Below are 72089 nucleotides of genomic sequence, written 5' to 3' on the forward strand. Positions count from 1 at the left end.
ATATTTGCAAGCAATGTTTTGTGTGTGTGTGTGTGTGTTGGTTTTTTTTTTCCCTAAAGGATTTAACCTTATTTCTTCTACCTCTTGTTCAGCATTTTTGACCATTCAGCTGTCAACTGGAATAGTGTTTTCTGCAAGGGAAAAATATTTTTATGCTTTATCCTAATAGATTTATTAAATAGCAGTGAAGTAAGTAATACATCTCATACTCTCAGCTGAAGAAATGCAGTTTTCTGGGGCATTAGGGAATGCCCCAGTCAAGTGGAACCAGATTTTATTCTACTCTTTAGTCTGTGCTTAAGATATAGTTGTTTTTCAGTTGACATAGAAAAGTATATTATATTCCAGATAGGGCTAAGAAAGAACATCTGGCCAGTGGTAACAATAAATATGCCAAAAACATAGGCAGGTACAAGCTATTTTTAATTAAAGTTCTATTTGGCTATTGCTTTTGTGTTCTGCTCTGTGTTTGATTATGTTTAAGCCTGCTGTCTCCATAACATTCTCCTCTGTAATGTTTACTATGCTATTCACTGAAGAAGCATATGATGCCATCTTATTTTCTGCACATTCTTACTGTATTCTAACTCCTATTTCCATTGCTAATTAAAAGTATTCAAGAACATCTATAAAACATGTCCTTTGATTCAACATTTGAATTTAGTATGTGCAAAAAAAGGTAAGGAAGATGAGGATTCAGAAAGTAATTGATTAAGGAAATTACCCCTTGAAGAAATTCTTAAACTACCTGTTGCTGATACAATCCAAAAGGAAATTCTTATTCTGTCATCTGACTTAGGTATTTTGGGCACCACATAGCAAGATGCAGAGAAAAAAGCAAGATATTTTCATTTATTTTTTGTACTGCATTTTTCATAGCAATAATTTTACAGTGTTAGTGCAATTCTTACATGCACAATAATACTTGCTTTGGTGTACCTTTCTATACCCATCTGGTTAAATACTTACTGAGACCCTCGTGAAAAGTCTAATGTGGAACAAACTTTCCAGGCAAGCCCTAGGTCAGGTGGAGGAACAGTTTTAGTCTCTACCCCACTGCACTGAAGATTAGGCTTGTGGATTGAAAATCACTCTCCAACAAAATGTGATTTTCCTCTGTTCTCAGCTATGTTTCTTAACCTCCATCTTTGTAACCAATGACATTTCTTTCTTGTACAAATATTCTTTTTCTTTTGTTTTTTTGTTTTTTTTTTTTATTTCTTATTCAATGTTTTTTTCCATTTTTTTTTTTTTTAAACTGACCAGAGTACATGCTGTTTCTCTCACTAAATAATGGCACAAAATTGAAAATTTGGTACTCAGTGGTATCCTTTAGGCTAAACTGATAAATAACCCTTTGTTTCCCAGCTCCCATAAAGAAACATCCTTTACTTTCAGGGTAGGTGATGAATTCAATGAATGGCATGACAGTTACATATGCACAGGCTTGTCTGAGTTGATTAAAGTCACTGTTATTTCTTGTTTATAGAAGTGTCCATGAAACAGAAATAAAAGTAGCCATTAGGGTAATAATGTCATAAATAAGTTCTCCTTGTTTGTATAATTACTACTGTAGTATTTTCTTAGAGAAACAGAACTGCCATTAGAGCAAGAAGTCTCATTTCCCAAACAGCACTTAATTTGCAAGATACTAAACCAAAATGTTCATACAGCAGGTCCACTGTGGCTGTGTGTCCCTTCCTAGGCCCTCAAGAATACATGGCTGGATAACATTACTGTCTTTAAACAAGAAATTTGCACTGTTAGCCCTTGCTGAAAAATGCAGCATTGTAAAGTACAATTTTAAAATCATTAAAATCCCAAAGGCTGTGCTAGGAGTTCTGTAGTTTATGTTAGAAAGTGATTTTATGAATTTCTCCTTATGTGGTATTTTTTCAAACTATGGTAATAGTAGTGAAGTATGGATGTTTTATAAACATTTTCCTGTTTGAAAGGCTGAGTAAACTGGGTCTGTTCAGCCTTGAGAAAATAAAACTCGAAGGGGATCTGATTAATGTTTATAAGTACCTTAAGTATGGAAGTCAAAGGAATATGGGCAACCTCTTTTCAGTGGTCTCTGAGAACAGGACAAAGGGAAAGAGCCATAAACTGGACTGGAAGTTCCACACCAATATGTGAAGGAACTTCTTCACAGTGAGGGTGACAGAGCACTGGAACAGGCTGCCCAGGGGATCCTCCTTCTCTGGAGATATTCAAGACTTACCATGGGACAGCTGTTAAGAGGTTAAGGTGGAGAAGCATGAAAGACTTGGAGATGCTCTCATGGTGGAGGAGGCAAATTACTTGTAACAACAGGAGAAGGGATTCAAAAGAGATCAGAAGACCCAAATCATTGGAAAGTGTGAAGAGATCTGTGATGATACCACTAATGCCATCAGTTTCTGACATGGCTAAATCAAAGCAAGCCCTGTCATATTAGCTTGTACTGCACAATTAGATTATAGCATTGATTTAACCTTTGAGAGAGACGCAAGGAAAACGGGTTAAATAATATGAAGCAAAAATGTGACATTTTGGTTTCATGATCTTTGTCTCATAAACATTGCATTTTTCTTTCCACGCGTGGAATACCATGAAATTACGAACCAAATCCTAACTGATTAAGTTGATTGAGAAACCATTTCATTTAATATTATGGGAAGATAACCTCCACAAAGGCTGAGAAAAATTAAATGACAAAATGTGTTTCTTCCTCCTGTTTATAGCTGTGTGACACACGGTTTGAGTTTCAAGGTTGGCTGCACAAGTTAATTCTATGACTTGAATTTGTCTCCATTTGGTTGGATGGTGCTCAATGCAGTAATAATTTCGTAACATAATTAGTGGCGAATTCAGTCCTATTTACAATAGTGAATTACAAATTCATCTCTAGGATGCTTACTTCAATGTTTTACAGCATTCATAGTCCATTTAAGTTGTGATGGCTGATCCTTAGCTAGAAAAAGCTGGCTTAGTTCTAGGATCTGGCTCACTGGTTTATTGTGGTATAGTGCCAGGGAAGAATGTGGCATTACACTTTTGTATCCTAAAGAATCACAAAAAATGTCCTTGAAAATATATATGGAAATAATTTAAAATATAGTAATGACTTACTAAGATAAGATGCATTCTGATCAAAGATTAATAGCTCTTCATTTGTGGAATGTGATGAATTTGTTGTGCAACATAAGTTGTTCATCTAAAGATAGCTCCATTTGTTTAGCTAGATTTTAAATATTATTTTTCTTCACAGCACACAGAGCCACACAAAATAGGGAATGCAGCATTAGAAATGTATAATTGAAATTATAACATCAAATACTATTAGATTAAAAACAAGCCAACATAGCTGACACACCACAGCATCTATTAATAGGTCTGAGTCCCTTTTGCAATGTCAACTGTAACATTAATCCTTGTTTTAGATCACAGCGTCTCAAATATCAGCTGCTACTAGTTGTACAGTTCTCTTTCAGTTTATATCAGTGAGCCCAATGGAGTCTTTCGAAGGACCTAGTCGGGTTAGCAAAGCTAACTTATTAGAAGTCCCTACTGTAAACGATTACTTTTCTGAAGATGAAGATGTTAAACCTGACATTAAACACCGTTTCTCTCCACTTCCCCGAAGGCGGAATTCTGCTTCTTCAGAGGAAGAGGAGGCAGATGCCCCTACCACCATTGCAAGAAAGGTTTCATTTGCTGATGCATTTGGGTTTGATCTTGTGTCTGTTAAAGAGTTTGATACCTGGGAAATTCCAAATATAGCACAAAACAATGACTTAGAAGACGAAGCTTTCCCTCAAGAGGAATTTTTTTTAACTCAACTATTTACATTACCTACTTCCCAAGAAGAAGTTTTGCAAAAAGTGCGAGAACATAAAGTACTGTTGGAGTCAATTGTGTTCCTGCCTGGGATTACCTGTATGAACGGCATTATACGAGTCCTCAATGTATCTTTTGAAAAATTGGTGTATGTTCGAATGACACTGGATGACTGGGTCAGTTATTACGATATCCTAGCAGAGTTCATGCCTAATTCTTGTGGCAGTGAAACTGACCAGTTCTGCTTTAAGATTTCTTTGGTGCCTCCTTATCAGAGAGATGGAGCCAAAGTGGAATTCTGTATACGATACGAAACATCAATTGGTACCTTCTGGGCAAACAACGACGACAAAAACTACACGCTGATTTGTCACAAGAAAGAAACTGTGCCCAAGTTGGATAATAAACCACACAGAGAAAGTGCTGATAGACATCTTAAAGGCTGCTTAAAGACGGCACCAAGCAGGTGAGGTTATGTCTTCTCTGTTGGTAACTTAAAATAGAGTTGACTAATTCTAACTTTCTAATTGTGGTTGCTGGATTTAAGATTCCCATGCTGCTTTTTAAAAATGATAAATGAGGATAAGAATTTTTGTCAATAAAATTATTGAATATATCAGGTAGAATTTTCTGTAGACAGTTTGGTTGGGAGCAAACATCAGAATTTTAATACCATGACAAGCATGCCACTCATTTGGAAAGCAATGTGAAGGACTACAAATTATGTGCAGTGCACTGATTTTGATCTCTGAATCATATAAATTGAGCTGACACAAGTGAGCTGGTAAGCCTAGTTTGCTCTAGAGGTAGCCGTACTGTTAAAACACTTCACATTCAGTCTCTTGGTAAGTCTACAAGAGTTTAACAGAAAAAAATGTGATTCTGGATTTTCACAAAATTTGTTTCCTATTTCATTCTCAACATCTCACCAATAAAAAAAAAAATGGCAATAGTGGTTCAGGAAGCTGGTAATTCAAGGAAGGGTCCTACTGCAATTAGCATAGAGAGTACAAACTGGAATTGTCTGGTCTGTTCTGTAAGTGGTACCTTAAAGTAGCAAATATGTCTTCCTTCCATTGCTTGATGTTTTTATTTCACAAATGGTGAAATGAATAAAGATTTATAAAGCATAGTTGATAACATATTAAAAATTATATATACATCAATTAAATGTAGTATTCTCCTAACTAAAAAGTGGCAGTATTTAACATATAACTTGGCCCCATGTAAAGAGATAAGCTCAGGAATAACATCTTTTAGATTCCTACTCTGTTTCTAACACCTTTTCTTTCTTCTCTGTAAGTAGAGAAATGTCAATCATGAAAATCTAATTCTCAGCTTTTTGCTCAGTGTATTTCCTATAAATCTGTAGAACCAGATATGTTACTTGCAGTGTCCTCTGCAATACTTAGCTCCCAGAACTGAATGTAAGTTGCGTATTTAGTTCCTGTAGTCTTGCCAAGACAGTGCTGTTTGATTTCTCAGGTTTTAACTGCCTGTGCTCTTCCACTGAACTGAACTAGTGGGGAAGGGGAAATAAAACCATAGCAGTGGTTGGAGTTTGAGGAGTGAGGAGGTCTCCAGGGTTTCCCCCAGCTGAGCCTCCCTGCCCTTTCTACTTCTGAAGGCCAAGTTTGCTGTGCTGAGAGCCTCTGGCAGCTCTGATTGTGAGTTCTGTGAGGGGATGCCTGCAATGCAACTTAGTGTCTGCATCACCCTCCCAATGTAGGATCAGTTCCCTGGGATAACCCAAGGCCCAGTTCATAGCCAGACCACAGAGCTGTCCCAGGAGATGTCCCCCAGGCCCGCTCTGGGGCCATCCCACTGATGTTTCCCTAGGGAATATCCCTGTACGTGAGACAAGAGGGAGTGACACATTTACCTACCCTGCGGCCAGATCCTGACATTTGTGCCTGGTTCTGTACGTTGCATCTGTCCTTCAAGAAGTGTCACATGATGCACTCAGGGTACATAAGATAGCCTGAGGTATTCTGTAGAAGGGCCTTGATATCAGATAACGCAGGCATATGCAGGCAGTGTGATTTCAGCCTGAGTTCAGGTAGCTCACATGGAGGAGATGGACACAGATGGCTGAGTCTTCATTTAAGGGGTCTTGGGCTTCCAGCTGTGTTTGGATATGACCTGCACATTTAGATACAATTGGGCAGTTGAGGTCAAGTGGTGACAAATTGTTTAATTCCCTTAAAACTATAAAGTGATATGTTTGGTGTTAGTGTAGGTTGTAGCAATATTTCATCTGGAAACCACTCTTCTGCATGTATGTAATGAGTGCATCATAGGTAATTTAGGCACAGAGACGTGTAAAAAATAGGAAAGGAGATAACATGCTATTTCTTAGCAAAAATTAATTACCTTTTCCCTACCAGAGATGTGAAGTTGTATCCCTCCACATGAGAATGCAGAGGAATGTATATGAATGTATGTATGTGTGTGCTGTGTGCACATATGTGTACATATATCATTTATGCACATGCATATTTGTTCATATATACTCACGCACACACATGACAATTTACAATAGAAAAATCAAAGTGGTCATATTCTTGTTTACATTAAATTCTATTACACATTTTTGGCAAATGCTTACTAACACTCACTTTCAAGACCTTTTAGTGGCAGAAGGATGCAAATATACCTCACAAATAAATTAAAAAATGAGCCGAAAGTATTTCTGAAATAAGGTTTCAGTGGTTGTGATGGCTTCTGAAAGACAGTTCTGGCAGATTGCAATCCAGGACCAATTTTATGCTACAGGGACTTCATTGACTTCACAGGAGTTACAGCTTTCACCAGTGTAAATGAGGTCAGCATCAGGGACTTTCGTTTCAAAAGAACTAAGATGCCAACCTCCATTGCTCACTTGTTTTTCAAAGTGTCTTTGTACATGTTGCCCCTTTGAGTGAGGAGGAACACCCTGCAGACATCTGCAAAAGTACCTCATTATTCTCCTTCAGACCCTCATTAAAACTTCTTTGCTTTGATGTCTATAAAAAAGCTCAAGAAAAACAAACTCCCCAAAATTGGCAAAGTGAAGCTGCTGATGTGCTGTGACTACTTCATATCATGTTGAACAGGGTGTCTGTTTCCCTGCTTTCCTCCACCTCTTGTTCTACGCTCAAATTATAAACTCTGCAGAGTGTATATATGCTCTAATGCACGTATATAGAACATTTAGTAAAGTGGGGTGCTGGACCATTACTAGGTTGTTGTAGGAGCTGCAACAATGCAAGCCGATATACAGAGAAGTAATAATTTTACCTATGGATCACACAATGAAAACACACGTAAGGAATATTGCTGTCCATGTCCACAAAGTAGGCACCTAATTTGACGATTTCTTTATAACAACCTAGATACAAGGATATTTAAAAACAAGATTTATTTAGGACCCTTGCTCAATTTTAGAAACCTGTTATCTTTTTTTTTTTTTTTTTAATTTAGCTCTGTGATATTTATCCTTTCTCTTATAATGAGTGATTTACCTCTTCAGTTATAAAACTAGGACTGTTCAAGAATTATAGTTGTTTGGGTTTTTTTAGATGGATAGTCTGATCCACTCTAGGGCGTAACTGTGTGGCTCATTACATGTCATTAGTAGGGATTATTTGTGTTTGTTAAGTGAAAGGAATAATATGCACTTTTAGAGGAAGTTACTGAGGAAACACAATGAAACTGTGCCAGGTTGCCCTTAAGAACACGAGCCAAGACAAAGTGGTGTGAATAAGGGCAATGAGATGGCTTCTAACATAGTTATTTAAAAATGAAATAAAAACTGCACTCAACTCTCAAAAGTCGCACCTGAAAAAATTGATAGCGAAAGGCAAAACTAATTCTGCATGCACTAATTAATGTTGAAAGATACTTAGATTCAGATGATCAAAACCACATGCCTATTCATTCCATGTTTCATTTGCTTTGGCTTCTATGTCTAGACATGAAAAAATAATCTTCTCTCAAACTTTCATTAAATATTTGCCTCTCATTTTATTTTTCCAAGCTAAAATTCTCTTCAACATAAATTTTAACAGCTTTTGTCATTTTCCAAAAATCCAGAAAAGATTCACAGGCACAAAATGTAGTTTGGAAAAATAATATTTGAAAGAGTTACATTATCTTTTAGTCTATCTAAAAGTATGCATTTAAATTATAAATACTCACAGATATATTCTTGGGGGAAAAAAAATTGACTCCCAAAGATTTGAAAGCTGCTACTGGAAAAAAAAGAGAGCTTCTGTCAGAATACAATTTTAATTTCTATCATATAAACCACATCTGAACATCTGGAAAAATGTAACTGAATTTTATCAACTCTACTGTTTTCTCTTTTTGTTTGATTCTCTTGTTTTTGGGACATGGGGAATGATTTTGAAAACAAATTTCTCCTGGTCCTCAGGTTCAGACCACAAGATGATGTTATGGAACACAGCCTCCTCCATTGGTCTGATCAGACCAGGACTGGCTATGTGTTGCATGAAGCAAACCCCTGTAAATCATGGTGCACGTGCATGGCACAGTGATAACGACCTGCAAACTGTTTCCCTGTCACTGGTGACGCTGAGTCCTATTTCGGTGCCTGGTTCTCATTTGCCATCTGTCTAGAGAGTAGCAGAAACGATAGCACCAGAAAAATGTCTGATAAGTATGAGGAACGTTTTGCAAAAGGCTAAAATGGATAGTTGGACTCCTGTTCTCTGAGAAGCAAGGGAAAGCTAGTATGTTTTTCATAACTGTTAGAGTTACCCCCTTTTAGTTATTTGTTGGTGTATCACTTTGATGTCCTGTGCTTTTTAATAATTGCTGGAGTGTACCTTTACACTTTTTTTTTACAAAGATGGTGAAGGGCCTGGAGCATCTCCCCTATGAAGAAAGGCTAAGTGAACTGGGTCTGTTTAGCCTTGAGAAAAGATGACTGAGAGGGGACCTGATCCAGGTCTATAAATATCTGAGGTGTGGCGGCCACAGTGGTGAGGCCAGTCTCTTTTCAGTGGTACGTGGAGACAGGACGAGGGGAAACGGACATAAGCTGCAGCATAGGAAGTTTCACACGAATGTGCGTAAGAACTTCTTCACGGTGAGGGTGACGGAGCACTGGAACTGGCTGCCCAGGGAGGTTGTGGAGTCTCCTTCTCTGGAGATATTCAAGTCTCGCCTGGACGCCTACCTGTGCGACCTGGTGTAGGGAACCTGCTTTGGCAGGGGGGTTGGTCTCGATGATCTCTAGAGGTCCCTTCCAACCCCTACAATTCTGTGATTCTGTGATTCTGTGATTTACCCGAATGGTATTACATCAATTTACTTTCCTCCGCGATGACTCTTTAAAACAGAACATAAAACTGGGTGATACAAGAGCTGCTCTGCGTACAAGGCATGATAGGAAGGAAGAGATTAAAAACCCCTGGCTTGTAGTCCATCAAAGCTGATTTCAGGAGTATAAATACTGAATGCAATTGTCAGTGAGAGAATTTTTTCTGTGTACGTCATCTCCTGCCTTCAGCTCCAGTCTCATCTGCTTTCTGATGGAATCACAGAATCACAGAATTGTAGGGGTTGGAAGGGACCTCCAGAGATCATCGAGTCCAACCCTCCTGCCAAAGCAGGTTCCCTACACCAGGTTGCACAGGTAGGTATCCAGGCAGGTCTCGAATATCTCCAGAGAAGGAGACTCCACAACCCCCCTGGGCAGTCTGTTCCAGTGCTCTGTCACCCTCACCATAAAGTTCTTGCGCACATTCGTGCGGAACTTCCTATGCTGCAGTTTCTGGCCATTTCCCCTTGTCCTGTCTCCATACACTGCAGAAAAGAGTCTGGCCTCACCACTCTGCCCCCCATACCTTAGATATTTATAGACTTGGATCAGGTCCCCTCTCAGTCATCCTTTCTCAAGGCTAAACAGACCCAGTTCACTTAGCCTTTCTTCACAGGGGAGATGCTCCAGGCCCTTCACCATCTTTGTGGCCCTATGGTGGACTCTTTCCAAGAGATCCCTGTCTTTTTTGTACTGGGGAGCCCAGAACTGGACACAGTGCTCCAGATAAGGCCTTACCAGGGCATAGTAAAGGGGGAGGATCACCTCCCTTGACCTGCTGGACACGCTCTTTTGCGTTAATGCACCCCGGAATGCCATTGGCCTTTTTGGCCACAAGGGCACACTGCTGGCTCATGGCCAACCTGTCGTCCACCAGGACACACAGGTCCCTCTCTGCAGAGCTTCTCTCCAGCAGGTCATCCCCCAACCTGTACCTGAAAGTTAAAGGAATTATATTGCTGAAGGAAGATATAGATCCATGAGTCACCAATGACACACACACACACACACACACACACACACACACACACACGGACAATGATATCCTGAGCTGTTTTAAGCAAAGTATTGCCAACAGGTCAAAGGAGGCAATCCTTCCCTTTCCTTAGTGTTGGTAAGGCCACACCTGGAGTGCTATGTTCAGTTCTGGGCTGTTCAGTACAAAAAAGACATGGACACACTCTAGAAAGAGTCCAGAGTAGATCCATGAACATGGTAAAGAGACTGGAACATCTTTTCTGTGAGGAAAGTCTGGGAGTGCTGGGAGAAGCTGGGAAAGGATGGTTTATCCTGAAGAAGAAGAGGGGGGAGTCTTCTCAATGCATATAAATACCTAGGAGTGTGCAAAGAGAATGGAGGCTGGCTCATTTTGGTGATGCCCAGTGAAAGGATAAGAGGCAATGGGCACAAATAAAGTACAGGATGTTCCCTCTGAACACCAAGAAGCACTCCTGTGCTGTGCAGGTGACACTGCATTGGCACACATTGCTCAGAGTTTGTGAGTCTCCTCCTTGGAGATCTTTAAAAGCCATTTGGATGTGGGCCTGGGCACACTGTGCCCCTGCTGCAGCAGAGCTTGGGTCAGATGGACCCAGATGTCCCTGACAACCTCAGCCACTCAGTGATTCTGTGATACAGCCTGGCAAGCCTGCACTGTGCTCAATCAGTTTTCCACAGGTAGATGGCAAGCCTGTGTCTAGGTTGTCCGGATGATGCAGTTCTGCATCACCACCTCTTGGCCTTTTCCACAAACCGTTAAAAATCTAGGACTTCTGAGGAAGACATTTGAAACTAACTTTGCATAAATTTTGCTATGAGGAACAACGGTATTATTCCCAGCTGGTCCATTTAAAATACAGCATTTAAATTATGTTCCCTTTTAATCCTTGTTCTTTTGATTATTTCACATCATAATCAGAAAGGGAAAAGGAGAAAGGTGTTAAAACATGCGTCTTCTTTATGTACTACTGTTTAATTTCAAGGTTGTTTCTGGCATCTCAAGTCACAAGTTACACCTTGATCAGCATACAGATTTGGGATTTGACTAAAGTTTATTTCTATTATTAGGAAGTGACTGCAATCTCTGTTTTTACCAGGAGAGCAGCTGCTAGAAAAGCTATCCATTCACAGGGAGCCAGCTAAAAGCAGAACTCCTCCGCTGCTGAATCTAATCTAGTATTCCTAGCCCTTCTCTTGCCTCCTGGTCAGTGCTAGTATTTGGCAGTTGCAGAAGCAAACAGCACAGGCACAAAAAGTGAGAATTCTCAAGGTACTTCAGGAGCATGATTATTCGGGAGATAGGATAATTATTTAAGATGATCTAAAATATATTATTCAGACAAGAGGGATAAAAGCAAGCTGTGGAGCTGAGGCTGAATGTTAGGAAATACTTCTGTAGACTTATATTTTGAGGAAACTGCTACAGACTTACACTCCAAAGTCATTTAAAATAAGCTAAGATAAACCACTGGAAAAATATTCTACAGGGAACAATCCTATGTGGTCAGGAAGTAACTACACTCAGTAATTTAAGATGGCTTTTCTTCTGTCTGTCTAATCACAATATTTCAAAATCCAGACACAGTTGAATTATGAAATATCTTAAAGACTCTAAGGATACATATCTAAGACAATAGCATAAGGTTTTGAACACGATCAGAGAAATGCAGAAGAAACAGGTGGAAGTTATGGATGAGAATGGTATGCACATGGCAAATAGACACCTGCTAATCATACTTGTGGCATACCTTTGGACAAATAGAAATACATTGCTAAAGGAAATCCTGTATTCCATTGTTCAGTGATTCTTTTGTTTAGTTAGATATTTATTTTGCGAATTGCCCCTGGCTGGTAAAGAACATTTCAGTGCTCTGTCTTCTGTCCACTGTCCAGGTATTGCAGGTCAAAAATGTTCAACTGGAGAATAAAAATAAATTGTTCAATCACATTCACCTTGCCTTAGCTAAATGTTAGTCCTGGAAATATGTTTAAAGTCAGTGAGACATTAACTGAGAGCACTAGAGTCAGAATCATATTTAATCAATGCATTCACGAAGTGTCATCTGAGCTGTTTGTTCTGATTATGAACTTTAAGCCACGATCCAGCTCTAAAATTGAAGCAATTGATTCAGCTACAATGTAACTCCAGAGAACTAATCACCTATCATATTTTTTATATGGATTATGAATGGATTATTTTCTCAGTCACAAAAGATAGAAAAAAAATGGCCCAAACAAGTATTTTGCAAGTTAAATGCAGTCCCTGCCTCAGGGCAAAGGAAGAGCCGAGACCTTTTAACACTGAGGGAGCATGTTAGAAATAGCTATTTGATCCCTAGGCCTTCAGTGACACACACGAAAATATTAGTTGATATGCCAAGGCATAATGGGGGGCTTGGTTTTCTGACTGTGTCTCCACTCTCCTCCTGATCTGTGGAGCCAGCTGATACTCTTGACAGTAAACCCAGAAGATTTATTACTACTGGTTACTAATAACAGTCCTAAAGAGTACTGAAGAGCACGGAACTATGCAACTGAATGTAGTGCTGCTCCAAGGAGTGCACATAGGCTAAGTAAAACTGGCAGTTCTTTCATACTTTGCACTTACGAGTGAATTTGCCTGTAAATTTTGCACTGATGCATAACAGTTGTTCCCACAATAAAGTTTATGGCTGCTAGTACTGTAAGATGTTCAAGCCTTGATCATTTCATATTATGGAGGGTTGTGGAATTTGTCAGTTTTTCTCTCTTCCCAGTGACTCCAATAAGCCTGTACTAACATCCACTAGATTACATTCCAGATCTTGTTGTTGTTGTGCATCACACTGTGACCTTCTTCCTCTGTGACAGTAAGAAAACATATGAAAAAAAATGTTATACAAGTCTCTCTTCTTACTGTAATAACACCTGGATATTTAAACCTGTTGGGGTATTTACTGAGCTTAGAAATGCTTTCCAAATTTTAGAGCATAAGAGAAATCTCTCAAGAGTGACTGACTAAGAACTTCTGTGGTCATCCATTCTGTTCACTCCAAGGGTGGCAGTCTGTGCTTTAGCCTCACCTGACTGCCATCTATCTCTGAGGCATCTGTCATCTTCCTGTGTACGTGCCTCAGCATACTGCAGTCAGCCTTTAGGAAATGACTGTCCCCTGACGTGCTGGTAGAGGACTGCTCTTTTTTTTTTTTCCTTTTTTTTTTCTTTTTTTTTCCCTAGCTAAGATCCAGGGAAAGACTATGTACCACAGAACGCAAGGTCTTTTTCCTCTGTGAGCTGTCTTAAATAGATGCGGCTTGGGAGAAATGCAAGACTTGCTGATGGTACTTGCTTTTTTCTCCTTGCATCTTTTAAAGCAGTGGGAGAAAAAGAAGCAAGAGAAGAACAGAGGTTCTCCATCTCCAAAACCTTTCTACAACATCATTTTAATCTTTGGTCGTGGCCCTTTCAGACAAGCCTCAGCCTAAGCTTAGACCTTAGAACTCGACTCCTGAGTCATCTTTTTTCTCTTTTTGGCCTTGGAGATAGTCACCCCAGTAGCAAAGTGCTGCACTGCTAATTCAGAACGGAGTTGTTGATAGATCTTCTAGTCTTACCCAAGGAAATCTCTCCTTAAAAAACTTTCTTGCTGAAGTATCAAGCCCAATCTGTGGAGGGACCAAATTAGTTTTTTGACCTATTTGTGTACAAAACAGCTCTGCAGCAAGTCATCCCCACTGGTTTCAACATACAATCATGACAGAGTTGTAAGAAATTCTGACAGAAGTTGCAGTCTTCCTGTTCATAGATACTGTGGCTTAATTTGAGAATTATGCGTGGGTTTTTCTGTATTTTTCATACATATAGTAATGAGATTTGAGGGTAGACTTGGCTATGTTAAAGGTTAGAATCTGGCACCAAATTGGAGTTTTGCTCCCATTTCAAAATACAGGCAATAAATTTTTCAAATGGACAGATATTCAACTGTACTTTAAAAAAAAGTACAAATGTTTTGCTATTAAAACTCAAGGTCTTTTTTAATGAGCTAGAAAATAAAGACTAATTTCTTGGGACTCTGTTTGCTTTGAGGCTATGATTATTCTCATCCCAAACCAGGCCAATGCATTTTGTTCTGTGCCACCTATGTCCCTGCTTCAATCATAAACTAAGACTGAAAAATGAAAATATTAGTAATTGGAAAATATAATCCCCTAGATAGCACCAATCCAATAATCTTAATAAAAATAGGTTTATTACAAACATTGTCTGAATCCTATTGGGAATTTTCTTTAAAAAAAAAAAAAAAAAAAATTCAAATTCCCTCACAGCTGCTCTCCTGATCAATTGTCCCTCTAGTTACTATTAATCATCATACTGTATACCACTTATTCACAACATCTTTTTTCACTTTCCAAACTTTTTTCCAGTTTCTCCTTGTTTAGTAGCTGCTGGCAGTCTTTTATTGTCCTTTCCCAGGCTCACAGTTTGTTCTTTTCTGGTTTCAGCCCATTTCTTAGATGAAATGACCAAAATGAAGAGGTATTTCCTTTAGATAGGAAAATACCAGTAATTAATGTTCTCTTTCTTAAATTTCATATATTTAAATAGAGATTTTTTTTTGCTCTATTTTTGTGCAAACTGCTTATGATGGTTGCTAAGCTGATAACACAGTCTTCTGTTCACAGTATAGTTTCAAAGTGGTAGCTGCTTTGCAAACCACAGTCATACCAGTGTGCAAATATCCTCACCTACCACTTAATGATGAATGGGTCACTCTGTCTCCATGCCTCTACCCTCTGTGTCCTGACTATCAACAGGGGAGCTAATTAGTGTCAGTCCTGTTTGTTTGGTGACACCTATTTACTAAGAACTAGATTGAGCCTTCTCTAACTCTGTTGGTAGTTGAAGGTCACATAAGAAAATCAATCTGGCCTAGATTTGTAATAAGGGTTCTGATTTTACATATAGCTTTATTCTAATAGGACCTTTTGTAATGGCATAATATTAAAAAAGAAATCTGTATTTTCTAGTTAACGTTCAGACAGTCATTCAATTATGGCTGTTCTTTTGCAGTTTTCCCTTTAATTTCTGAATCTTTTCCCTTGTAATCCAATTGGTTTAGAATCTAATCAAAACAATTTAAACTATTGTTTTCAAGTTTGTTTAAATTATTTTTTTCTGTTGTTTTTCTGTTTTTAAAATACCTCCTTAAAAAACTAAACAGAAATAGAAGACAATGGTACTACCACACACAACATGCACGCTGAATTGACATGCAGTAGCAGTGCTGTTATTCAGGCACACATAACAGTCAAAGAGGGATCATTTGAAGCCAAAACTACCAAGGTAGGAATTGGCCATATTTTCAAATAGAATTGTCCTGCAAATGAAACTTGGATGTGTATCAGGAGTGCAAACTGAAAGACCAGAACTAAGAAACAGTGCTACCTGAGCTTCAGCCTTCCTCAAATGGATTCCAGCAGGGCTGCAATGTCCCTACTTCAAGTGCAAGCATTAAGATCAGCACCTCTTAACAATATGTAAAAGCCTGAAAATGACTTAGAACATTTCCCTGAAAGGTGGTACAGCTGAGCACTTAGTTCCCTTGCAACTTTCTTTCAGAGCCACTTTAACTGTTTTTTTTTTCTTTTTTTTTTTTCTACCTACTAATGGATTTGGTACTTCAGAGATCGCATTTGCTGCAGTGTTGACATTGATGGCCTTTCTTTCTGGCTGGTGTCTTTGTTCTGCTTCTCCCTTTGTCCTGTCCTTGCAAATCATGGACAGGCTCTTCCTAGCTTTGATTTTGCATGCCCAGGACCTCTGTCATTGTGGTCAATCATAATTCTGCATCATGTTGACAAGTGCCAATACCACAGGATTCAATATTTGAATTTTATTCCTATGTCCTCTCTTAGAAGAGTTGAGGACTCTTTAATTTTCTCACGTAGTAGTATTTCTTTTCTTATATTTTATTTTAATTTTTTTTTTTTTTTTTTTTGCATCTACCAAAGTCTATGGCAATGCGCCTTCTTGTACAGTGCATATACTTTTTCTTCATATGAAACAAATCTTGTTCAAATTCTTTAGTAAGCACAAAAACTTATCGTGTATTTAGATGATTCCTCTGAAAAATATATTCCCTTAATTTCTAGCAAATTATTATCAATACTTTTATATACAAATTGTTATAAGATAAACTATTCTTATCTAATGGTTTTTAGGAGTTTAAGAATGTCTCAGCAGGAGTTGCTGAGGGATGAAACTTATAATGATGATTTAAAGCAGTGAAGTGTGTAGGCTGAAACTGAAATAATTATTGCTGTAACCCTCTAAGCACTCTAAGTTCCTCAAGAGATAATACTTTGTTCAGAACAGACCCTGAACAACAAAATGCTACAAAAGTAAAATAAAAAAAAAGAAAACCCTTGGAGCAGGATGATAATTTAGAACTAGGATCAGTATAATGTGAGGATGTTCTCAACAACTGCTCACAAATGCATCAGACATCACAATTAAAAAGGAATAATAATTACGGTCCCATTCTTAAGTATGTAATATTCTATTCCATTCAATAAGACATGAACACTTTAAAACCATCAGTGTAATCCACAAACCTATATTTACAACATTAAACTGGATGTTCTGCCTTTTCAATAACTGTCATCTCATCTCTATTATTTTCACCTCAGACTCTAATTGTTTCTTTTATAGAAGCTAACCTACCAGTGTCCTTGGCAGTACAGTTTATGGCTTATGCATTTACAGTAATTGTTTGGGCAATTTGCCACACAGTATAACAATCTTCACATCACAATCAGTTTTTATAATAAACAGCATTAGTTGTGAAAAATCCAAGTGAGGCATGATTCTTATGGTAGATAAAGGGCACTGAAGATGCCCTTTAGAAAAAGAAAGGAAAATGCTCAAGCCTTGAACTGCTTGAGAAAAATACTGATGTCACAATAGAGCTAATTAATTTGATGGTACAAACAAGAGGGGGAAAGGCCTTGCATTCATTAGTGTCAATTCCAAATGAGAGCATACTCTCATAAAAATAATATTCTGCCTTCGTTTAGACAAAATATGCAGGTAAACAAGTCAGAAATAAGCACCAGTTCCTGCAACTGCAACGAATTCTCTCCTTAGCTTTCTGAAGGCTCTTTCTCTTTAGCTGCAGGGAGCTCAAGGCCTGGGCAGGTGCAAGCTGCAGGCAGCCCTGGAGTTGCAGGCTAGACCCTGACACCCAGCATCCTGGCTGCCTCCTGCAGGGACTGAGCACCTCATGATCCCTCTCTACAGCTTATGGGTGATTGCCCATGAAGGAATCCATCTGCATGCACCTCTGCTGGAGGTATTTTGTGGCCTCTTGACTTTCAAGCACCCTGAAATTGCAGGGAAAGCGTTGCTCTATGGGGAGACTATTTGGAGGCCCTCCAATGGATACAGTTGGGTTAGAAATTCTCTGCTTCTTACAACAGTGTAGGAATGGGCATGGGCTGATAATCCTCAACCTCCCTGTCATCTTCATGCTAACTGAAAGTCCCAGCTTGTTCTGGGGCACACTGAAGCAAGGCCATAGGAAGCACAAAGGCAGCTTCAAGCCAAGGTTGTACATCTTCTTCAGCTACACTGTGGATTCTCTGACAGTGCTGGGGCTTGGGACTAATATACATATAAATATCATAAGAAATCTGGAAGTTTTCATTACATAGCTGTTATTTCGACAATTATAACACAGGCTTCAATTTAAACCAGAGGAGATTTGTCCCTGTAGTGAGTTTTAGACTTAGTCTTATGAAGACAAGGAATGAGATTATCTTTACTCATTAAATGTTCAGTTCATATATTCAGTGACGAAGATAGAACTAATTATGGAGAGCTCATCACTAGAAAAGTGCTACAGAGATCCATATGCTGTGATTCTTGGTGGATCCTTAATCCCTTTCAAGAGCTGTACAAAGACAGGCCAGGACATGATTTTTGCTGAGATCCCAGAGGATGGCTGGGATGTATACCTCTACTAGTAGTTTTACCACAGTAATGAGACAAAGATCAAGCTTAAGGTTTTTGTTGTTCTTATTGTTGTGTACAGTATTGGCTTTTTTTTTTTTCTCCCCATTTTTTCTTCTGCATGTTTTGGTGTTGTTAATATTTACTCCCCTGTCTCACTAGTATTTTAACACTAGCAGTGCAACATTTTAAATGTAATTTTCCGGAGCTGCAACTGTTTACAGGCCTGGTATCAGTGAAAAAGAAACAACAACAACAAAACCTAAACCAACAAAGCAGTCTTCTATTGTGTCATACATTTAATAAAAAGTTTTATTTTGATCTTTATGTATTCTTGGCCTTTTCTACTTCTTTCCCAAATTCCTTCTTCCTTAGTTGTTGGTGGTTTTTTTTTTTTTTTTTTTTTAACTGTTGTGGGTTTTTAACGACGTTGAAGATAATATTACCGTTATTCACTACTGCCTGTGCAAAATCCTCATGAAAAGAATTTTCTTCATTTCTCAGGAATGTTATTTTAACCCAACTCCTCCAAGTATTTTACAGGCTTTCTGTTTATAATGTACACACACAATTTTAAAAATATTTTTTATGGTTTGATTTTTTTTAGTCTGTTTTGCTGTTAATGATACACAACATACTGAAACCAAATCAACAGTGTTCATCCCCCCAGCTCCCCTGCCACCCAGTCTTTACTTCTCTCTCCAGCTCCGAGGGATTCTTTTGTTTGGCCCCAGTGACTTTTCAAACCCAGACAGTTACCTGCACAAATTTGTTTTTTTGCTCTTCTGCTTCTCACTAAAACGTTACTGTCACGTTTCATTATTTCTCTTCAAGCATCTCATATGTTGTTTACCTCACAGTGGCATCATTCTTCAGAAAGTCTGGCTATTTACAGCACCAGATCAAATTTTGATACCACATTAGTCTCTTCTAACATCTAGAAATTAGACTCGAAAATAAAACAATTATTGTTTAGTTAACACTTAGATCTTACTAGCCTCTCTTATTTTAGCTTCACCCCACCTTCAGGGTAGAAGAGAATCATTTTGAATCCAACTTGAATTAGAAACTAGAAGCAGGAAAGATTCAGTGACAGTCTAATCTTATCTGGATTTTTGAACAAAATTATATCATTTTTTCTCTCTTATGTATGTTTTTAAATAAATACTTGTTTAAATATAGACTTTACATATCTTTACATCACCACGCTTTTTAAATTTCAGACTAAATACAGTGTTGTCACATTTTCTTTTAAACAGAGCTAGTATAAAATGGTTCAAGTGGCATTTAAAGAATTTTACAGGTACATTTGATATAATAAAATAGATATCTTGCAATGTAAGTGTTCAGAAATAGAATAAATGCATACAACACAGAACAATGTGAATTGTGTGGCGGGTTGTACAAACATGCAGATACAACTTCTGCAAAATATTTGTGTGAATTCAAACCACGACAAACTATAATTACTCCACCCATTACGGAAAGATTAGCAGCTCTTGGCTATAGGCCCAAACAATTTCAAACAAGACCAAAGTACCTGCTGTGGTGAAGTGAGCATTTCTGAAAGTGCAATTCTCAGGGCATACAACTTTATATGAAATAGGGCTGGACTGAGCATAGGAGACTATGAAGTCTTATTCCTAGGGAAACACTTTGTATGAGCCCAATCACAAAAGTATGTTTCTATACTGAGACCACCTCAGTTTCATCTGTCTGTTACTCTCACTGAAAAATTGGTAAAGGATTTCTAATGCTTATAAATCTTCTTTTAAGTTTCCACAGTTTCCACAGGGCTCTCTTTTTATTAATATATTAATAGAGTTTTGCTGGTTAATATCTTTCATACCTTCTTATTGTTTATTAAAAGAGGATGTTTATTTCTCTTCTCCAACTGTATTTTGCTAAACTGAAAATAGAAATGCACTGTTTGTCTCCTTGGTTATGATTTTCATCTGCTCATCTTCTTGTAGTCCTCTTCTGCACCTGTTTCAGTCTGAAATAATCTTTCCTGAAGTTCTTGAACTGGTAAGGAGTTCTTACCAGTGCCTGGTGTTGCGATATGAACAATTACTGGAAATCTTTTGTTACAAGGCATATTCTCTTGATATATTACCAGAGAATCTTGTTTGCCTTGTTACAACAGCCAGTTCTTGTCGGTGGCTTGGAAATGTTGTTCAACAAAAACAAACTCAAATTTTCCTTATTCATCTGTTTCTTCCAGTTTCTGAGCCCTCATTTTGCAGAAGAAACTCTTTCTAGTCCCTAAATGTATAACTTGGCACTTCATAATTTTGAAGTGCATCCCTTATCTATTATTCTGATCCTCCAGGCCTTAGATTTCTTTCAATCCTCCTCTGTGATGGTGATGTCTCCCAACTTCCTATCTGCAACAGATTTAATTTAACTTTGACTTTTTGTGCTGTGGTCTGTAATAAAATGACTGAGCGATCACACGGCTGGTCCTCTCGAATTCCAGGGCGACGTCTGCCAGCTCGGTGCAGCCAGTCTTGTGAGGCCCCGCTTGGCACCGAGCCCTTCTCCCACCTCTGAGCTCCTGCTCTGATCTCCCTCCTCTCCAGTTTAATTAATAAATTTCCCATGTGGCTGCATAACAAATGCTTTAATGAAGTCCAGATAGATCAGATAACTGATTTTTAGACAAGGGAAATACAGCAATCTTAACAAAGATAGATATTATCATGTGAGTCTGGCACTTCTATGTCATTTTCCATTTATCTGTATTTATTCTCTCATTTAAGTTTTGTCTACTGTGAAGACTTTTAGAAGACACCTGGGTCCAAAGTTGCCAGACACTACTTTTAATTTTCCTAAATCTTTTTCCTTGTCTTCTGATGTTGTTACAAAAGTATCTGGACCGAAATGATAGATTTGAATGGAAAAGAATTTCAACTATGTGTTATTTCCTCTCTTGGGTCTGTCACTATTTTGAGTTGGAGATTATCTGATTCTCTTAACTGGAGCATATCTAAACAAGTTCTGCTCCCAGACCGAATTAAATAATACCATTTTCTTAATCTATTTTCCCATCAGTTTTACCTTGCTCATAGTGTTTCTCTAAATGAGACTTTGTCCCGTTGCCAGCGCTGGGGTAGAAAAGCTTCAGAGAAGTCTTATGGATTGTGGAATTATACATAACTTATCTGAAATCTTGATCAAACCTCTCCTCTAAAAATCCTGTTTGACTAAAAAAAGTTAATTCAACATCCTTGCCATATATTACTTTATCCCAATATCTTCTGAAGATAAAACAATACTTTTTCTAGTTATCTAATTTTTTTTTTTTTTTTTTTAATATCACTCATATATTCTCTACTTACTCTTCACATGTTTAGGTGATCATCTTAAGATTCAAATTTACATTTTTCTCTGAGGTGCAAATTTTACGTAGCTTTGAGACTGTTGAAATCCTTTTCATAATGTCCATCAACTCTCTGGTCCCCTCAGTCCTACTTACTAGTGCCTGTGCTTCACCCTTGTACTCTGTCTAAAGGCAAAATTATACCCATAACTATTTGCATTCCTACTTCTTTTTGTCACTCAGTCCAAATGAATGGTAGTTCCATCAAGAGTGAATCATATAAGCAAAGGTTTTTTTTGAAGCTGGTAGAAATTCTTAAGTTTCTGAGGTACTGCTCATATGAAGGAAAAAAACAACGACGGAGCTTCTACAGGTATGCAAGTACTTATTTTGGAGGCAAAATGCACTGGCTGACAGGAATTTTTCTAACTTGCATTTTTGTCAGAATATCTAGTTTCACTTAAAAGTAAAAATAAACATTTTAAAACTGAACACAAATTTTGTGCCTCTCAATACACAGTGTAGGTACATTTAGATCCCTGAAAACCAGTGAGTTAATTAATTTAGAACACAAAAGCTGAATTATTCTAACAATTTGCTTAACTAACTAGACAAACAGCTTCCATAAAGAACAAAGAAGAAAGGATATTCTTAAAAAGCAGTGTTAAAAACTGATTAAATGTTTTAATAGTAGAGATATTTTTCCTATGTATTTATCACTGTTTGTTGAAATGGCCAATATTTATAGGCTTTGGGGAGATATTTCACTCTTTAACGTCTACATATACCTTTGAGATTGTTCTTAAGTTATATCAACCTATGGATTCAGCACCTTCATAACATTTCTTGGATTAAAATAGTGCTGTTAAATTACTATTGTTTTATGCGTACTGTGATCCTCAAAGACTGCAGTATTAATATCCTCAATTTAGGTTAATTTCAGATTTCCCACTAGAATAATTATATGAGGACAGATATTTCTGATGTAGAAGGAAAACAGTTGTTGCACTGAATTTCCCTGCAGCCACACATTTGCAGGACAGAGCTGCACAAATTATGGGTTACAAACCAACAATCTCTATAAAATTCAGTGCAACAAGGAACAAGTCATGTTAGAAACCCTGAAATGGCGCATGATTTTCTTTTGCTGTGGATTCATGCTGTGGGGTTATATTATCATTGATATTTATTATCTGTTACAGCTGTGAAAAGAAACCCGTGGTCCAGGGCTTTAGATGATGCTGGAACAAGGGTTAAGGACAAACACAGCCAAGTAGAAGTGAGGTGCTCAGGTCACACATAATGTGGTGCAGTCCCAGCTGCTAAAACTCGTTAGCTACTTTCCAGTTTGGATTTGGAGTCACATTGTGGGATTCTGTTCAGCTTATTTTAGTTATCTAAAACTTTTGGTTTCAGCCTAAGGCAGACGCTGTATATTTCTTTTATGGTCAGTTCCTCCAGAGGGAGAGAAGCTCCTTCAAAGGATATTTCTCTCTATCTCACTGGCGATGTCCCAAACAGAGGAAGCGAATCTCTCTTCAGAAGCTTTAGTGTCTCATCAGTGATGACAGGGGTAATATACACAACTGCCTGAGCACAGGTGCTTAGGAAACTAAGGCTAAGAAGCCAAGACACATTCTGGCATCCACCTCAGAGCAGCTACATACATTCAGAAAGAGGGACCCCTTAATAATCTTATTCAGTAGTGTCTGTATTTTACACCAAAAAGGTATTTGTCAAAAACAAAAATAATCACTGGATAAGAAGCATGTGGAACTGGGACAGAATCCAGTTCCTTTTTTTTTTTCTTCTAGAAATGAAGAATAAGCTAAAGAGTCATATTCGTACATCCAAATTCAAGAACAGCAGTCACTTGGGTAGTTTTTGGATGTGTATGAAGTGTATTTTTTAATCTCCTGGGGCTGTGATTGAACTTGAGTGTGCCACTGCATTTTGTATGCAAGCTCTGCTGATAGTAGACTATTACTTACTGGGCATCCCTTTTTCTGGGAGTGCTTCTTGAAGGACTAGAGTGGGGCACGCTCCATTTCTTTAAGGAGCAGGTGAGGACTCTGTCTAGGAGCAAAAGATGCCACCTCTCCTTCCTGAGAGTTATATCCACATAGCTGGAAGCTGCAGGTAGCCCTGAATCTACAGCCTATTGAATCTACATTCAAATAAAGGTTTTGAGATTTTTTTTCCCCCACTGGCTAAAAGTAGGAGACCTTCTGCTCAGCCCATGTGGTTTTGAGATCATTATTTTGGATGACTAACTCAGCTCACGTGTTATACAGAGTTTTGGTTCTGAACTTAAGGCTTTTGCAGATACCCCGTTAGCAACTAAACTTTTGTATGCATCTGTCTCATGATTAAGCCCCAACTTACTCCATATGGCTATGGACGCAGGTGGCTGAAAAAATTGCAGAGGGATGGAACAAAACAGGGTTCTTCATATAACATTAAGAATAAAATTAATGTGTAACAGTAACAGTACAAATATAATGATTAATCAATAATAATCAGTGATGTTTTACCTTAAAAAATGCACAGATCTGAAAATAAAGGCTTTTCTCTGCCAGCCTTTTCAGGATGAAATGCAGATTATTCTGATTACAGCAGCTGTTGGCAGAGGAAAGTACAACTTGGTTTGAGTAGGAGAGGGAGAAATGTGTGGAGGCTTTACATGTAGCAGAACTCAAAAGCAATGTGACATTCATACGGATAACAAGAATATTCAGCATTATTGTGATTAATGGGAAAAAAAGAACCACTGAAAGAGTGTTAAATCTGATGCCTTAAGGACAAATGTCTAACTGAGCCTAAGAAAACATTTAATAGGGCGATTCAGATTATCCCACATCTTTTCCTACAAGAACTTTACATTTCCCCATGAAATATCTGATGGTGGCCAGGGTGAGAGATCAGATGCTAGACTGGAACGATCTTCTATCTGTTTTTGTCTGGCAATCCCTGGAAAGGCTGGATTCTTAAAAGTTGGCGACAGTCAGTGTGTAGTACCTTTTAATGAAGTATAAATTTAGCATCCTCCTTCTGAATTAAGCATTTTAAGTGGCAGAGTTAATGTTATATCAATTCGAATCGAAAAAAAAAAAAACCACCCTAGAACAATATAGGAGGGGGAAAAGATTAATATTTGGAAATTAGAAACTAACTTTCAGTAATACAGGTGGACACCTGGCTGAAAAATGTGTAAATTAAAAACCTACAGAAAAAAAAAAGATCCATCTCATAGTGAAAGCATTGGGAGTGACATAATAATTCACATTTTTACATTTTTTTTCCTTTTTACTAAATGTTGCATCCCTATGAGCAGACAATTCCAACTGCTATCATTTTGCATTGGTACTGATGAGGACAGCAGGTGCTCAGCATCTCTCTGTAGGTGTTTGTTGTGTTGGATCTGACCTTTGTTTTCACAACAGCACAAGAAAAAAGTGCCTTGGCTTCAGGGAAGCAGAATTCATTCCTATCAGCCATCCACAGCTTAGCAACAGGATCTATACTGTATGCACGCAGAGATAATCTTTTGATTTGTTTCAGGTTACAAATATGCCTTTTTCCAGCAAGCTCTGTACACAAATATTTGAAAAATATAAACAAGTGAGAGTTCCAGTCTCCTGTGAACATACATCTTTGCAGATTGTTGTCTGACCCCAAAGTTACTCTTGCCTGTCAATAACCCATCTAATTACCTTTGTGCTACTTTCTCAGAAAAGGCCTGGGAAAACCCATCAGCATTGTAATGTAATTTGAAGGTCAACACATTTTCATTTTCTTGGCCAATTCCTTCTTTGTCCAAAAGTTAATATCAGGTCAATCAAAGAAACTACTTTTGATAAGGCTGTTATCTTCAGACTTTCAAAAAGCATTCAAAATTTTGTGTAATTAACCAGCTGTCTTTCTAGCTGAGTCTAAGAGCAATTAGAACACTATTTTTCTGCAGAATAACACAGAAAGTTTCTTTTTGTTTAACAGCAAAGAAGAAATATTGGCAACATCAGATGGTGACATATGGAATAATTCAAGGACTTCAGGTACTACACCTGGTTTAATTAGTTCTTTCTTAGCGTTCATGTTAATTAAAGAAGTGTAACAAATAATCCCATGGAAATTATTCAAGCGTGTTTTTGTTAACTCTTCAGATGCAAACATCCCAGAGATTGTTTGTTCACAAGCAGAAGACAAAGAGAGTGCACCAGCTAATGAAAATATAAAAGATAAAAATGCAGAATACAACCAGGGTGATCACGAAGATGATGAAAAAGAATTAGAGTTGCTGGTAAGTGTTATACAATTATATCTACAGTATTAAATGATATGAATCCATTTACGCTTCAAAGCTGGTGAAATGCCCCCTTTTACCAGAGCTGACTGATGTACTAATTTACAAATGTAAAGCCTTGGTCTGTACTTTCATTGAATTTCTAACTGATTCGACAATAGAAGGTGCTTTGATTTCAGCATAGTGCATCAACTTTTTCTGGTCTTAAATTAATGACTTCTCCCTTTTACCTCTTTACCAGAGGCTCTAAGTGACGGTTTGAAGGAATTAGAAGACTAATATTTCAAAGATCTCTCATCCTAGTCTCTGGGATGGGTACATTCTTGTAGAAATGCTTTATATTTGATATAATTCTTTTATTTATAGTACTGTTTGCTTTTAGTTGTTTTCAAAGCATAACTATGTAACGTGCTATATGAACAAAATACATATATTTATATAGCACATCTTTCTATATCAGCATTTGGTACCAAATCTGTTATAATAAATTTTACATTGAGTGAACATTCAATCTATTTGGGTTTGTATGTGTGCACGTGTGTGGTTTTGCTTACATTTTTCAGTATGAAAGAAAAAATGGCAATAAATGAGACACATACAGCAATTTATTATTCTCAGTGTTTGTTCTCAGCTCACAATCATTTTAGTGCATAGACTTGTAATCATAGATTATAACAGCTATCACCTGTGAAAATGTGAATGCTGAATCAGGAGAGGAAGATGAGAACCATTTTTTTTTCTTTATTAATAGAGAGAGAATAAATTTCTCTTATTTGAATATATTTTTTTCTTGCCTTTTCTCCAAAAAAGTTCAAAATTGTTGCCTATTGTGGGATATTTCACTGCCTGAAAGTCAACCTGTCTCTCTCTTTTTTTTTCTTTTATGATGAAACATAAAAAAGGAGGACCTCAAAATCCCTTGTTGTTCTCAGTCCACTCTGTTACAAAAAGCAGGATCAAATATAACCGTTTGTTTATCAATTGCCAGGATTGTCTGTACAATAAATGAAGGGGGAGCTATAATTTAGATGTTAATTTGCACTATGCGCTCTTTAATGAATTAAACAATGAAGGCTTATAATAGATGGAAATACAACCAAATCTTTGAAACGCACAGGCATTGGCTCACAAGACAGCTGTGCAGTTGACAAGTAACATGAGCCTTATGTGAGAAGAAGGGGAAATCGTAAGATTTGCATATAATTATTGAGATCATGCAAATGTCAGTTATGAGGAGGGGAAAAAAACACAGGCATCTCACTGTTAAATCCTGACAGTTGGCATCACCGAAGAACTCAAATACACTTGAGCACTGGTTGGCAGAGGGTCATTAAAACAGAATTTGCAGAGACATTAGCTCCCTCACTTTTCTTTGAGTGACGTTTTACTATTAATAGTTTGCAGAGGCTTTGCAGAAAACATATTAATAAGAGAAACTGTAACGGGGTTTTCTACAGCAAGTGCAAATGCATAAAGGGGTGCCCAAGAAGCTAGCCTCTAATTGATCAGCTAGTGCTATCAGTGTGACTATGCTAAAGTGAAAAGAGAGTGCAATGACAAGCAGCCATAGCTGAATAATACAATATGATATATGGGAGCTAGGAGGGAGAGTGATTAGTTTCTGGCCTTTTACTTCACTAATCTCATTTCCAACTCATGTCTTACTAGATTGTCTAAAATCAGTCTGGTTTGAAGCCTGTAAAATGGTCCCTGGGAGAAATGAAGCAAAGATAATCCTTACAGTATTTGTCAGTGTGAAATGTGTCTTTGTTTTACTGGACAATGCTGTACATTACCAGGCTTTGATGTACTGTATCACTGCCCTCATTTAAGTGCCAATCCTCCCTCTCCCCAATGCCTCTCTCTCTCCAAACCTAGAACCGAATGTGCAGAGAATGAATTAGCCTCCCTTTAAGGGAATATTCTCTTCAGATTTAATTTGTATAAAATGCACTAGCAGCTTACTGAACTCATGAATAAAGAGAGAGGGTTCTGAATTCTATTTTATTTCCTGCTCCTTTCAACGCCACCATAAAGCTCATTACCTATGTTAAAAAATACACACAATGCAAATTTTGCAAATGGTTCGGAACACGTTTCCATAAAAGCTTTGTTACCGAAAACAAAACTTTCCATAGCAAAATCCTGCCTCATTCATTTGGCACATTTTTTGTAAAGCCTTTTTTGATCATTCTTTTCTATTCTATTGTTTCAGCTAAATCAGCACTTCACAGGAGCTAAAGGTACCTCTTCCAGAGATGAAAGGAATTTAGACACAACAGAACCAGTTAATTTTCCAAGTGAAACTGTAAGACTGGAGAAAAATCTAACCCATGTAGAAAGAAGCAGTGACTTGCTGAGGCACCCAGTGCCTATCAGTTCCTTATCTGAAAATACTTCACAAGTGATAGGAGAAGAATTAAAAGGTAATGCTAAGTATTCCATAGGAGGTTATAATAGTCACCCATCAGAAAAGGAAGTCTCTGCTGGCTCAGCAAACAGCAGCAAACAGTCTTGGGATTCTACTGGTATCAGTGAAACCCTTTCATCGGCAAAATACTTTCCTGGAACAAAGCAGAATGAGGCTATCAATATTGCGGCTACTGTCTCAAGCCGACAAGGAGAGAGCCACACAGATATTACAGGAGGTGAAGCAGATAGTGCCTCAGGAAGTAAGATGATGGAGAGGTTATTCATCAGTGAGGATGATACCTCGAAAGAGGCCTGTGAAATGAGAGCAGCAGCCATTTCTTCAGTGCATGATGAATCCCTGCAATTAAAACCATGCATAACAGGAACGCTGGATGGCAATGCTAATCCAGCTCCAGAGCACCAAGTGCCGAAAATATCTCACCAAACTCTGGATTCATTGTCACCAGCTGCTGACAAAAACGAAGGAAAAATTGAGATGACTGAAAGCAAAGTTCAGGCACATTTAAAAGGAGATTTACATACCGACACTTTTGCATACCCTGATGTCTCAACAGATTCCACAAAAAGCCAATATGCACACAAAAAAGGAGTCTGTGAATTGTCAGAAAAGAATTATAACACTGATACAGAGAAGGAGAAAAGAGTCATTGAAATAGCAGATTTAGCACTAATTGGAGAGGAAGAAGCACCCAAGCCTTTCAAGTCTCACAGAAAACATGCCTTCAGCGCATCGTTCCTGCCAGATGAAGACAACAAGTACAGAGCCAGGCCTGCACAAGCAGGACCTGGGGCTTACTTGCCAGAGAATGAAAGCAGAGCTGAAGATGCTCAGGAACACAGAGGATTCACGAGGTTAAAAGACAGAGGAAAGACAGAGAATGGAAATAAAGGAGGACTGACAGGGACAGAAAGAGAAGAAAACGCCACTGGACAGGCATGGAAACGAGCAGATAGTGGGGTGCGGTGGGCAGCAGGGAGTGATGCAGGGGCTCAGAGTTCATGTACCAAAGAGTTATCTACCTGCCAAGAGGCAGAGAGCTGTGAAAAGTCTCCTGTCTCTGAGCACGGTATTAAAGGGAAAGCAGAGGCAGGTACAGCTTATATAATTAAAACAACATCAGAAAGTGCTCCAGAAAAAATGTCTGCCAGTGAAAAAGCAGTAATTGCTAAGCTACCTCAAGAGATTGCACTAAGTGACAGGCCCACAGAGGAAGAGGAAACAGCGTTTGATACACATGAAGGGAGAAATGATGGTTCACATTATGCTCTTTGTCAACTCAACACAGTGGGTGTATTATATGACACTGAATTTGAAAAGGAATCAGTTTTAGATATTTATAATGCACGTGTACATGAAACACTGCAAGGAGAAACGATGTCTGTATGCAATAGCAAGGAAAAATGTGCCAAAGCAAAACCAGACATTGGAGATATTCTGCCTGCAGAAGGAGCTGCGAAGGCTTCTTCTGCAGGAAAGAAAGAAGGCTTGGGGCAGGGCTTACATTCAGAAGAAGTATCTAAATATTCCCAGGGTGCCCAGAAACATCGCTACAGTGAGGAATTGGCAGAGCTGTATAGCGAAGAGAGCTACCTTGGAACGCCTTCCTATTTGCATGTCAAAGCTCAAACAAAAACACCAACTTCTGGTACAAACACTGTGCCCAGTTACCACTATAAAAGCCCTCCACTGTCATCTTATCCAGCAGACATGGACCATCCATATATTCACTCTGAATTCAAAGTCATTGAAAAGGTTGTTACCGAGTCAGGATATGATTTAAGTCTGCCAAATGAAATGAAACATATTAATAAATGCCTCTTTCCTGAAGCTGAAAGAAAAGAAGTACCTTCCACTTCAGACACAACTGTTGCTAGAGAAGGAAGAGGAAGCAATATAGGTCAATGTTTCCATCAAACAGAGTTCAAGCAAGAGAAGTCACTGAGGCCAGAAATTTCAATTAGTAAGGCTACCAAAGAAGTTGCTGGGAGAGGCTCTGATTCTCACCATTTAATAACTGAGGGGAAAACACTAAATTGGCTTGATGACTCGCAGAATGAAAAACAGAACATTTCTCATTCTGCAGATATGTCTGACCAGAGTAGTGAAGAACAGATGCTGTCTAGTGAGACTCCAGGTTTAAAAGAGATTGGTTGCAAAATCTTTTGTTTCTTCTTCTTTCTTGTGTTTGCTGCAACACTTTACCACTATGATTTGATGGTTTGTCTTGCACTCTACCTGTTCTCCCTGTACTGGCTCTACTGGGAAGGAAGAAGAAGCAAAGAGTCTATCAAGAAGGAATAACATTGTTTGATTATCAACCGTGCTCAAGATCTATGGTCAATAGTCTCCAACCCATCCAAAGCATTTCCACTGTTAAAGAGATTATTCATTGTTAGAACCAAAGCAAGGTTTCTACTGAAGCATCTTTTTAAAAAGATTACATATGAAGTTGAGCCTTCATATACGTAATTATACTATAGGACCATCACGTTTGGATCATTAAATACCTATATGAATATGAGATCTGAAGCACGTCAAGTTAAAATGAAATACAGCTGTTGCTCTTTAGCACATATGAAGAGGCAATGCTTCATATCTCTTTAACACTTAAAAACACCATTTTGTTGCATTAATTTCTTTTGCAGTAAAGCTTCATATTTTTCAGAGTTTTTTTTTTTAATATTTTGTGTAGTACATAAAAACACAGGGAAAGGTGTAATAACTAACTCAGTATTTTGGTACTGATACTGCAGTTGATAATCTGCTAGTGTAATTAGTCAACACTCTAAGAAATATGACATCTGATGATAGGTTAATTGTTTTGTCCCAGATTTTTATTTCATTGTTTTGACTTAATGCTACAGTGATACACCTGTTTAAAAAATGTAAGGTTAGACTCCAGTTGCATCATATAGCTTTTTGGATGTAGCTGCGTAGATGAACAGACATGCTGTTTCCACCCTGTGGCTGAAGAGATAGAAGCCCACAGCCACAGGCTGTTCATGCACTTCCACAAACATTTTTGTTTTATTTGTAAATGAAGATTATGTAACATGATTGAGAATTTCATTGAACTGAGTGTTATCCCAGGCAAACGCTTTGAATTGCATTTTTTTTTTCCACCAGTGTTGCTTAAGCATATCTAAAAAGCATTAAATAAATTTTACAAAGGAGTGCTATGACTGTGTTGAGCATGTCTGAATTAGGCTTATTACTTTTTTCTATGGCTTGTTACCTAGTGCTAATCATACACCAATAGAAAACAGAGGGCTGGTGGGGCAGAAAAGCCATTGTATGCCCTAAGAGGAGCCCACAGAGACCTAGTGCAGCAGGCATTCTGCAGAGCAGGCATGCTGGAGGCTCCACTGCTACAGCGGTCCTGATCTGTCACATAGGGTCATGTCCAAAGTTTGTCCAAGAAAAAAAGACATGGATAGATTACGTTGCAGTACAGCCATTTTCCAGATGATGGCCACAAATGCCATCATAGGCAGTATACTAAAAGAAGCACCAAGGTGACATAATGTTACTAGACCCTAGAATTTAAGAAGGAAAAGTATTTTAAGCTACATTTATTTCCCTCTCCTCAGCTCAGTATTGCCAGTATGGAAAACTGCTGATTGTGAAAGGTTTGTTTGCAAGATATGGCTGAAGCTCCATAATAGTCTAATCATTTGGTTGTTAGCTTAGCTCTGAAATAAATGGTTTTAAACCATTTATTAGTTATATGTTTCAGGGTGCTAGGAGACTCTGCTACAAGGAGTACTTTGACATTCTTGTTCTCCAAAGGGGTTTAATTTTGGAGCTCTGTGGGAATTGTGCACTCAGTGGGAGTGAGCAAACACGGGGGATCTGTTGCTGATGAGGACGCTGACAGCTGTATACCCTGACAACTTTTGACAGCATCCATAAATGAGTTTTAGTGATGGGCTGGAGGTACTTAGGAGGGAAACAGAAAGCTGTAATACTGTTCTTGATCTTCAAAGGTACTTAGGAGCTAAATGTTCATTGAGATAATAAATTAATTCAATAAGCATTAGGAGCTAAGTCCAATACAAAGTTTAGGTTTATAATAAAATCAAGATTGAGGCTGAGTCTATGTAATTCCAAAATCATAGAATGTTCTGAGTTGGAAGGGACCTCAAGGATCATCAGGTTCCAACTCCTGAGTATATAATGATCTGAAACTCTTCTTTACCTGGAGACCACAAACACTGAAAGAACCTAGCCTTTTTATACCACATATAGGCACTTTCTTAAAAGAACATGACATTCCTTTACTGTTGGCAGTTTGCCCTCTGCAATTTGACAGATCCCTGGTCTAAGTGGTTCAACATTTAAGCCTCTCTGGTTTAGAGAACTCCAGTATTACGTAGGTCTCTCCAAAGTAATGCCTCCTACATATTTCCATGGAAACTACAGTGGGTATACAAAGAGCACAATAACACTGTTCAATAGAACAAGTTCTTAGCTACAGAATACTATTTTTCCACAAAGTCAGCACCACTATGCATTTTCACCAGCAATGAACAAGAGCCTGCATGCCATGCTGATAAAAATCTGTACCAGTGGAGGTGACCCACTGTTGCTTTCACCACTGCTGCAACTTATCACCCACAACCTCAATGTGCTCACATCCATTGTTCAGTTTCCAGAAATGTTCAAAAAGCATCGATGAATGTCAATGGATGCCATTTTTTCCACATGGAGGAGTTCAATAGCACACCTTTGCTTCATACGCACTTCCATGTCAGACACCATTCTGTCAGACTGCGGCTCTGCTGCCATCTGTCACACAGCAACAAAATATAAAGGTGTATTGGCAGGAAGGTGCAACCTCTACTGCTGTTCCACCAACATCTGCCTCTGATATTATGAGGCAACATAACAAATTAGGGGGCATTTCTTTCAGAGCAACCCTCATAGTTCACTTCCTGATACAGTGGGGGCTCTCAAGTTGCATCTACATATTCTGACAGGATAAAGGTCTTCAGTAAGAGAGCTAAAAAGGGTGAAGAAAGCACTCTCCACCTATCTTGATGAAATTGTTACTGTTTACTCTGGCCTCATGGCCAGAGAGAACAAGAACACAAGACACATCGTACTGTAGTAGTTAAAATAATCTGACCAGGAAAAAAAAAAGTTTAGATAGAATTCCCTGGTGAAAAACTTTCTTATTGTAATTTAAATTATACCTTTTTAAAGAAAAATGCAGAAAACTCTGAATGAGGATCAAATCTCAGGTTTTCGCCCTTTTAGGAAAATGCGCTGTCTACTAAACTGTGGGATTCAAATTCATGTTTGAATATCTTCAGCTTTACTAAACTTGGGCATTCCATCCAGTAGGATGTACTTTGACAATCAGACTACTATTGTTTTCAGAAGGAATCTGGTTCTCAGGACTTTGAAGTACCTGAATGCATAGATGGGCTCTCATTTTTTCAACTGAGTTAACTGAGAGTGGCTCACTGTTCAAACTTTTTGCTGCTCAACTCTCCATTTAAGGCCAGAGACTTTTTTATTTGCAGCCCAAATCCAAAGTGTTTTCTTCTCTCAGACCTGTGGTCCTATATATGAGATCTGATTTTTAGAGAAATCTAAATCAGATCCAGTCCAAATGCTTAAATATCTGACAGAGCTAAATAACTGAACACCCTGAACACAAGCCTTATTGGAAGCAGAGCTAGTCAGACCTGCCATTGTGGAAGTGGACAAGTCTGCTTGTGGCTTTTGATTGAATCTTGGGAAATCCAAAGAGTACATACATTAGGAAAATTTGTGCTCTTTGCTTGTTTGACCTGGGAGCCAGGATACCCTGGAGCTATGGGAACCTTTCTGTTCTGGTTCTTTGGAATGTGCAAACTGAAAGTGGCTTCTCTCATTTACTTCAACCCAAAATGTTTGGTTGTTAAAGATTCATCTCAATTGATTGGACAGCAATAAAAGGGTACAGGGATAATCAATATGCCCAGGATTATGGGTGGATAAAAGTAATTGGATTGAATCTGTCTCTGGAGAACAGCATAAAAATGTAATGGAGAACCCAGGAGCCATTATGGACTGCATAAATAGAAAGGATCTATTAGTACAGTCATTCTTTAAAAATTAGTGGGATTCTACAGTGTATCGTAATATATTTAAACCAGTTGCTAAATTTTGAGTTACTCCAATTTCTATAAAACTTAGCTCAAAATATCTTTATTCCAGTCTGCCATTTTAACACATACAGTCATTCAGAATTGGAATTCAAGGTAAATACTTGAATGTTAGAATAAGCATATTTCACCTACATACAAGTGGTTTATTGTTAGCATTTCTCAGATTTGAAATAGGATTTTTATGTTCTATATTTAAGATATTTAGTCATCATATCATACTTTATGATTGCAAAACAGGACTCTAGACTGATCTCTGAACACAGGTGCCTGAACTTTTAAGTTCTTATGTATTTAAAACAGCAGAGCAAGTAATTTTATCTTTTTTACTTATCATTTGATAAGGTATCATTTTAAAATCCTCTTACTTTTGTTTGTAGTATGAAAACAACACCTTCATAACATTCTCAAAATATTCAACTCTTACTTATTTCAAGGAAGAAATGATGTGTTGATGTTTTGCTGCCTATTAGGCCTTAGGAATATAATTAGTAGTTTTATTTCTACTAGTTTTTAGTTATTTCTTCAGACTTCTCTACAGAAAGAAGATATAATCCCACATGACAGGCCCATGGCCACAAAAGGTTCAACTCTTACACAATACAGAGATTAAAAATAATATATAATGGAAAAAGGCTTTCTTGCATTGCTACAGGTATACGAGGTAACTGTTTCCCATACCATGAGAGGTATGTCCCATCACTATTATCTGAACTATACATGTAACAAATTAATTTTCATATTACAACATTTACAATCTATTGAACTTACATAGAAATCTGGGGCAGCAGGGAGAGGAGTGGGAAGAAGGTCTTTATCCAGATACCTTGCTAGGAGATATTGAGAACAAACTACATCATTAGTTCCCAAAATATTTGATGTTGTTAATTGCTTTCTTTTCCTTATCCATCAGTGACTTTTGTTGTGACACTAGATAGGCTGCAGAAATAAACTGCAGGCTTCCAAAAGTCCATGTAATATTGAAAATGAGAAACAAGGCATGCAGAATCTTAACTAAATCTGTAAAAGAAGGTTAATATAATATTGTTCCGTGTCTGTATTGTTTTTTTTTTTTTGTACCTGAGTGGCATCTACACAGCTGAATTAAGCACATAAGCTCTCTAGTCATCAGATCCATGAATGAGAATCAAAATAGACATTGTGTTGAATAGGAAGCAGCCAAAGTTATTTAATGGGAAACCCTGATGGCAGAGTTGGGTCTTATACCCTTGCCATGTCAGAGTGATTAGATACTTACGCTGGGTTGCAGGGAAATATTTTTATCAGATCAGATTTCATGTCCTGCAGCCCTCTTGTGCAGTGAAGTATCTAACTAAGCTGCTACTTTCATAAGCAGAACACTGCAGAAAACAATCTCAGAGTTTTGGGACTGGAGAAAAGAAAAGTCTAACCTCTTAAAGCATGCACTGGAACATTGGTCTAGGTAGAAACACTTGGATACAGTACCTACTCCAAGACCAGTCTGAACATTTTTGTGTGAAATTCTAATCAGATCAAGTACAGTACTGACATGGGGATTTTCATATCTCCTCAATCAAGTCACCTTTTTCCTTAGTTTATAAAATCTATCTTCCTGGCCTACACCACTGTCTTGTGAATCAACACTGGGCTGTAGTTCTAGCCATGAAGGTATTATAGGTAAAGGGATAACATCACCAATGCCTAAACCCACTGTACTCTTTGAAGAGCTTGATCTTGTACTTGCACTCTATGGTCAGGCCCCTCTTGATTAAATATGGTCAGGATTGCTCAGTTGAGTTACACAGACTGGACCAAGGAAATGAACTTGCAGTTCTTCTGAGAGCACTGTTTGAGAGCAAAGAAGAACATAGAGATACCTAATGAGGGCATTTGTGATGCTTTGCTGAACTAGGAGATCTTGATTCTGCTGAGGATTCAGAAATGAGGTGGTAATCCAAAGCTTTGAACTTCATTGAGATGGGAGAGATTTTTAAACCAAAATTAAAAACTCAGATGTCTGAGTGAAAACAATATTGATGAAAGAAGATGGGTAGATTGAAGGAACTGGTAGTTTCTGTGTTTCGAACAGGCATGAATTAAGTGAGTTGAATCATTTAATGAGTGAAGTATGTACGACTTAATAAGATATGTGTGCATATGTGTATGAGTGATGCAAGTACAAGTGGGCAGACAGGTGAAAGGAGAATTCATAGGTGAGCGAAGAAGAAATAATAAACAGAATGGCTTATTAGAAAGTTTCTGAATAGCTTTCTCAAAAAATATGAGAGTTTAATAAAGTTCTGAGTAGGTTGGGCAGGTAGTATGGTATTAGCTATACCATAGCTAATTAAAGTAGTAAAAATGAAAGTATAAACTAACTTCTTTTAGTAACTAATATCAGTTACTATTTAATGCATTATGGCAGAGAATATCTTGCCCTTGACTGTAATATTCAGTGATTTCAGATTAGAGTATGGCTCTGTGGACCAGAACCAAAGACTCATTCTCAGCATACTATCGCCCTTCATTTACTCAACTCAGACCTCAGTGACAGGAAGCTATGGGTGTTGGCACTGAATAAGGAATGCGTAATACACATCAGGCTATAGATATCAGTGAGAAAATTCAAAAACGTTTGTAAGTGAGTAAGCTCTTGTACTCCCTGCGTGGCTTCATACAGCTCAGAACTATCTATGAGTTTATTTTTTTGGCTAAAGGACATTCAGATTCGCAGGGACCATAGCACACAAGTGTGCCTTTGCATATCCTCTTCTGTGCGATGGAAGGGAAATCATAGGATGTGTAATCTCATATACTGGTTGTATTTACTCAGAAATTTCTTCTCCTTTTCACCAGGGAAATCTTTCTGGGGCTGAGCATGCCAACCACTTGTTCTCCTGGTTCTGCCTTCTCCAAGGGAAGACAGAAGAATGCTTCATACTTCCATACCTCCCCTCTTTCTCTGAAGTGGGAATGAGGACTGCCAAGGGATAGATAGTGGAGGAGTCAGTTTAATAATTAAGGTCCCCTTATAAGGAAGGAGTGCCTCCCTATTCCCAGGGCAATCAGGGACAATTAGAAGCAGCCTTTAAATACAGCAACAGTGATCTGTTTGGGGAAAAGTCCTGGTCAAACTCCTCACAAGCTTCTTATTTCTTCATCCAAGCTACATGCTTTTCTGTTTGCTTGTGTGACATGGATGAGTTGAGATCCACCACTGACAGGTGACAAGAATAGGAGTACTCTGGTGTACATTTCTTGCCCCCTAATTACTCCAGGCTGCTCAGGAGCAGAAGAAAGAAGGAGAACAATAGAGAGGAAGCAAACAAGCACATCTGCATTGTTCCATAGAGGTTCAGAATGAGGAGAATTATCTTCTGAGTTTGGTTGAGCTTGTGATCAACACATCATTGTTCTCAAAGACATGCTGCACTCCAGAAAAGGGCACAAACCCAGGCAGTGTCTTTTCATTTTCCCCTCCACTATACCAGTAATAACAAAAGCATCAGAAATAGAAAGCCAATTGATGACAGTTGTGTTCCTGGGAGTAAAAGCAATGCCTCTGTTAGCACTGCAGGCAAAGAGGGTAGGCTGCTGCAAATGCAGAGCATTTGGACACAGTGGCTGGGACATGCTAGCTGCCTGCTTTGCTGGGATGTTTCACAGACACCCACTTGTGACCATTACCAATCATTTAAGGCACCTATGTCCTGGAGCACAGATGCTTGCCCTCAATCTTATGCTAATGTGTGCGGTAAATTGCAAGTACACGGTAATGCACTGTTTTATTCATTACAGGATATGTAATTTGGTATAAAGAAACATTTAAATAGGCTGTTCATTGTCTTGAAATTGTCAAACATTGTGAGACATAAAGTGCAAGAAACTCAACACTAGAAACTGCTGCTGCGACCTTTTAGACTAGCTGATCTGGATAGACTTACACCTGTAGCTGTACATCATCTTTTAGCACAGACATATCAAGTGAGAAGCAAACAATGTTTTTCAAAAAGTGTGTTGTTTGAAATAGCAAAAAGCAATAGCATGACCTACCATGAAATACTTTCTTTTTACTTCTACAAAAGCAAAGAACTTACGAAGTCAATAAACATTGATTATAAATTAAATTGATGGCAACTGTAATCTCATTAATTTTAATAAACAGTACAAAATCATTTTCTGTTGTATGTAAACAAAGCTACACTTTTTACTGCATACAAAGCATCACAATTTTCACATTTATTTAATTTGTGTGATATTTAAGATAGTCATAGTCTTGTGGGCAAGTCATCTTCACTGCCTGAAAGGGAGTGCCTGGAGAAGGGCCCAGCTACCTACAAATTGGGAGTACAACCCCACAGCTCTGTATAATGCCTTTATGTTCTCTATGCAATGCAACAGAAAATGAGGCATTTCAGAATGGCATCTCATAAACCTACTGACTGCAGTCTCGTCTCTGTTTTGAACAGAAACAGATCTGGTAAGTCTAGATAAATCCTGAATCAGTCAGAAGCCATGGGTAAATGTATGTGGTGGGGAAGAGGTGCCAGTTGTCTGCAAAGCCTTACCCCTGTGAGGTCTCTGCTCTAAATTCCAGGTTGGGAAATACTGGGCTGCCCTACCACTCCTTGCACAGCTGTGTTTCCTTCTCCATGTTCTCAGGGAGGAAGGGATGTCAGCTGTATGTCAGGTCCCCTGATGGGGATGGTCAGTGCATGATCCTGCCTTACAGTGAAAAAACCATCAAGAGTCACTAGATTATGAGTTTAGATTTACATAACACAGCCACATCCAATTCTTGTTTTAAGCACTTGAGACCTTTACAGAATATAAGCTAACATTGTCCAGACTCATCAGTGTATGAGGACAGATAGCAATTTGGAATTAACTTTAGTGTTACTCTTTAATAAATTAATCAATTCCTATCTTGTTTGTTTCTCAGCAGTATATTGCCTCTTGCTTGATAGCAGAGCTATAATTAAGAGAACTTTCTTTTCAAGCACCCCATTCTTTAATACTTACATCCTGTTAAACATTCAGATTACAGTAGTGCTCACTTTCAATTCAATATTACACTTAGTGCATTTTGCTTCTGCTGAACACAAAGGCATTCTTATGCAAATATATAACAGATATTTTACTCTTACACAAATAGAAATCATAGGATTATTTAATCTATTATTATTATTTATTATTTAATTATTTTATTTATTTATCGTTAATGGTAAGCAAATAATGACCCAAAGCAGACAGATGGAGATAGGCTGGTGCTGGCACTCAAGCAAGTAGAGCTCTGCGATGGAAAGTCTGGAGAGAAGTGACTACAAAAGCAGTGAAATCAAACTCCTGGCCCTATTCAATGACTACTCTTCTAAAAATACAGGAGTTCTTCAAGTACTACAGATGCTCAAGATTCCAGGGAGAAAACGGCAATCCTTCTAATGGCTGCCTTTCTATCTTCATGGCATTTTTCCTCCTATTTGGCATCTCTGGCAAAGCTCCTTTTTATTCATGCTATAGTTCCCCCTTTTGTCATGAAGGCTTTTGCAGAAGCTGTGCTGTAAGTATATCTAAATAGTGCACTGCTGGTAAGTGTAGTTTTGGTCAGCATGAGAAATAGTTAAATATACTGTCAGGCATGTTAGTGGTTGAATGCTCTGTTGATTCTTCCCTGGAAATAACTACTCTGAACCACTCAGATAGGCAACTGGTCATCGGCAGGCTCAAAATATGACACAAGGAGCTCACACGTGCTTGGATGGGAGGAATAAATTGCTCATACATTGACTGAGTAATGCTGGAGGGACATAAAGTCATCCCAACTAAATTATTTCACAGAACACAATCTGAATTGTATAAACTTCAGGTAAATTCTTCACTTGGTTTTGCTCATAAAATCTTATTGGTTTCATACAATATATATATATATATATATATATATATGTAAATGTAAGTTCCACTGTGTCTTTTTGCAGCTTAAGGTACTTATTTCCCTCTGTGTAACACCAGAAAATATTTTCTGTAGAAGTCTAAGCACTGGAAAGCAACAACAAAAAATGTTTATTTGAAATTGACATGCCTAAGACATGACCTGTGGAGCAGGTCTGTGTTGCTCTAGTGAGACTGGAAAGTCTAACAAATTTTACTGTATGACTTTTTGGGTAATTCTGGCTACAGATTTCGTTACAGTGATGATCTATTTCACTGCAGCATTAAAAGGAACTCCTTGCTATTATTACATGTGCTCTGTGTTATGAAGGCTGTGTATTTTGAGGTGAATATTTTTCCATAACAAGATACTTAAAAACACAGCTAGTTGTTTGTCCTTTGAATCTGAGTAGAAATTAAAAACACCAAACAAAATCACAGATACAACAAGGGTATTTTCTGAGGATCCTGAGTTCTCACCAGGAGCTGCAGGCACCTATTTTGAGCTATGAAATGAGAAGAAAGCAGAAGAGGGGACAGAGAAAAAAACACTGTAGCATAATGTCCTTGGGTGAACTTCCAAACAACAAACACTTCCCAACTTACAAGAGCTGCTCAGGCCAGCAACAGCTCTGCTGCTTAGCACCTGCCCTATCTAAGATGGGGCTAAGGTGGGTTGGATTTGTGTGATGAAACATTGGGTGGCTGGCTCTGTCCTTCAGTGAGCTGAGGAGAGATCTCCATCCTTCTGGCTCCCTTGTTTTTTAAGAGAGAGTTACGTCCAGTTGACACTCATGGCAAGGGGAAACACTGAGGACAGAAAAAGAGAAAAGTGGCATTGGAGCAGAATTTGGTCCATTGCTTTGCAGCAAGTATGCAATTTTTTCCTGCCTGAGACAGCTTTTAATTCATTATTTGAAAACCTCTTGGCATAACAAGGTGTTCTAAGGAGTAACGGTCATGTTTTTAAAGGAACTGAGGTAGTGAAATCAGTGAAAGATGGCCAAATCACCTTTAATTGATCCCTTATATCTTAATAAAAGATATGGCATATTAGTTTTCTTTTGTAATACATTTTCAGAGCAATTGCTATATTATTTTTGTTCTAACAAGTGTGGAGATTTTATGGGCCGAGTTTCCATTTGGTATAATAGGAGCAATGTGAGAGGTGCCAACCATGTGGGGACAAATATCTATAAAACTTGCTGGTTGTCTCATCTGCAGGAACAGGGAGGTGTAGGCTGATGGCAGCTGACAGGAGCCAGAGATAAGAGATGTGGGATGTGAGTGGCCCAGGAGCCAAAATGTTCTTTGACATCTCTGGCAAAAAAATGGCCATCATTATTATGATCTCCTGCATAGCACAGATCACGGTGCTTCAAATAATGATCCCAGGATGAGAAATACTGCCTTTTAAAAATGGACCTACTCTTGATTTAAGGAGGGAGAATGAGAATGTATTGTATCTTTGATAATGTGTTCCAATAGTTAATTATTCTCACTGTCAAAAAAAAAAAACATGTCTTTTTTCTTGTTTGGATATATGCTAAATTCAAACAGGTGTTTGGTTTGATTGTGGTGTGAAAAAATAAAAACACAACAGGCACTGTAGGCAAATGAAAATTTGGAAATGCTTCTTGTTTTGTGAGACTTTGCCATTTACAATAATGATAAAAGTTTTTCACCTCTCCTTCTTGCTGGTTTGTAATGATTTTTGAAAGATTTTGACACCTTAAAGCTAGACTTTTACATAAGGGGTAAAGATACAAGACATTTTTATTTCTATAAAATAAATTTAGATATTATTTTAATTGGGGAAAAAAAAAAACCACATTTAAAGACAGTGGTTTATTATCAGCTTAAATCTTACAGAGACATTCTTATAAGGATTGGTTTCTGCCACTCAAAAGGGGATTGCACTCAGTGTGGGATAAACTATTCTGAACCAATCCCAAAATAGAATTAGTCTCAGGGCTGATGTGAACCTTGCTTCTTAAAGAATGGGGAAAAATGAAGCTATGACAGGTTAAGATCTGTATGCTGTTGCACAGCTGTTATGTCCTATCTAAATAATGTAAGTCCACATGACAAGAAATATATCTACAGGCAGCAGTGTGGTGTGGGCATTGGCTCCTGTCTTCTGTGTGCTGCATCTGGAGAGATGCTCATGTGTGCTGTTTGGTACCTGGTTGGTATCATGGCTTTTGCCAAAGCCCCACCTTATGCCCTCAATATGGATATCTAGAAAATCTCACATGGAAGGTCCACGTTTATTTCCCTTCCTCTTCAAAGGTGTTATTAGCAGTGAGGATTTGTATTATCTCAGGGAAGAACAGAAGCCTGCAAAAGCAGTAGAATTTTCTCTGGCTTACAACCAGATTTGGCCATACAGGAAAAAGAGATTCAAACTCATGTTGCACAGCTCATTCCTTTCCTTACAGTTGATTAAGATGTAGCAGAGAACCAACAGAATGGGAAGCACTACATCCTGCTGGGCCATATCTCTTTCATGCATCTAAGCAGCACCTCTGCAGCTCAGCTGAGTTGCAGTGCAAGCTCCTCCAGCAAGCCATCGGGTGGAGATGTGACTTTAAGCAGGCCAGTGGGAAAAAATGATAGGAGAGCTCGCAAGTGAAATGTCAGGAAAGAGGCATAACATTTGGCACGTTAGCGAAAGTGCCTTGTGATTTTGAGTGCTTGGCTGAAATAGAATATGGGCCAGGCATCTTTGGATGGGCACAGGGGGTGCTTTTGGAAACATTAGCTGTAATGTCTCACACATGATGTAGTCACACTGCAGTTGACAGGGCACTGTGGGGTCATAACTCAGCACAGAATCCACACCTGCAGTGCTTGCACAGAAGGACCCACTGCTGCTTTCACACCTGTGTCAATCAAAATCCTCTCCAGGTGTCAGGATGTTGATTTGCATAAAATTAGGATGATTAAGATTACGTAGTGAATAACGACCATAAAGTTCTTGAGTTATTGAGATGTAATATCATAATTTGAAGTTTGTATCAGTGATTATGGCTATTTATGAGGGTGAATAGCGATAGGACAAGGGGAATGGTTTTAAACTGAGACAGGGGAGGTTTAGATTGGATATTAGGAGGAAGTTTTTCACACAGAGGGTGGTGACACACTGGAACAGGTTGCCCAAGGAGGTTGTGGTTGCCCCATCCCTGGAATCATTCAAGACCAGGCTGGATATGGCTCTGGGCAGCCTGGTCTGGTGGCTGGTGACCCTGCACATAGCAAGGGGGATGAAACTAGACAATCATTGTGGTCCTTTTCAACTCAGATCATTCTATGATTCTATAATTACAAAGTTTGATCTTGGATACTGTAGTTGCCCCTAAATCTACAGTAATCCAGGCTAAACGAGAATGAGATTTACAGAATGTTGGTTAAATGCTGGTTTTTCCTTTATTGTTGTTGTTATTTCATAAAATGTTGTTGCACCCTGCATTGCTCAGAAACTTATTTTATAAAAGCATTAACTTGTTACTGTGAGATGTGCTTCTGAGTCACACTGCACTGAGACAGTGCTGTATTGGGCAGCCCAGCAGTACTGATGCACCTACAGAAAGGTGTCACAGGCACAGCATGGATCTTTGAAAAGGCCATTGGTGCTTCACTCAGATGCTACAGTTATGATTACATTAGAAATAACAGTTAAAACAGTACAGATATGTGGTTTCCAATTCATTATTGCTGATGCTTCTGTTCTAGATTTTGCAGAAATAACACAAATCGAATTTCAAGTGTCCAGTTTGGTAAATCTGAGCTGTCAGTGAAAAGGGAAATTGGTTCTGGCATAATTTTCCCGTATGAATTTATTCAAATTCTGCATTGTAAGATAGCATTAATATATCTCTAAAAGTAAGAATGTAAGAGGAAACTAAGATTGCCTGCTGTATTAAATACACACGTTTCTTGGGCTTCATATATTACTTTCACAATGTCAGTACCATTAGTCTCTACCCTTTTTAGTCCACCAACCAGAGAAGTGGGCTAGACAAAGTGAGTAAGTGAATTCTCCATCATTCACTTCTTTATGTTTTTGAGAGGATCAATAAGTGTCCATTCAAAGGAACCGAGGTTAAGCCACTCATTAATCCTGCCTCCCAGAGATTCTAAAATATGATTTTCTTTTCTTTGTGATCACCTTTAAAGCATGCAAAATGAAGTGTATTGAAAGTGGGGATAATACAGAAAAGAACTTGATGGAAGATTAAGTAAGTTTGTGCAGCAAAAACAGCATTCATTGAACAGGTCTTCTTGTAATCTGGTGTTTGGTCACTTGTAGCAATTTTTTCTTAGCAATATTTTTTTGCTCTGGAATTTGATTTCTGCCTGTGTTTAGTTGTTTTTTTTTCTTCAATAGATTAGTGTTGCTTCACAGTCAGAAAGCATGTCCTGAGTGTAAACAGCATTTTGGCAACATTTTTGATATAATAAACTTGCAACATAAACAAACTGTCAGTGCATGAGACCAAATTAAATGAAAAGCTGCTTAGAGCTGACAGCTCAGAATGGCTTTGCTTATTCATCCCAATATTTTTTCACCTTATATTTTTTAATCTTCTTTTGTCTGCCTATTCAATAAAGAAGGAATCACTGCCCCTCAGGTTATACTCTAAGGTTCTTGAAACACCAAAGCATGATGCGACTGTTGCAGCTCCTCTCTTTTATCACCTGCAACCAAAATGCGTTACCTCCCATGAATATTGCAATGCATTTATGCTTTTCCACTTGGACTGGCAGCACTGGGACTGGCAGCAGCAGGTGCTCCAGCTGTTTGAACAGCCCTGTACAGACTGGCTATCAGAAAGGTCTGCTTTCTGTTTGATTTTGTGTTTATTTTGGCAAAACCCCTGGAGCTAATGTTTATTATTCTGAAACAACTTTAAAACTTGCTTAGTACTGAATGATTCAGGGTATGTACAAACAGATATGTGCTGGAATACAGCTCTGGCTTGGAAACAGCCTAACTACATATGGAATATGAATAAAGCAAACTTGATTTGGTTTGTACCCATCTGCTTAAACCTGACAAAAATTGCCATTCAGTTCAATGTCTACCCAAAATGCCAGAAAAAGTAATGTAACTAAAAGAACCTGGCTCACTGCACAAAAAGATGTGCCGGTGTGAAGACAGGAAGGAGGCAGCATGCAGTTGGGGCTATGGGGACAAAGCAAGCAGAAGCAATGTGCTCTGAAATCATGCATCACAATTCAATTTGAAATGAGAGATTTCTTGCAGTATAGCATGACAAAATAAATGCATAAAAGGCCTTAATGTGAAATTATTATTATTTTTTTTAACTAACAGGATTGTAACTTTCCCAGAGAAAGAACTTGTATTTTATTTCTGTGGAAAGCTGAATTTGTATGAGAGTCTAGTCACATACCCTGCATGAGTGATTGAGAAGTATGTATAGAGCTTCTTGTCTAGGTAATTCATTGCAGTACCAACCCTATTCTGTAATATTAATGGGATACTGTACAAGATTCCACTGTATAGGAAACCACTCTGAAATACATTCATCTCCTTTCCATCACAGGCACAGGAAGAGAAAGACAATGGCTGGATGGATTTTATGTCTATTCAGTTACATTTTGTACACAAAGAGAGTACAAATATATTGTTAGCTTTGCTCTTTATTAATTGCCTCACTGACTATTGACTCAAGCTCAGGTGGTATATTTTTCAAAAGCATTAATAACCTCTTTGTGTTCTAGGCCAGTGTTCCTCAGTCTTTTCAGGATGATGAGTCCTTATTTCAACTCAGTATTACAACTACCCTTCCTATGTATTTCATAGAGTAAGAGTAAAAAATGTTTACAAATTATAATAGCAGCAATCTGGTATAACCCAGTGTGTTTTCAAAGAATGACTCTGCCTATGTCTAAAAGTCAACCATAGGTGGCATGTCTGAGGCCTTGTACCCTGAACACCCCAGCTTGGTGTATGGCGCACCTGTGCCCCAGGAGACATCCAGCTTCCCTATCATATGGGAAGCCAAGACAGATGCCATGCCCACAGCTTTTGTCCCAGTCGAGATAAAAGATTTGTACCCAAAACATAGAGCTAGGGAGCACCATGCAGTCAAGTGTTTTGTTTTTAGCCAGAAGTCACTGACGATTAAAAGGTGAAGTTCTACATGGACTGAAATAGCAGGGAATGGTGGCATGTGGTTGCTGAGAGGAACAGACTTCAGGTACCCTAAAGGTTCTGGACCTCTGAGACTGACTCTGGGACTTCTTTTATTTGACATGGATGGTAATCATACCTTCAGTTCTTCACAAGAATTCTAATTTTGCAGTAATTATCATAGGGTAACGATGATCCAGCACTGCTTTTCCTAGTAGATGCTGGCTGCTGGCTGAGGAGGTATCTAAAATGCAATACTGCAAATCTCCCCCTACTCAAAGAGCCCAACATTTTCTTTGGAAACCACATGTACATGCAGGTTCGTACATAACCACAGTACTTGTTTCACTACATCTTAGGTTTCAACTAGCATTTTTATTTTGTGGAATTCCATAAATTTTCCTTCAGGACAATAGTTTTGACACCAACTCACTGAAATCAGTTTGGCAAGACAGAATGTTTTTCTGCACTTGAATCCTCTCCTTTAAGCCATTACAGAGCAGTTCTGCCACCAGCCAGCCTTTGAAAAGCACAGAAGCATTAATTCAAAACAGAAGTACATCAGAGAAACAGCTTTCCACATCTCAAATAATGGACAGCTAGTGCTGCTGTGTTGCATTAAAACTTTGATAATACAGCTGAAGAGACTACAGACAGTCAGCTCTCTGTGCGAGGAGGCTGTTGGCCCAGATGGGCTTTCTGGTTCTGATTTCCGGATTTTCTCTAACTCCCACAGAGCTAGGAAGGACCTCTGTCCTCTCTATTCAATAAAACTCACCAGCGCAGGTAAACTGCTGGTCCTGAGATGGTTCCTGTGTCGTAATAGTAATGGACTCAAAGCAGAAAGCACTGTGAAGCAAGAAGAGAATTAGTGAAGCTGCATGAAATCAGTTCAGGTTCTACCTGACCAAGGTACATACATACATGTGGCAGGAGAAAATTTGATTCCAAGGAGATCAGCTGGGCGTTGCTACAACATTTCTAATTGTTCCCAGCTCTGAAAATGCCTACCAGGTTTTCATGAGTTTGTTCTCCTTGAACTCAGCTGGATTTGTTCATTCCACCTCCAAGTCATATGGTAAGGAATCAAATGCGTCCTGACCTCACAAGCCGGATCTGGGGAGGAATATTCACACATTTGTCAGACCTGGACTGCCACCTGCATCTGGGGCACAAATTGACCACGGCCAAAATCCTATCACCATGGATACAATGAGCTCAAAGCAATTTAAACACAAACATAATTTACTAAATTGTCTCTTACCATTTATGTCCTGATATGTCCAAAGGTCTTCAGGTGTGACAGCGTGGCCTGTTTCTATAAGTTTGCTGTTTGTTTTCAGGCAGCATTTCTGGCGACGGACTATAATTTCAAGTTTCTGTAGGCCTTCACTTAGGCAAGTTAGGTGCATTCCCTTCAGCAGAGTGAGTTTCTGACCTTTCAAAACTCCCATTATCATCAATCTTTGATTGCTGGGGATTTGCCTTTATTTACCTCCTATTGCCTTTAGAAACTGCAGTAAGCACTCCTTATCACAACCTCTCAGGCAGAAACGTTAGAATGTGCAAGCCTCTAAAGGTACACTTGCGGTGCTGTGCTCATGATTTGTTTAAATAGTCTTCGATTCTGTAACACAGGTTTCACTTGTATTCAGAAACATTTAACCCAGGAATCAGCGTACTTCAAACATCTGCTTTAAATTGGAATACGAGGCATGGGGTGTGACTTTGAAGGTGATTCCAGTCTTTATCAAGTCAGATGTTTAGTTTAGCACTATATTACTCTCGGTATGGGAAACCTAATACAGTACTGTGTAAAACAAATTCAGATACAGTGTAAAAGTATAACAGTGTTCCCAAGATAAGGAAAAGTACAGCTTCGTGTGCAATATTTGTACTCAGACTTCTTTTCTGCTTGTGAAATAGCTATGGGTCAAAAGACAGATAAAAATCACTTGAAGTGGGTAAGCCACAGCTCCCTTGTGATTGTTATCTTCTGAGCAGAAACACCATCTAAAGTTCATGATATAATGTTACATTGCTACCATGTTTTTGCAAGAAAATGGTGCTGTGTTAGACTGAGTAAAAAATACTGAAAAGAATTCTTACTGAACTTCTTACTCTCTGAAACTACTACATACTGAGGAATGGAGTCACAAAAAATAAAACAGAATTGTATGCTATGGAAAATTGATTGGCAATTTACTAGTATAAAGTGTTTGCATAGTTGCCATGTCACAGAATAACACATTCTGGGAAACATCGACTTAGCTGGAGTTTGTATCACCGCTCTAAGGGATTTTAGAAAAGAAAAACTGAATTAGACATGTGATTTTTTTTTTTTTTTTTTGCCTTTTTGATAGGCTCATTAGCTGATTGAGAGCATTTGAAAGAAAAAAAAAAACATCAAAGTCACCAACAAACCACAAACAAAAAAAATCCCCAAACCCCTGCAATTTTTAAGAAATGGCAGAATCATTAAGTGGCTTGCATTGCAAGACGCCTTAAAGACCATCTCATTTTAACCCCTTGCCATGGGCAGGGCTCCACCCGCCATCTCAGGTGCCTGTGGCCCCATCCAATTTTTCAGTATTAATATTTCAACTGTGAAGATAGACATTCATGGCAGTAAGACCAGAGTGTATAATTACACTGGCAAAACTGAAAAATAAAATAAAATTTCTTTCTAGTTAACAAAAACAAAATAAATAATTAGATCTATTATTACTTTGGATCTGAAGAACAAGACATATGTATAGAAATACCTGGGAAGAAATAGAAGGGCCATGAAAATATCTCCTATCTGTCCTCCAACTCCACTGAGTAAGGGCTCCTGAGTATAAATAAGACAAAAGATGAATTGGTAACTAACAGTATGCTGTGAGATACTCCATTAGCCTACCCTCATCCGATTAACATGAAACACCTGAAGTTTAGAGGGAACATTCAGAAATAAATAAATAAGTACACTATATTACATTTTATTGCATATTACATTTTTGTGTCATGGAAAACACTGAATGGGATCAGTCAAGTGTGGAAAATTCATACTCTTGATAGAATACGAATAGAATATCAAAAGCTAAATTACATTTTTGGGACAAATCAGAGCAGGAGACAATTCACAAAACAGTGAACTTTGGAAACATACAGTTTTTGCAGATTTCTCATGTTTCTTTGTTCTAAGAATTTCTTAAAAATATCAGGATACCTTTTAAATATATACTGGACAATTTTCTTCCAAATGGATTTTTTATTTTACTAATAACACCAGTAGAATATTTTCCAACCATTTTCACTACATTTATGTCTTATTTTCCTTCAGTGTGAGTTCTATAAAATCTATGGTGTTATGTTATTGGTTTTTAAACATGAAATGCAGAGAACATTTCATAATAAGTCTCACGTCGCACCCTCAACTGACAGGATGCAGTTCAGACTGGCTTCTTCTACTCTTAATGGAGGGAAATGCAGCCCCTCTTCTCACATACCTGTCTTCAAAAGAACAGCAATAAAGATGTGATATGCCAGTAACGCTCATTAGGCCAGACCTGAAACAATTCAGACATATGAGGTGCATTTCTGGATATTAAAAAGTAATGTAAAATTCTGACATGAAGTAACACACGGCAGCGTAATCATGCTTGTATCTAAAATGTCCCACTGGAAGAACCAAAGTGATCCACTGGCAACGTGGAAGTCGTTCTGGTCAATCGGAAAGGTTGCTGAGCTTCAGGGAATGGAGCTGACTGCTTATATTTCACATTTTCCAGGTACGGAAAGCCAAAAATTTTGATAAAGCAATCAATTCCTAAGTGAAAAAAATAAGACAATAACACACGCCTGCATTCTGCATGGTGCTTTATATGAATAGTTTGGCACATTTTACAAATTTTAATGACATTTTCTGCAATACATTATGTACTACAGGAAAGGTAACATCGTTTTTCATATATAATCAATACTGTACCAGCCCAGTTCAAAGACAAGTCAGGCTAACAATACTTGGAGATGGCTGGCACATTATGCATTCTGGAAATTCTAATTTTATGTAAATTTGGGAAATGTATGCATGTGCCAGAGCTGCTCTTTGTTCATGCACTGTTTTAGCATGTCTAAGTAGGAGAGGCTGCCATACAACATGGGTTGCAAAACAGCAGATGGGGGTGATTTAGTCTCTGAGGAACTCTAATTTCCTCTGCAAAAGTAGTCAGGTTTGTTATTTTATTACTATAGGGAAATATGTATTTTAAAATATATTATCAGTTAGTGCTTGTCTAGTTGGAAAATATCTTGGAATATCTTTAAGTGTTCTCTGTGTGGACGCTAATTCCTCCATAGGAGTCCACTGTGAAAATGGATTAAGCTAAACTGGAAAAAAAAAAAAAAAAGAAGTCTTAGCGTTGAAGAACATCTACACAGGTACTTAGAGCAAAGCATCTATTGTGCTTGAAATTCATGCCCGGACGTATTTTGTTGTAGCTCCTTCATTAAAACAGACCCACACTTTATCACCTCTATATGGTTATGAAATGCTACTATTTCTTTCTGCATTTACTGATAAAATTCCACACTGAAGTCTGAATAGTGGTGACGAAACTTTGCAGTCAGAAGTTGAATAGTGCAGCTCTGAAATACTCATTTTATGCAGATTTAGAAAATAAATACATTAACAATGGTTTCCTCTTTGTTCTGCCACTGTTCTGGCATGTCAGATTAGTGGTAGATGCCACACAGCAGGAGTTAGGAAATGCATTCTGAAAAAGAGATGAGGTTTAGAGCCATTTTAGTCCCTGTCAAGACCAGAGTTCCCAAGCAAAGGGACACAGATTTAATGCTGTTGTAATCAGGATATTTTAAACATTTAAAGTGTTCATGTTTGTGTTGTCAGATTATTTGCTGGAGTTTCATACCCTAGCAATTGTGTGCATGTGGTGGGGATGTAGGAAGAAAGGCAGCTTGTATTTACTGTGCTCTTTTCCATTACTTCAGCCTTAAGAAGATTTGTGGCTAGCACAACTTTGATGTAGAATGTCAAATTGATATTCCTGAAATCCTTATTTTGGGTATCACCTTTCAGATATGAAAAGCATAGTTGGCTCTAAGTCCTACTGGCAGTAGGATGAAATCAGCATACATAGAACCTGATCCATCACCCCTTGGAGTTTGTGCTAAACTTCCCACTGATATTAACTGCACCGAAAATACTGGTTGCAGCACTCCTCTTCCACACACCTCCTCCTTCCCCTCCCACAAAAGAACACACTTAGCAACTACAGACATATGTATGTTGCTCTAAAAATGATGCCTTCTATTTATATCCATGGAAAATACAATCGATACAAAGAGGACAATAGCACTATCTGGTAGAGCAAATTGTAAGCTACAAAACACTGTTTTTCAACATGGTCACTACCATTAACTATGCATTTTTCACAGTAATGAACAAGAGCCTGCATTCTGTGCTTGTAAACATCTGCACCAGTGGAGGTGATCCACTGTCACTGTCACCACTGCTAAAACACAGCACTCAGGGCTTCACTGTGCTCGCATCTGCTCTTTAGTCTCCATAAACAATCATCAAGCATCAGTGAATGTCATTGGGTGCCATGCTTTCCTCATGGAGAAAATCAATGACACACCTTTGCTCCATACACAGTTCCATGTCAGACACCATTCTGTCAGACTGCCCCTCTGCTGCCATTTGTCGCATGGCAACAAAATGTAATGGAATACTGTCAGGAAGGTTCAACTTCTACTGCCATACCACCAACATCCACTTCTGACATTGTGGGCCAAGATAACAAATTAGGAGGCATTACTTTCAGAGATACCCTCATACATGGGACTTTTTTGATAAACATATGTGTATCAGTAGGACCTTGATCTGAGATTTTACATTCTGGTGGACCTAAAGACACTCATTCTGTTCAACTATGAAGAAATACGTAAGCACACGTTAGATCAGAGAGAGATTCATCTTGTGGGTTGGAATATGGAAGTATCTTCATTTTTATTTTGCATTGGAGAGGATTCTGTTTCATCCTGTCTGACACTTCATCTAAATCATATCACAAATTTGAAATGTGAGGCTTGATGTTGTTGGCATTTGAGCCTGATGTCGAAATGCTTTTGCTGCTTTACCTGTGAGGTAAACAATCTATATTGAATGTCCTCAGAATAGTCTCTTTGAAAGACTCTGACCTTTTCGTGCAGCGCAGTCTGGGTTCAGATGCACAGATCAGCCATGTATCATTACTTTCACTAGCCCACTTTCCCACCTATGAAGAGAGAGTTACAAGTTGTACCTATTAAATCACCAGTGGGAGAAAAAATGGAATAGTCCTGCCCATCCACAACTGCGGAGTTTCCAGCCTGAAATGAAACAGCTGCAGAAGCTTTGCTTTTCCAGTGAGAGCACCAGCAACCCATCAGCCTTCCCCACAAGTAAAAGCACAATCTACTACATGACTGTTTCACTAACTGGATCTTCTGTGATACTTCAGATGTTAGTTTGACATAGCCAACAAACTGTATTTTTGTATTTTCACAATTGACATAGTCTCAGATCTTTGGTACAGACATGTTAAGTTTACCAGTACGTAACTTCACTGTGTGGCTTTGCATGACTAAATATTTTCAATGTGATCAAAGTTACTCGTGTTAATTCAGAAGTGTGCATGACCCAAGTAGGCTTTGGAGAGTGCTACATTCAATTTTCCAGAGTATGCAGATTACATACAAATCCATAGTATATCCTAGAACATAGTGCAACTTAAGAAGCTAGCATATTTATATGACTGAAGCAATATATGTAAATAACCTTCCCATTTTAATTAAATATTTTTTGTACTTGAGCTATTTATATTTCCATAATAGTGAATACAATAGAATAAATAGAATTTCACCTTGCATATTATTAGTATATTGTATTAGTCATATATGCTATTTTTCCCTTTCATTTCCTTTTTCTTATGTATTAGAATTACACTCTAGTATTTATTGTTTCAGGCTACTTCTGTAGTTCACCTTTTCCTTTGATCCATTTATGTAAGGTGCATTCTTCAGTCAAGTCTCAGTGCAGTTCTGTCTTTGACATTTCACCTCTTGTAGCTATATCCAGCCTCAAAAATTTGCACCATATATACCACTGACATAAAAAAAATTACAATTAAAAAAAATCTCTTAAAACTGGAGAGCATGTTAGGATTTATGTGAGGCTTTAGACTGCATTTGCACACATAAAAACTCAGATTTTGAGGTATGGGCTGGGAGATTTTGTACCCAGCACCAAAAAATGCTGCATTCGAGCTCTGCTTGTCTTCTTAGATGAAAATTGCAAGGAGGGATGACGAGGATGTGTGGGTGTAATTGTATAATGAGGTACATACTGCTGTATTTTAGCACATACTGTCCCCTGCTGGGAATAATCATATTATTGCTGAAAGTGTTCTTTAAGTGCAAGCATGTGTTTGTCCTCGATTCAAAAAGGTAGGCTGATAAAACCTCCTCTGCCTCTCTCAGACAAAGATATCGTCACCCTGTCCCATTCCTTGATCACCAAAATGCCAAGAGTGTAAGCATTTCCCTTTGCTGGGGATTCCACACCATCAGAGAAGAGTGCTGCAGGCAGGGTGGAGCTGTAAGCTCTGCAGAACCTCCTGCAGGCGGGGAAAGGCTTTGTTTGACCCTTCTGTGAGAGGAGCTGCCACGTCTGATCTCCCCACTGGTTGCTCTAGAGAAAATCTTCTCATGGCGTCAAATGGTGTCCTGCTGACTGCCCTCACTGAGCTTCAGAACCATCTTATTTTCCCAGAAAATATCAAACAGAAAGAAGGACTCTCAGTAATGAATCTCTCTTTTATTGTAGAAATGAGAGATGAATGACATGATTTCACCATCTCTGGTTTCTTCTGAGAGGTCAAAACAACGTTCAATGGAAAGCATAGGTTTAGGGCAGGATGGAAGCCTGGCTGTCTGGCTGCCTGCAGTCTGAGAAACTTAACGGGTTTCTCTGATAGCCACATCTCCATGCACACCCCCACTCTCACCATCTCCCAGTCGCTGGAACTTCCTGGCTAATAGTCCCAGGTTATTTCAGCACCCATTTTCGCAGTAACTACACATCAGTGCAGTACTTCAGAGAATAGCGGGATTGATCTCATTAATGTAAAGTTGACACTGGTGAACCATCCAGTCTTTTGTCTTCTTGGAAGATACAGGGATGTTTTGGATGCATCTAATGATTTTAAAGTAGTTCACTTTGTGCTGCATGAATTTGTCCATTCTCCTCTTTTTATTCCTCTTTAAAGTTTGACTTAGCTCTATGCACATGAGCTGTATTCTTGCCATTCATTTTTACTGACAGTGATGATCTGAAGGGTTTGAGGAACTGAAGCCCTATAGATCCTTCATGGACAATTTTTCCATTTTGAAGGATGAATTTCTAACATTCATGTGACATTTTCTATAAAACTTAGCAACGCATCAGATATAATGACTGCAATGGGCTCAAAAAATATGCACATATTTACAGTTAAGCAGCTCGTTTGTGATTTTCAGTAACTAAGAACAATTTTTGTTAGCTGCATTTATGTTGGTGTCCCTTTGTTTGTTAATTACCATTTTGTTTTATCTTTCTCAGCAGCTGTTTGTCTTCACTTTTAGAAGGCAAACTGTATCACAGACTTAATGTATTATCAAATATTTGTTTTTCTTGAAATCTCAGAACCAAGTGTTTTGGATAATAAAATCTTTCCCTATGAACTCAATGTTCATATTCTTTTTCGATACATGCAGATAATTATAATAAAACTATATAATGTGGTGCAAAGCTCCAGTATTATTTATCCCCTTATTTAGAAATACAGTAACAAATGAGGGAGAAACTAGATGCTCTGTAATACACTGTTCATATGGCACATCAATATATTAGACAAAGTCTGCATTCAACACCCATTGGTATTTACAGTTTTTACTTTCTCTAAAACATTAAGGTTTGATACAAATGATTTCATCATCCAGAAGATTCATATGTGAACCACAGATAACCTTTTCCAGAGCTGACAGCTTCAGTGCTGTATGCTTAACTCACTGGTGCTTATCCACCTTGCTCCCAGCTCCCATTGTGAGAAGGTTGTAACCTGGAAGTGTTATTTTTAGAAGTAAATGGCTAAAATTTAAATAAAAAAAAAAGAAAAAAAGTGGGATTTATGAAATGCAGGGCACATCCACATGAAAGGTGAGACCAGACTGAGCTCCTGTTCCTGTTCCAAGCTTCTGCAAAGGGGCAGGTCCAGGCTGGGAGCTGTATTGCCCTGCAAAGGTGGCACTGTCCCATGTCACACTGAGAGGGAGGTTATACAAGTGAGCTCGTTAACATTCTGGAGTTTGCTTGTCCTGGAAGAGCTGGTGAAGTTTCATCATAAAATCCACTAGAACCTCATATTTTCCTGAAAAGCAGGAGATGTAAGTGCAAGTTTCTTCAAGTATGAACAAAAAGTTCCTGTTTTGTGGCCTCCTGCATGGCCACAAGATTTGTTGTGTATGGGAGAAAGCAAACACTAATTAAAGCAAATATTTCTTCCCATTTACTGAAAAAAAAAAACACCAAAAAATGTTGGCATAGGAAACAAAAGAAAAGAGTCCAGGCTGCTTATTAACATTAAGAAACATTTTGTGTGGGATTTCAGAGTGGATTTAGGATGCCATCAGGTGGGGAAGCTCTGCATGTTTGCCACCCAGAGGATCCTCACTAGTGAAAGTGAAGGATACCTACAGTATCTCAGAAATACAATTGCAGATCCTTGCACCTCGTATCTCTCTTTCTTGGACAAAAGCAATTGGACAGTTTGGTGTCTAAATCTTGCAATGAATTTTATATACAGCTATCCTATATTCCCACAATCTATAGATGTGATACTGCATCCACAATTTTCTTGCTCCTCGAGTTGATTCCTGATGTACCACGTGGGATATTCACACATCTACAAAATTGTCATCTGAGTTGGAGTTTAGAGGATATAAACTGGAATTTGAGATATAAATTTTAAATTTGTCAAAATGGACAATGGTAATAAGCTGAAATAATTCTAATAATCCCTTGAGGCCCAGGAAAATGCCTTTGTTTGTGATATTAATGTTTCTGAATGAATTCCAAATGTTCAGTCATAAGCTAGACACTTAGCAGCTGCTTACGACCTCACAGCCGTTTTCTCATGTTGAGCAGTTGTCTGAAGGGTGGCCAAGGGACTGGGTCTCCCTGCGGGCACATACCCAGGATTTAGGCAGAGGACAGGAGAGGCAACATGAGGTGATATTCTCCCTCATCCCAAGCTGCCTAGCCTCTTTGCCGCAAGCATTTTTCAGGTGAAAATGTCAGCGTGAAAGCCATGATGAGCAGTGCCCAGGGTTTGAGTTTGTGAGTAAGAACAGGAGAGGTGACACAGTTCTGTCCTGCTTGACTTCCCCTGTTGCAGTTAAAGCTTAAAGATAGAATGTGCTTTTTTTACATCTGTTCTGAACCTACAGCTTTTTGAAGAAAAAATTGCCAACATGAAATAAAAGAAAAAATATGTTGCCTTTGCAATAGTTCCCTTTTGATTTAAACTACACTAGAGAGCATGAAAAATGAGTTATAGGAAAAGAATCACACCAGAGCCATTCTCTTGTGTTGCTCTTGCCAGAGAAAAGACTTTTATCAAGAAATGCATGCTGTGTTTAGATGTTCAGTGCACCTCTCAAATGTATTGTTACTCTATACAATAACATTGATGTCTGTTTTCCTAAGCTCTGTATTGGTTCATACAGTGACATCTATATAATTCAATATGCAGATGGGTGTTCCAAATTAAGATTTAAAACATCCTGAGTTGCAGTAATTAAACCAAATTCACTATGTAAACAATATCAAATAATATTTACAAGACAATTATTATATTGAATCAGTATCATCTGTACTTTGTGTCTCTCTTAATAAAACATGCAGCAGTGGCAGTGTTTCTACCAGTGCCACATGTATGGCAGAGGTCAATGACTTCTATAAACTGTTGAGATTACCAGAAAAAACTCGAAACTGTGCTTTCAGGTTCTTGTTGGTTTAATAGAAATCAATCATTTCATTTGAATTAGCTTATGTTTAGGCACAAGTCAATAAAGACCAAGAGAGGAAATGAATGGCTCTCAGATTAATAGGAGGCTTTCTCATGATTTGGGAACCATTTTGGACATGCCTGATTATAAACCATCTGAATTATCCAAGTCTTTGTTATGCATATTAGGGCAGAGACTGTAAAAGTATAGTTTTCCATGGAGTAATTTACCATTTTTGTCCCTTTTCAGAGCTGAACAGAAAAGATATGCCATGCTGTGTGATCAGGACATTTAAAAGATTTCAGCCTACACTTATTTCATGGGTGAATGGTAATTTCCATCCAGTCTTTTCAATAATCTCTTAAGCATATAACATCCAGAAATAGTCAATAGATTCAAAAATTAACGTTTATATCAGAGAAAAATAATGTATTTGTATACATACAAATATTAAACTTTTAAGAATGTAGTATTTCTAGATGTTGCTAATTCTAATTATTTCTTTTTAAAGAAAATCAGCTATACTTGACCGAGTATGGAATCTTAATGAAACTAAATAAGACTGCAGTGGATCCAGTCCTTTTGGCTCATACTGAACTGTCTGTCTTTGGTCTTACAGGGTGCAGTGCTAACTTACTTGTAGCTGAATAATTATTTGTATCTCAGTGAATGCTAATATCACTCCTTATCTAATTTTAGGCAGGCTGTCAAGTTAGCACTTCCTGAAGAGAGGGCTCTGTTGGGCAACATTGTCCCACATGGTGGGTGAGGGTCCAGCTGCCCTTTTCTCATTCTGTGGAGATGGCTTAAAAGTGCTGGAACAATGGTTTTACACCACATTGATTTTATAATCCTTAATCTAATGTCTCCAGGGGGAACTATAATTCTATGTAACAGGCATAAAACAAAGAGATAGATGTTAAAGTTCCTAATGAAAATGGAGGCACCAAGGACCCACTGAGGATCTCTGTATTTATTTTCAGTATAGTGATTCATGCCAGTTAGGTAAATTATTTTTAAAAAGCATGTTTCTTAGAACAGTGCAGGACAAATAATGTATGTAGCACAGTACCAAGGTTTGTCAGCTTGCTAAATTGAACCCACATTTATTCTACATTAATCGAGTTTATATAATTTAGTAATGCTGTGCAGTAGGCCTTTATGAAAGAGTATTTATACCTAAGGTATGCACTAATGCAGCGAGGCATGAAGCTGAATTTATGCCATTTAGCTTCACATACTCCTACAGGTATAGTCTAGAGAGTCTTATTTTGACTTAAAATGTGAAATTATCAAAGATTAAGGAAATTATCTGAATCTCAATTCTTCAAATACTCCTCAATTTTGACTGTGACTTTATACAGTTGTTTCAGGATATATAGGAATAGTGGTCGGAAGCTCTCATAAGAATAGTAAATGGCCTGGATGAGAATAAAACTATCATTTTAATAACAATAATTAGCTTTAAAAACTGGACACTGAAATCTGTAAAAACACAGTATTACAATCATTTTTCTAATTTTTGAAAATTCTCTTGAATTCCTGTCTATACAGAAATCCCAGCATGGTTCAGTCTACAGATTTAATAAACAGTCTCTCCAGGTCATTAATGAAAATACCAAAAATGAACAGAACAAGAAAACCCACTCCACATGCCTTGTGGTTATGATGGTGAACTACTAGAAAGTACTCTCTTAGTACAGTTTTTCACTCATCACATAGATAATTTCAAGAAAGTTATGTTTTCTTGTCTTTCATTTGCGATTGTCATGTAAGTTTCAAAAAGCTGTACTAAAGTCAATGCACATGACATCCAGTGCTCTCTGCTGTCGTGCATTCCCTTAAAGGAAAGCTCTCTGTTTGTTACTAATTTCACTATTTTTTCCCTGCTTTTTAAAGACAGTCACCATAGCTGTACTATTCCAGTCTGCTGGGACTCCAGAAGCTTCCAGAAATAACAGTTCTGCAATTGCTTCATCTGATTTTCTCAAGCATGTGAATTTTATTTGGCTCATCTGGTTGGAAAATACTGAATTTATCCACATATTCTCTAACAGTAAACATATAATAGAAGCATAGAATATCACAAGTTGGAAGGAACCCATAAAGATTAGTATGCCCTAGTCTGCAGCTTTCTCCAGCTTTTGGCACTTACTGTCTTCATAACAGGAATGTCAAAAGGGAATGTCTGCTTGCATTTTCGTCATTCCTGCTTGTGATCCAGTGTATTAGTTTAGATCATAAATTAAGTTTGCACTATCATTCAGGACTGTGAATTGCAATGGCTGGGGATATGAGCATACATCTGTCTTTTCCTTTATGGCTATGGGGTGGTAAATTTTGGCAAAATGGTAGGTGGACAGTTTGGGGAAGAAATATATGCAGCTGCTTGCTTCAGTGTTTGGGGCAGAGAGACACAAAGTAGAACTGCAGGCTACAAGGTGAACTGGAAGATGCAGCTTACACCAGCTGGACTTTTTTTCTGTAGAAAATCCTAAGAAAAAGCAACTTTATTATTCATATATTTTTCCTGGTATTTCCCCTGTAGTGTAGTATTTGGAGTCTTTACATGCATACTTGTGTCAGGGGACCAGAAGAATTAGAGGCTGAAGGTGTTGGCGTAAACTTGCCCCAGGCTCTACCATAGACCTGTTGGCTGAAAAATGGTGCTTGAAGTAGGAAATCTGAATTCAGGAGACATAGAGCCTCTGTGCTATCAACTGCAAGGGTAACACTGCAACTGTGTTACCCTTTTGTACTTCAGTTCTCCAGCTGTAAAGTGAAGGTACTGATGATACTTTGCATCCTTTTAATGTCTAAGATCTACAGAAAAAATTATAAGACAACTCTGTGAAGAATATTTGGCTGGAAGCTTATTTTGCTATTCTGTTGGATCTGTATCTTGCACGATTGCCTGATTTTACTATATTATTATCTTGGTTTAACAGTCAGAAGTCCCGAACCTTGCCATTCTTTATAAGCACTACATTTAAACAATTTTATATCACAAACCTATGGAGGTGTACCTCCATACCTTGCACCTGTGAAGCACTCATGGTTTCTTGAGAGTAGTGTATATATGCTAGTCTGAAAACGGTTAGATGGTGAACTAACGAGAAAAATCTAATATTTTTCTTAAATAAAATCTGAGGATGTTTGAGAACTAAAAGAAATATAAATAATTCTGGAAAGAACACTCCTCTTTTGCTAATGTTGAACGTTGTAGCTATCAAGAATGGGAATGGAGTCAGATTTGACAGTGGTCCTTTCATCCTCACAACAGTAGAAACTGTTATGCTTTGTATATAACAATTAAGCACTCGTCAGGCAAATGAGCTAAGGATCTTTGCTGGAATGAGATAATGATCTTTGCTGCACCCAGCTGAAGCCAGCCACAGCAGACCCAGGAGCACTTCCCCACAACTTGAGCAAGGATTATGCTCTTATCTTAGGACTGTGGCACTGAACCTGGTCCCTGACCAGCTTTGTCTCCAGTGGCTGTATGCAACAGCGATCTCTGCTCAGCTCAAAGTAGCTACATGCATGCTGATGTCACAATTTAAAAAAAAAAAAAAAAAAAGAAGCCTTGGGGCCCAAAAGTACCATGCTACTTACACAGGCTAAGACCTGGATTCTGGGCTCAACATGTCTCATCCCATAATTTCTCCATGAAGAAAAGAGTCTTGTTCATAGTCTGCACATCTTTTTGTGCATTTTAATGACTTTTCAGAGTCAGCTGGAGGTCAGCAGTCAACAGGCTCTGAACATTTCAAGGAGTTTTCACAAATAGTTTCCCTTTCTTATCTTCCCTGTGCCCAGAACTGTGGCACAATCATCTGACATCACTGCTTAAAGAGGAAGTAATTCTTGCAAGCCTAACAGCTGTGGTGAAGCCTCAGCTAATCAAAAAGGAAAAGTTAAAAATATTCAGTGGTGGAGTTTGGTAAATTCTTTCTCAGGTAAAAGAAAGAGGGTGAAAGGCAGGTAATCTAAAGACCATAATTCCAAATGTGCTCAATATTCCTGGTAATAAATTTAGATTGTCTATATGATAACAACCATTTATGGAAATGATAAACTCCATAGCATTCTCTCTTGTCTCAAACACCACCCAACCTTCATCTTTGTAAAGATGCCTTAGACATGTTTGCTGCACATCTGTGTGCTGGAGGGCACCAAATGTAATGAAGGTTTATAGTGCTTCTCCAGATACTTTATGTGGTGAATAAAGGCAGAATCTCATGCTGCATTCACACAGTTTGAAGTGAGGAATTATAATATGTTCAATATCTCTTTAACTCCAGGAGAAGCATTTTTTAATATTATATTAGTCACTAAAAATGCATACAATTATGAAAATACAAAAGTCAGCAAGAAATACCAAGCATTGCTCTAAACTTTAGAAAACTACTTTTCAAATATAAAAATATTTTCAAACTTAAGGACAATTAGACTACATCTGAATTCATCAATCTACAAATTGAATAGGCCCAAAACATAACAATACAAGAAAATATAATTGATTTGTGGAGTAGTTATAACAAGACTCGAAAAACAACGTATAAACTGCAAAAAATACTTCTCCTATAGTAAACATAGCTAGAAATTGAATTTCCCAAATTTACTTTTCAAAAGTCATGTGGAAGAAAATGTGCAAGAAAGGAAACTATTAAATAAACATAAAATTCGCATCCCAAAACCAAAACCAACCCATGAATATTTCACTGTTTCCACTGCATGTATAGGTCTATGTAACTTAAATCCTAAAAACAGTGCACATACATTTCATAGAATCATTTGAATTGGAAGGGACTCTTAAAAGTCATCTAGTCCACCTCCCTGCAGTGAACAGAGTACAGCTAGATCGGGTTGCTCAGTCCCTGGTCCAGCCTGACATTGAGTATCTCCTAGGACTGGGTACCCACCACCTCTCTCTGGGCAACCTATTCTAGTGCCTCACCATCCTTATCTCAAAAAACTTCTTCCTTATCTCCAATTTAAATCTCCCCTTTTTTGGTTTGAAACCATTTCCCTTGTCCAGATACAGCAGACACTGTTAAAGAGTTTGTTCCCTTCTTTCTTATAGCTTTCCTTTGAATAGTGAAAGGCTGCTTGCTATTTGATACTCAGTTGTCTATACCACAACATTCAAAAAATTCCTTTGGGAAAATTTTTCACTAATAAAATTTTATCAGAACTGATCTCTTTTCAGGGTCAAGCACTCCAAATATTTTTAACAACAATAAATCAAGGTTAGTTAGGAGTTGAAAGATCAAGTTATTGGGAATGAGCATGCATTTCATATTATAATAATTCTTTCAGAAAATGCCATTTGTTTTCAGAAATAAAATCATTACTGAAAGCTTAAAATACCATTGCACTGAAAAACTTGCAAGAGAAAATTAAAAAAAAAAAAAGTTAAATAATATTCAGAGCCACGACAGACCCTTTTAGCCTAGCTAGTTGCTTATCATCCGAAGCCGTGGAATGACCAGATAGGAGACAGGTATTTATGTATCATCAATGTGATAAGCTACATCCTGTGATAAACCATGGTTACCAGGTAGCCAAATGACTGATGTATCACCTACTGTGTGATGCAGGCAGTTCATGGGACAAGTCCCTTGAGTAGCTTTCCCAGGCAGGAATTTGGATGTGGTTATTCTAGACAGCACTGTATAGGCACTCCTAGAGAAGGTGACAGACAAGGAAGCATGGGATTATACACAGCACATAAATGAAAAGTGGAACTCTTCAAAGTCAGACCCATTTAGAAATTGTCAGAGCACCCCGCAGTTAGGGACACAGGATTGTCCTCACACTATTTTTCATGGTGGCTTGACCATGAGTTGACCATGAGTCTACAAAGTGAGAACTCTTGCATTAAAAAAAAAATAAAAATCGGTGGGAGTCTCACACTTGCAAAGCAAAAACGAACCAAACCTTTTCAAGGGAATAAGTAAGAGGACAGAAAACTGCTTAAGAAAATATTTCAATGTCTTTTTTACATTAAAGTTCCAAGGAAATTCTTCAGAACTGCAAACTGATATGAAAATATACCAACAATCATAAAGCAGGAATTTGACTTTTCTCCCCATATATTAAATCGAACACCATGGAAATCATAAGAACTCCACTGAGCTGAACTTTCTAATTAACAAATAACCTTTTAAGTAAACAGAGCATAAATGAGTGTACCTACTTTGCTGGAAAAGAAGTTCAGGAAAGATTTCTAAAATACTTTTTTTTTTCTGATTCACCTGTTTGGCTCTTCCTCCTTTCAAGTGTAAATTATATTTAGACTAGCATGGCAACATATAATTACATGTATTTTCATTATCTCATAATTTGGCTTGGGAGTCTATACTGTATGCACAAAATGCTGATTGCCTGCAGCTGTGGACAAATGATTATTTAGATATGCAAGCCAGTTGATACAAACCAGAAGCTTGAAGGAAAGTCATTCTCAGTCTTAGTACATGGTAGAACAGCTCGAACCCCTCGAGCACATTTGGACTAAAGGGCCCAGATAAACTCATCTACTGTATTTGTATTGGCATTAGCCCACAACAGTATACAATATCCTTGACTACTTGCAGTATAAATATTTACTTTAAAATGTTTCTGTGATTTAGACAGCTGTCCAATTTTAGGGTTAAGGCAGTATAATGCAAAGTAATACCGAATGGAATTTATTTTAACCAACTTTACTATCATACTTCAGGTCTTCATTTCTTCACAGCTTGCTGTTTAAATAGGAAGTGATATCTTTCAAATAAAAAAAAAAATAGTAGCCAAGAAAAATGGAAACCTACGAAAGTGATTATATTTTTGAATGAGAAAATAAATGTCTGCAATCAGCTGTACCACCTGTGCCTTTCAGATGTCAAAACCACACATACACACACACACACACACACACACACACAAAGTCAAGCAAAATATGAAAAAATAACTTCAGCCTCCTGAAAAGCAAACCCTTCCAGGGATCTGAACTGTTACCAGCAGCTTAAAAACAAAATAAAACAAAAAAACCCCAACAACCCACAAAAACATGGAAGAGAAAACATACCCTGTAACAGAGAACAAAAACTGATTTGCAAGGAAGAAAACAGGACAGAAACAAGCATGTACTTACTGGCAAAATAGGATTTTAATTTCAAGAGCCACTATGTTTTTATAGATAGTAAAAAGGCAGTATGGTTGGGATTAGCTGTGCGTCTTTTCTGCCTTCAGATGGGGGTAGAAGAGATGGTGTTTCAGTATTGTTTTTGGTGATATTTTCTCTGCATTGTTTTATTTCTAATCAAAGCATTTTCCATGCAGTATATAATGTATATAGTTCACATGAAAAATAACAGAACACATGAAGCTGTCTTTTCTTTTCTTTTTTTTTTTTCCCCTCCAAAATACAAGTGATTTTATTAGGTCAAGCTTGTGATTATTTTTTTTCAACAGGGCAGAAATAATTTTGGTGTCAGCATCCTATTTTAACAGCCTGGCTGGAGATGCTTTAGAAAGATATATATATTTTAAGACTGCGACAATGAAAGGTCTCATTTTGAACTCTGTCCTAAATACACAGAATCAGATACGTGTGTTAACTCTAGAACTTCACTGGACTCATATAATCAAATCTAAACTGGTATTTCAGTGGTGACTCCTCTTCAGAGTATTTCTTGTTAAATATTTTTCACTACTACTATATTATTTGTTCTCTGTTTGCATTAAAAAAAAAACCCTAGGATATAAACCAGAACTCATATGCATAATATTACCAATATATTTATCCGTGAAGCTTTACCATTGCACTCCGTAACGCTTTAAGAACAAAAATGTTGTATCTGGGTTTTGTTAATAATTATTAGAAAAGTGTGCAAGTGTAGCAGTCCTGTCCCAGGGTTTGGTAAGTAAGGTCATGGTACAATAAGGGTTGCGAGCTCTGTAAGCATTAGTTGTATTTGCATATGTCAGAACAGTCTGTGAATACTAACGGCACAAACACTTCACATCTGCTTCTGTTTACTCCCATGCTAACAGTCAAAAGTACAAAAGTACTGTGTTAATTGCTCTGTTACATACTGACTGTTGACACATTCTCCATAGAGCTTTCATAAATACACTGTTGCAAACAAACTACTAATGACTTTGCTTATTTCCAGCCCATCTTTAAAGGAAATCCAGAATATATACACAGATTAATGATTCCTCTATTTAGCAGTGTGTCTTGTTGCTTGCTATTGTAGAGGCTTGTATAAAGGCAGTATCAATTAAGTAGCAATTATGTATGAAGTGGGAAAAAAAAAGTGATGATATAAATAAGTAATGCACATGAAGTGAGAATTTCTGAAAACAACTTGAGGTGAACTCTGAGGCAAGGGCACCGACTAGTGAACAAACCCTCTCCATCTGCTCTTCTATCTAAAACCATTAGAGCCCAATTTGAAGTCTGACTAAACAGCAGTGATACCTTTGGGCCTCCATTGAGATTTTTTTCACTATATATGACATGCCCTGGAGAAATTTTAAAAAAAAAAAAAAAAAAAAAAGAAAGGATGGGAGCTGACGGAAAAAAAATAAGACTCCTAAAAACCATCACTAACAAGCCAAGCCTATTTAAATTTGTGCTTTAAGTTTCTTTTTGCTGTGACACCTCAATATACAAATATAATTATTTTGTTTTTAAAAAAAAAACAAAAAAGAGCTTCATATTGTTAGCATGGTATTCATTTTCTGACAATCCCATAGTGCACGTAGCCTTCCTCCAGCAGCAAGCACTGGTAGTTTTCTTAACATCCCTTCTCTTCTGACATTTAAATCCATGATCTGCTAAAAAATCTTTCCGCAATGGTGCTTTTTCCCTCTCCATCATTCAGGTGTAAACATTCATTGCTATAAATGTATTATAGGAGTATGGACAGTTTCCTTTGATTTAATTTGTATGGAGAGACACAAAACAATGAAGTTAGACTTCTCTATCATATTTGTTATCACATGTCCATCTCCTGCATTTTGATCAGGACAATCCAGAATGGATGACAGTCACTAGGAGAAAAATATACTTTTATTAACTTAATCTTTTTCATTCATTCATGTCCTACTCATCTGATCAGATCCAAGGAAGAGTAATAAAGCATTATAACTAATAACTAACAAAGCAAGAAAAATATTTTTCTCTGTTGAATATCTTGCAAATCTCCCTGTTTTGCAGTAAGTCAGGTTGTAATGTACAAGATAGATGTTATGTCACTTTTGCAGCTGCCCCAGAGAAGTCCCAGCCTTCCTTCATGTCCAGCCTCTGGTACCTTCGTTCTCACCTCACTTCTGGTTCAGCCTTAGCATTTGCAGAAGCCTAGCTAGGGCTCCTCAGCAGTTCTGCAATAGGTGAAGTGAGGAATCGCAAATAGCGGCTCAAGAGTTTGGTTTGCAAAAATCCAAGTTTCCTTGTTCTCCAGCCAGGAATTGGAGAGCCCTTTACAGAGAGCTATTCCCAGGGTTTATGTGCACTCCCATCTTCTCAACATCTGAATTACTCAGATGAATACTTCTAGAGAACTGGAAGATGCTAGGTTCTTGGCTTTGTTTACTGCTTGCATCAGGGTTTGCTATGAACATAGAAGCCTAAAGTTTCTCCTAAAGTAAGAGAAGTTACTTCGGACACAAGTCATGACCATGCTTATGAAAAAACAATTTCCATTACACTTTGCTTAGGACACTTCTGATCAATTTTCTGTTTATCTGCTAAACTTGTCACTTGGGCATTTACTAACTCAGAATTGGGCTCTTATAGGTTATTTTAGCATTTTAGTTTATGGGAAAACAGCAGTGGTTGAGTTTCCTTGTTGCACTGTTGGCTATTTACAACACTGTATTTGATCCTGTTTTTTTTTTTTTTTTTTTTTTTTGATTTTGTAATACACGTAAATCTAGGTAACCAGAGAACCTTTCTGTGCTTTCAGCTCCAGACCTGACCGAACACCTTGACTTACCAATCTTCTCCATATACAGTGCTCTCAAAGGTTCTACTGCTAAGGCATCTAATACTGTCTTTTTGTTCTGTCAGTGTTTTCCACCTCAGCCATTCCTCATTACAGCACTGCTCAACTCCTTGTAATCTCTGTGTTGAGACATACAGCTTGTGTTTCAGATTTGGATATGATTGTTTCAGCTAACTGCTTTTATAAAGTAGGCGATGATTTCCTGCTATTTTCTCAAAGAGAATTTTTAAAACAAGCAAACTGAAAAATCTTCAACCAAGCCTACAAAGAAAAACATCTCCTTCTTTCTTTTTCTTGAGAAAATGTTGAAGAGAAGTCTTAGGATCTCAAAGAGTTTGGTCATACCTAATTTAAACATTACATTAATTATTAGTTTTAATAGCTTCTACGAGTTGATGTGTTTGAGCTAGCAGCCCTGGTCACAGAAAGATTACTACAATCTGGAGTATGCTGGGAAGGCAGAATTAAAAGTGAAATTGCCTCACGTCTGTGTGAAGACATGGAAAAGAGCCCTGTGTAAATACTACATCTCTGTGGGTTCTCAGTTAGTGAAATGAGGAAATGCTACTTGTTTTATTTTATGAAATGCTTTGAAGTACTTAGATAAAAGCACTACAAAAAGGAGGGCCTTGAATGTCTTGAAAGGTCTGAATAGATTGGTTTCTACCTCTAAGTGCTGTTGAGATCCTTAGATAAGGTATTTCTTCAACTGTTGTGAGCAGTTCAGTTCGACGTGCTTAGGGCTTTCCCAAAGCACACATACAGAACTGAACTACTCAAAAAATCCCCATAACTTGTGATGTATGTCCATCTTGTTAAAAAAAAAAAAAAAAAAGGAAGAAAAAGGAAGAAAAAGAGGCCTATCACTTAATGTAGCAATCTAATGAGGAAGAGCAGCACTCAGTTCCTTTTTCTACCTCAAGGAAATCAGATACATATTTCCCTACCTTTTAGGCAAATACTATCTGATTATCAAAGTCCTTTCCAGGGACACTCACTTCATTTTATATTCAAATTTAAAATTAAGTAGGTTGGCTCTGGGTCTGGATGTCTCTGTGGATCTGGCATTAAGTGATTCAACTAAACCTGCCTGGAAAGCATATGTCACAGCAAGAAACATGTCATTCTTCTCTAATATCCCTACCATCACATATAAAAGGATGTAGGTAGATGGTTCTGTGGCTTGTGGATACAAACTGAATGAACCAAATGATGTGCCAAATCTTGGTCATATATCTCATTCCGAAATCATAAAAAAAAAATCACAAAGTGAAAAGGTATTGTGAAGTTCTTTAGTTTGACATTCTTAGTCACAAAATAGAATAATTGTTTTCTACAGATTTCAGATATAAATTTCTTTCTTACCTTAGATCTGTCTTCACAACTGGAAAATGAGAAGATTTCTGAAAAAAAGATATACTACTGTGATGATAAGAAGAAGAGCTATGGAGAAAAAAAACAGAAAATTAGGCTTAAATGTAGCTACAAATCACTGGCCTGACATACTAACAATTTTTTTTTCTTTTTATGCTAAGTATTAGTCCTTTATTAAAATGCTTTACCTGAGCTACAGATATCTTTGTCGCATACTTATTTTCAAAGTTGAATACTCAGAAGTTAAAATGAAATACTTTACATATCTTTAAAAGTTAAGCCATATTTAAAAATATCATCACATGTAGGAAAGCAGCTATAATATAGAAGTGCTAGCTAGTGAGAACATATATTTCATGAAAATATATGTTCCATAAATATTTTGGATATTTAATCACTAGGTAATCTGTAATTACCTTGACAGAAAAGTTCACGAAGGGGTAGTCAGGTAGGCTGAATTTCATTTAAGTTAAGCATGCAGGAGAACTGAACTCCCTTCCTGTTTGGTTTTCTGTATAATTTATCACTATTTTTAGAAGTGTCTGAGTTTCCCAGTTCCTCCTCATGTGAACTTAACTACATTTAACAATAGATTTCTCTGTCACTAGCAATAAAATCTCTGTAAAATCTGTGACATTTACTTAACTCCAAACTCCTTCAATTAAACCTAACAAAACTGGCAGTTTGAAAGACTTCAATAAGATTTAAATAGATACATGCAAATAACACCAGATTATGGATTTATTTTTTGCAGAAACTCTTAAGTTTGCTGGGAAGCCTTAGACTTTTAATGTTGATTAGTCAAGGCAGTGAACCTTGCCTTTGACTGGCAATTGCTTGGGCTGGCCTTGGCTGCAGGTAAATACATGATGTTCCATCAATACCCATTTTGATTCTGACTGCTTTCTCCATTAATTAAACCCTATGTATGCAGACATATCTGCAACAGCTACCACTTTCTACTTACTAACTGAACTGAAGTAAACATATCACAGGTCTTCTCAGAAGTCCTGAAATTGTTTAAGAGTTAGGAAGCTGAGTGAGAGATAAATAACACTAGGTTCCACAATGTTCAGCATCTCTGTTTCTTGGCAAAATCTACATGGTTAGTATGCTATATTTAATGGCTAATTGGCTTTTAAAGAAGCAGACGTGTAGCCATTGACACACAGTTTTACAAGTCTTCTGCCCTTCATGAGACCTGCAGAAAGTGATCACTAAATGCTCCTTACTTTCCCTTTAAAACTTGCCCTTAAATCATGCTTGGGATTGCTTGCTCAAGCAAGGAGGGATTTAGGTCTCCACAGTTATCTAAGAATTATTCTTACCCATATTAGAAGTTGCTCTGTCCAGACATCACATGCAGCAGATCAGCACTACTGATACACCATGTAGACTACCAATAATACTGCTTTGTTCAGACAACGCACCAAACAACTACATCTTAACACCCCCCTTCTTTCTGAGGCTTACTCCTACATCTCTTGCTTCTTTAAATACATCATGGTGGCAAAATAGTTATGTTAGAATCAATACTTCTGTAGGTGTCTTCCTGTCTTTTTTAGTGCTCTGCAGTGATCTCTCATTTTCTCACTGGCAACACTTAGGAAAAAAAATGACCTGACCTTGATGGCAATTTTCAGTCTCAGTGTACAATTTCTACACCAAGTCTGCGCCTGGTTTTTCATGTCTGGTATTCTGTGGCTCTAACAGAATTCCTTTAAAGAAATTTGCTTTGGGCTTTCTAGTCCAGATTTGTACTCATATTTACCAAGAAATACAGAAAACCAGTGAGAAAAAAAGAGAACCTATTCACTGGCATATGTTTAAAAAGGAAAGAAGAATTTGTCTATGCATTCCCCAATTTTCACACTCACAGCTTTCAGTTTCATGGCAATCTTAGACCATTTCATGGTGGAGATATGTCAAACTGAGAGCTGAGGGAAAAGGAAGGATTGCCTAGCGAACAGAGGTTAGCAATATTATTATACACCTAAAATAAAATCCACCTCATTTTTTAAGATCAAAGTCAACCCAGGATATATAATTTTTAATGTTTTTCTCTCCATTTACTCAAAGCAGTCTTCTGGTTCTGAGGGTCAGTGAAATAACTAAGGGAGAACTGTCCAAACTGAGTTCATTCATTTTCTAGTAATTTTGGTAGGAAAAATCTTGGAGATTACTCCTCTGTGGTAGAGGAGGTGATGATCAGCTGCTCATGCTTGTTAAGAACTGAAATGAAGCAAATAAATTCCATGAAAAAACTCTTGGGAAAATGTTGCCTGGTGGGTTTTTTTTTGTGTATTGTTTGAGCAGATCACAAAATTCTGTTTGTCCACTGCTTACAAATAGTTGGTTGTTTTCTTATTGAGCAAGTTGTTGTGTAGGACCACTCAAAAACAGCTGACCACACGTTCTTGCATTAAGCAAAGTATATTTCTTTTGGCCTCCTGAACAGATGACATTGCACTGTTTGATTTTTCCAGCTGAAACCAAATAGCAAATTGCAAGAGTAACAACTCACAGTGGAATTGCCAAGCTGACTTTGTTGAATTAGCTGAGCTCGTCAGCTCCAGAGCCTAAACTTCATGCATATTCATGGTAAGAAAAGCAGTGAGTTTGAACATTCCTGGCAAAGAAACAATAGATTGCAGTGAATTAGATCAAATTATAATTTAGTTTAGAGCTTGAATATGAATACTTACAAATATTTTTTCTCAGTAGTTGTCATAAAAAATGCTGCCACTGTGTTCTGTTGCTAAAGCACACCTTTAGAACCAGAATGATTAAGCAGACACTTCACATAGACCATATGAAAGAAAACTGACATATCCACAGATGCATCCGTGGGTGTTAGATGTGATTAAAAAAAGAGGTGGTTGCTCCGTCTGGAACTACCTTCACTACTTTTCTGAATGTCCTTTGATAGAGTAATTCACCATGTTCAGAACAGCTCATAGAGCACAGTACCACACAGTATTATACCTATAGCAATTTCATCACTTAACTTGTAGTTTATGCTGAGGCCTAGTCTTATGAACACTTACAAGCTTGTTCACCTTGGCAGTGCAGCTTCTCCAATCACTCCAAGCAAGTATCTATGCTTTGTTACACTGAACAAGGCTTTAATAATCTACTACTACTTTAAAATATAGTTTATATAAATCAGTGTTATGTACAATACTTGGACTCGTCTTGCTTATTTT

The 72089-nt window shown here is 37.8% G+C and overlaps 1 protein-coding gene across 1 annotated transcript; it reads left to right on the top strand.

Annotated features, from left to right (window-relative positions):
- Positions 1-3494: 3494 nt before the first annotated feature.
- PPP1R3A (protein phosphatase 1 regulatory subunit 3A) lies at positions 3495-33090 on the top strand. Its single transcript, XM_010706790.4, has 4 exons — positions 3495-4288; positions 25455-25513; positions 25622-25758; positions 27977-33090. Exons 1-4 carry the CDS (start codon positions 3495-3497, stop codon positions 30494-30496), a joined length of 3510 nt encoding a protein of 1169 aa, XP_010705092.1. The 3' UTR covers positions 30497-33090.
- Positions 33091-72089: the final 38999 nt, after the last annotated feature.

The sequence above is a fragment of the Meleagris gallopavo genome, chromosome 1 (genome assembly GCF_905368555.1).
Source record: "Meleagris gallopavo chromosome 1, MGAL_WU_HG_1.1, whole genome shotgun sequence".
Lineage (NCBI taxonomy): Eukaryota > Metazoa > Chordata > Aves > Galliformes > Phasianidae > Meleagris > Meleagris gallopavo.

Coding starts and splice junctions, on each gene's coding strand:
- PPP1R3A (XM_010706790.4), top strand. CDS start 3,495: ATGGAGTCTTTCGAAGGACCTAGTCGGGTTAGCAAAGCTAACTTATTA. Junction 4,289..25,454: donor TTAAAGACGGCACCAAGCAG/GTGAGGTTATGT, acceptor TTTGTTTAACAG/CAAAGAAGAAATATTGGCAA. Junction 25,759..27,976: donor AAAAAGAATTAGAGTTGCTG/GTAAGTGTTATA, acceptor CTATTGTTTCAG/CTAAATCAGCACTTCACAGG.